Source organism: Leuresthes tenuis, unplaced genomic scaffold (assembly GCF_036924035.1).
Source record: "Leuresthes tenuis unplaced genomic scaffold, fLeuTen1.0.hap1 SCAF_23, whole genome shotgun sequence".
NCBI lineage: Eukaryota > Metazoa > Chordata > Actinopteri > Atheriniformes > Atherinopsidae > Leuresthes > Leuresthes tenuis.
In genome coordinates, this window is record NW_027325377.1 from 12,309,836 (window position 1) to 12,381,556 (window position 71,721).

Sequence of the window (71,721 nt, forward strand, 5' to 3'; positions counted from 1 at the left end):
AAGAGGGAGTGGAGGTTTTCGGCTACAAGAAGGTTTGAATGTCCGAGCATAGTTTGTAAAAAGCTGGTAAGAAAAGGTGCGAATGCCTGAACATACATCATCAAAAGCAGGACTGGATGTGTTCGGCTACAAGAAGGTTTGAATGTCCGACCATAGTTGGTAAAAAGTGGGTATGAAAAGGTTCGAATGCCCAACTTCGGCTGAAAAAAACTGTGTTCGGCTGCAAAAAGGTGTGAATGTTTGACTAAAGTTTGTAAGACAAGGTTCGAATGCCTGACAATGTATGATCAAAAGCGGGAGCGGAGGTGTTCAGCTGCAAGAAGGTCTAAATGTCCATCATTAATTGCTAGAAAACATGAAAGAAAATTTTCGAAAATCAATCTGCACATGATCATAAGTGGGAGAGGAGGTGTTCAGCTGCAAGAAGGTGTGAATGTCCTACCATAATTGCTGAAAAATGTGTTAGAAACGGTAAGAATGCCGGACCATACATCATCAAAAGAGGGAGCGGAGGTGTTCGGCTGCAAGGTCTGAATTTCCAACCATAATTTGTAAACACCGTTGAAGAAAAGCCTCGAAAGCCCGACTATACACCATCAAAAGCGGGAGCAGAGGTGTTCAGCTGCAAGAAGGTCTGAATGTCCACCAATAATTACTGAAAAATGGGTAAGAAGAGGTGTGAATGCCCAACTATACATCATCAAAAGCAGAAGTGGATGTGTTCGGCCACAAGAAGGTTTGAATGTCCGACCATAGTTTGTAAAAGGCGGGTAAGAAAAGGTTTGAATGCCCGAACATACACAATCAAAAGAGGGAGCGGAGGTGTTTCGCTGCAAGAAGGTGTGAATGTCCGAGCATAGTTTGTAAAAAAAGGGTAAGAAAAGGTTCGAATGCCCGAACATACACCATCAAAAGAGGGAGCGGAGGTGTTCCGCTGTAAGAAGGTGTGAATGTCCAACCATAGTTGGTAAAAAGCGGGTAAGAAAAGGTTAAAATACCCGAATCTACACAATCAATAGCGGGAGCGGAGTTGTTCGGCTAAAAGAAGGTGTGAAAGTCCGACCATGGTTTGTAAAAAGCGGGTAAGAAAAGGTTCGAATGCAAAAATATACACCATCAAAAGCGGAAGCCGAGGTGTTCGGCTGCAAGTAGGTCTGAATGTCCACCCATAATTAATGAAAAGCGGGCAACAAGTAGGTTCGAATGCCCAACCATACATCAACAAAAGCAGGAGTGGATGTGTTTGGCTACAAGAAGGTTTGAATGTCCGAGCATAGTTTGTAAAAAGCGGGTAAGAAAAGGTGCGAATGCCCGACAATGTATGATCAAAAGAGGGAGTGGAGGTTTTCGGCTACAAGAAGGTTTGAATGTCCAACCATAGTTTGTAAAAAGCAGGTAAGAAAAGGTGCGAATGCCCGAAAATACACCATCAAAAGAGGGAGCGGAGGTGTTCCGCTGTAAGATGGTGCGAATGTCCGACCATAGTTGGTAAAAAGCGGGTAAGAAAAGGTGCGAATGCCCGAATATATACCATCATAAGCGGAAGCGGAGGTGTTCGGCTGCAAGAAGGTGTGAACGTCCGACCAAAGTTTGTAAAAAGCAGTTAAGAAAAGGTTCGAATATCCAACCAAACATAATCAAAAGTGGGAGCAGAGCTGTTCGACTGCAAGTAGGTGTGAATTTCCACCCATAATTCCTGAAAAATGGGTAAGAAAAGGTGCGAATGCCCAACCATACATCATCAAAAGAAGAAGTGGATGTGTTCTGCTACAAGAAGGTTTGAATGTCCGACCATAGCTTGTAAAAAGTGGGTAAGAAAAAGTTCGAATGCTCGAACATACACCATCAAAATTGGGAGCGGAGGTGTTCCGCTGTAAGACGGTGTGAATGTCCGACCATAATTGGTAAAAAGCGGGTAAGAAAAGGTTAAAATACCCGACTGTACACAATCAATAGCGGGAGCGGAGTTGTTCGGCTACAAGAAGGTGTGAAAGTCCGACCATGGTTTGTAAAACGCGGGTAAGACAAGGTGCGAATGCCCGACAATGTATGATCAAAAGAGGGAGCGGAGGTGTTCGGCTGCAAGGTCTAAATTTCCAACCATAATTTGTAAACACCGTTGAAGAAAAGCCTCGAAAGCCCGACTATACACCATCAAAAGCGGGAGCAGAGGTGTTCAGCTGCAAGAAGGTCTGAATGTCCACCAATAATTACTGAGAAATGGGTAAGAAAAGGTGTGAATGCCCAACTATACATCATCACAAGCAGAAGTGGATGTGTTCGGCCACAAGAAGGTTTGAATGTCCGACCATAGTTTGTAAAAGGCGGGTAAGAAAAGGTGTGAATGCCCAACTATACATCATCAAAAGCAGAAGTGGATGTGTTCGGCCACAAGAAGGTTTGAATGTCCGACCATAGTTTGTAAAAGGCGGGTAAGAAAAGGTTTGAATGCCCGAACATACACAATCAAAAGAGGGAGCGGAGGTGTTTCGCTGCAAGAAGGTGTGAATGTCCGAGCATAGTTTGTAAAAAGCGGGTAAGAAAAGGTTCGAATGCCCGAACATACACCATCAAAAGAGGGAGCGGAGGTGTTCCGCTGTAAGAAGGTGTGAATGTCCAACCATAGTTGGTAAAAAGCGGGTAAGAAAAGGTTAAAATACCCGACTCTACACAATCAATAGCGGGAGCGGAGTTGTTCGGCTAAAAGAAGGTGTGAAAGTCCGACCATGGTTTGTAAAAAGCGGGTAAGAAAAGGTTCGAATGCAAAAATATACACCATCAAAAGCGGAAGCCGAGGTGTTCGGCTGCAAGTAGGTCTGAATGTCCACCCATAATTAATGAAAAGCGGGCAACAAGTAGGTTCGAATGCCCAACCATACATCAACAAAAGCAGGAGTGGATGTGTTTGGCTACAAGAAGGTTTGAATGTCCGAGCATAGTTTGTAAAAAGCGGGTAAGAAAAGGTGCGAATGCCCGACAAAGTATGATCAAAAGAGGGAGTGGAGGTTTTCGGCTACAAGAAGGTTTGAATGTCCGAGCATAGTTTGTAAAAAGCTGGTAAGAAAAGGTGCGAATGCCTGAACATACATCATCAAAAGCAGGACTGGATGTGTTCGGCTACAAGAAGGTTTGAATGTCCGACCATAGTTGGTAAAAAGTGGGTATGAAAAGGTTCGAATGCCCAACTTCGGCTGAAAAAAACTGTGTTCGGCTGCAAAAAGGTGTGAATGTTTGACTAAAGTTTGTAAGACAAGGTTCGAATGCCTGACAATGTATGATCAAAAGCGGGAGCGGAGGTGTTCAGCTGCAAGAAGGTCTAAATGTCCATCATTAATTGCTAGAAAACATGAAAGAAAATTTTCGAAAATCAATCTGCACATGATCATAAGTGGGAGAGGAGGTGTTCAGCTGCAAGAAGGTGTGAATGTCCTACCATAATTGCTGAAAAATGTGTTAGAAACGGTAAGAATGCCGGACCATACATCATCAAAAGCTAGAGAGGTGGTGTTCGGCTGCAAGTAGGTGTGAATGTCTGACTAAAGTTCAAATATATTAACAAAAGCGGGAGGAGAGGTCTTCGGATGAGTGGTTGAGAATTTCCAACCATAATCTATAAAATGCGGTGAAAAAAAAGGTGTGATAGAAACCTAAAAGGTGGAGCGGAAGTGTTCGGCTGCAAGAAGGTGTGAATGTCCGTCTATAGTTGGTGAAAAGCAGGAAAAGCAAGGTCTGAATGCCCAATCTTACATCATCAAAAGCGAGATCAGAGGTGTTTGGCTGCAAGAAAACGGGTAAGGTGTGAATGACCAACTAAATATCAACAAAAGTGGGGGCGGAGGTCTTCGGATGCAAGTGGGTGTGAATATCCCACCATACAAGTATGGTGGAGAGGAAGCTGTGAATGTCCGACCATGGTTTGTAAAACGCGGGTAAGACAAGGTGCGAATGTCCGACAATGTATGATCAAAAGAGGGAGCGGAGGTGTTCGGCTGCAAGGTCTGAATTTCCAACCATAATTTGTAAACACCGTTGAAGAAAAGCCTCGAAAGCCCGACTATACACCATCAAAAGCGGGAGCAGAGGTGTTCAGCTGCAAGAAGGTCTGAATGTCCACCAATAATTACTGAAAAATGGGTAAGAAGAGGTGTGAATGCCCAACTATACATCATCAAAAGCAGAAGTGGATGTGTTCGGCCACAAGAAGGTTTGAATGTCCGACCATAGTTTGTAAAAGGCGGGTAAGAAAAGGTTTGAATGCCCGAACATACACAATCAAAAGAGGGAGCGGAGGTGTTTCGCTGCAAGAAGGTGTGAATGTCCGAGCATAGTTTGTAAAAAAAGGGTAAGAAAAGGTTCGAATGCCCGAACATACACCATCAAAAGAGGGAGCGGAGGTGTTCCGCTGTAAGAAGGTGTGAATGTCCAACCATAGTTGGTAAAAAGCGGGTAAGAAAAGGTTAAAATACCCGAATCTACACAATCAATAGCGGGAGCGGAGTTGTTCGGCTAAAAGAAGGTGTGAAAGTCCGACCATGGTTTGTAAAAAGCGGGTAAGAAAAGGTTCGAATGCAAAAATATACACCATCAAAAGCGGAAGCCGAGGTGTTCGGCTGCAAGTAGGTCTGAATGTCCACCCATAATTAATGAAAAGCGGGCAACAAGTAGGTTCGAATGCCCAACCATACATCAACAAAAGCAGGAGTGGATGTGTTTGGCTACAAGAAGGTTTGAATGTCCGAGCATAGTTTGTAAAAAGCGGGTAAGAAAAGGTGCGAATGCCCGACAATGTATGATCAAAAGAGGGAGTGGAGGTTTTCGGCTACAAGAAGGTTTGAATGTCCAACCATAGTTTGTAAAAAGCAGGTAAGAAAAGGTGCGAATGCCCGAAAATACACCATCAAAAGAGGGAGCGGAGGTGTTCCGCTGTAAGATGGTGCGAATGTCCGACCATAGTTGGTAAAAAGCGGGTAAGAAAAGGTGCGAATGCCCGAATATATACCATCATAAGCGGAAGCGGAGGTGTTCGGCTGCAAGAAGGTGTGAACGTCCGACCAAAGTTTGTAAAAAGCAGTTAAGAAAAGGTTCGAATATCCAACCAAACATAATCAAAAGTGGGAGCAGAGCTGTTCGACTGCAAGTAGGTGTGAATTTCCACCCATAATTCCTGAAAAATGGGTAAGAAAAGGTGCGAATGCCCAACCATACATCATCAAAAGAAGAAGTGGATGTGTTCTGCTACAAGAAGGTTTGAATGTCCGACCATAGCTTGTAAAAAGTGGGTAAGAAAAAGTTCGAATGCTCGAACATACACCATCAAAATTGGGAGCGGAGGTGTTCCGCTGTAAGACGGTGTGAATGTCCGACCATAATTGGTAAAAAGCGGGTAAGAAAAGGTTAAAATACCCGACTGTACACAATCAATAGCGGGAGCGGAGTTGTTCGGCTACAAGAAGGTGTGAAAGTCCGACCATGGTTTGTAAAACGCGGGTAAGACAAGGTGCGAATGCCCGACAATGTATGATCAAAAGAGGGAGCGGAGGTGTTCGGCTGCAAGGTCTGAATTTCCAACCATAATTTGTAAACACCGTTGAAGAAAAGCCTCGAAAGCCCGACTATACACCATCAAAAGCGGGAGCAGAGGTGTTCAGCTGCAAGAAGGTCTGAATGTCCACCAATAATTACTGAGAAATGGGTAAGAAAAGGTGTGAATGCCCAACTATACATCATCACAAGCAGAAGTGGATGTGTTCGGCCACAAGAAGGTTTGAATGTCCGACCATAGTTTGTAAAAGGCGGGTAAGAAAAGGTGTGAATGCCCAACTATACATCATCAAAAGCAGAAGTGGATGTGTTCGGCCACAAGAAGGTTTGAATGTCCGACCATAGTTTGTAAAAGGCGGGTAAGAAAAGGTTTGAATGCCCGAACATACACAATCAAAAGAGGGAGCGGAGGTGTTTCGCTGCAAGAAGGTGTGAATGTCCGAGCATAGTTTGTAAAAAAAGGGTAAGAAAAGGTTCGAATGCCCGAACATACACCATCAAAAGAGGGAGCGGAGGTGTTCCGCTGTAAGAAGGTGTGAATGTCCAACCATAGTTGGTAAAAAGCGGGTAAGAAAAGGTTAAAATACCCGACTCTACACAATCAATAGCGGGAGCGGAGTTGTTCGGCTAAAAGAAGGTGTGAAAGTCCGACCATGGTTTGTAAAAAGCGGGTAAGAAAAGGTTCGAATGCAAAAATATACACCATCAAAAGCGGAAGCCGAGGTGTTCGGCTGCAAGTAGGTCTGAATGTCCACCCATAATTAATGAAAAGCGGGCAACAAGTAGGTTCGAATGCCCAACCATACATCAACAAAAGCAGGAGTGGATGTGTTTGGCTACAAGAAGGTTTGAATGTCCGAGCATAGTTTGTAAAAAGCGGGTAAGAAAAGGTGCGAATGCCCGACAATGTATGATCAAAAGAGGGAGTGGAGGTTTTCGGCTACAAGAAGGTTTGAATGTCCAACCATAGTTTGTAAAAAGCAGGTAAGAAAAGGTGCGAATGCCCGAAAATACACCATCAAAAGAGGGAGCGGAGGTGTTCCGCTGTAAGATGGTGCGAATGTCCGACCATAGTTGGTAAAAAGCGGGTAAGAAAAGGTTCGAATGCCCGAATATATACCATCATAAGCGGAAGCGGAGGTGTTCGGCTGCAAGAAGGTGTGAACGTCCGACCAAAGTTTGTAAAAAGCAGTTAAGAAAAGGTTCGAATATCCAACCAAACATAATCAAAAGTGGGAGCAGAGCTGTTCGACTGCAAGTAGGTGTGAATTTCCACCCATAATTCCTGAAAAATGGGTAAGAAAAGGTGCGAATGCCCAACCATACATCATCAAAAGAAGAAGTGGATGTGTTCTGCTACAAGAAGGTTTGAATGTCCGACCATAGCTTGTAAAAAGTGGGTAAGAAAAAGTTCGAATGCTCGAACATACACCATCAAAATTGGGAGCGGAGGAGTTCCGCTGTAAGACGGTGTGAATGTCCGACCATAATTGGTAAAAAGCGGGTAAGAAAAGGTTAAAATACCCGACTGTACACAATCAATAGCGGGAGCGTAGTTGTTCGGCTACAAGAAGGTGTGAAAGTCCGACCATGGTTTGTAAAACGCGGGTAAGACAAGGTGCGAATGCCCGACAATGTATGATCAAAAGAGGGAGCGGAGGTGTTCGGCTGCAAGGTCTGAATTTCCAACCATAATTTGTAAACACCGTTGAAGAAAAGCCTCGAAAGCCAGACTATACACCATCAAAAGCGGGAGCAGAGGTGTTCAGCTGCAAGAAGGTCTGAATGTCCACCAATAATTACTGAGAAATGGGTAAGAAAAGGTGTGAATGCCCAACTATACATCATCACAAGCAGAAGTGGATGTGTTCGGCCACAAGAAGGTTTGAATGTCCGACCATAGTTTGTAAAAGGCGGGTAAGAAAAGGTTTGAATGCCCGAACATACACAATCAAAAGAGGGAGCGGAGGTGTTTCGCTGCAAGAAGGTGTGAATGTCCGAGCATAGTTTGTAAAAAGTGGGTAAGAAAAGGTTCGAATGCCAGAACATACACCATCAAAAGAGGGAGCGGAGGTTTTCCGCTGTAAGAAGGTGTGAATGTCCGACCATAGTTGGTAAAAAGCGGGTAAGAAAAGGTTAAAATACCCGACTCTACACAATCAATAGCGGGAGCGGAGTTGTTCGGCTAAAAGAAGGTGTGAAAGTCCGACCATGGTTTGTAAAAAGCGGGTAAGAAAAGGTTCGAATGCAAAAATACACACCATCAAAAGCGGAAGCCGAGGTGTTCGGCTGCAAATAGGTGTGAATGTCCACCCATAATTAATGAAAAGCGGGCAACAAGTAGGTTCGAATGCCCAACCATACATCAACAAAAGCAGGAGTGGATGTGTTTGGCTACAAGAAGATTTGAATGTCCGAGCATAGTTTGTAAAAAGCGGGTAAGAAAAGGTGCGAATGCCCGACAATGTATGATCAAAAGAGGGAGCGGAGGTGTTCCGCTGTAAGATGGTGCGAATGTCCGACCATAGTTGGTAAAAAGCGGGTAAGAAAAGGTTCGAATGCCCGAATATATACCATCAAAAGCGGAAACGGAGGTGTTCGGCTGCAAGAAGGTGTGAACGTCCGACCAAAGTTTGTAAAAAGCAGTTAAGATAAGGTTCGAATATCCAACCAAACATAATCAAAAGTGGGAGCAGAGCTGTTCGACTGCAAGTAGGTGTGAATGTCCACCCATAATTCCTGAAAAATGGGTAAGAAAAGGTGCGAATGCCCAACCATACATCATCAAAAGAAGAAGTGGATGTGTTCTGCTACAAGAAGGTTTGAATGTCCGACCATAGTTTGTAAAAAGTGGGTAAGAAAAAGTTCGAATGCCCGAACATACACCATCAAAAGAGGGAGCGGAGGTGTTCCGCTGTAAGACGGTGTGAAAGTCCGACCATGGTTTGTAAAACGCGGGTAAGACAAGGTGCGAATGCCCGACAATGTATGATCAAAAGAGGGAGCGGAGGTGTTCGGCTGCAAGGTCTGAATTTCCAACCAATAATTACTGAAAAATGGGTAAGAAAAGGTGTGAATGCCCAACTATACATCATAAAAAGCAGAAGTGGATGTGTTCGGCCACAAGAAGGTTTGAATGTCCGACCATAGTTTGTAAAAAGCGGATAAGAAAAGGTTCGAATGCCCGAACATACACAATAAAAAGAGGGAACGGAGGGGTTTCGCTGCAAGAAGGTGTGAATGTCCGAGCATAGTTTGTAAAAAGTGGGTAAGAAAAGGTTCGAATGCCAAAATATACACCATCAAAAACGGAAGCCGAGGTGTTCGGCTGCAAGTAGGTGGGAATGTCAGATCATAATTTGCAAAAAGCTGATGAGAAAGGTGTGAATGACCGACAATAATTACTGAAAAATGTGTTAGAAAAGGTAAGAATGCCGGACTATTCATCATCAAAAGCAGAGAAGAGGTGTTCGGATGCAAGAAGCTGTGAATGTCCAGCCATAATTACTCAAAAACGGGTAAGAAAAGGTAGTATTGCCAGACCATAAATGATCAAAACAGGGAGCGGAGGTGTTCCGCTGTAAGACGGTGTGAATGTCCGACCATAATTGGTAAAAAGCGGGTAAGAAAAGGTTAAAATACCCGACTGTACACAATCAATAGCGGGAGCGGAGTTGTTTGGCTACTAAAAGGTGTGAAAGTCCGACCATACATCCTCAAAAGCAGAACTGGATGTGTTCGGCTACAAGAAGGTTTGAATGTCCGACCATAGTTTGTAAAAAGCGGGTAAGAAAAGGTTTGAATGCCCAAACATACACCATCAAAAGAGGGAGCGGAGGTGTTCCGCCATAAGAAGGTGTGAATGTCCGACCGTAGTTGCTAAAAAGTGGGTAAGAAAAGGTTAAAATACCCGACTGTACACAATCAATAGCGGGAGCGAATGTGTTCGGCTACAAGAAGGTGTGAAAGTCCAACCATGTTTTGTAAATAGCGGGTAAGAAAAGGTGCGAATGCCCGACAATGTATGATCAAAAGAGGGAGCGGAGGTTTTCGGCTAAAAGAAGGTCTGAATGTCCAACCATAATTTGTAAAAACCGGGGAAGAAAAGGCTCGAAAGCCCGACTATACACCATCAAAAGCGGGAGCAGAGGAGTTCAGCTGCAAGGTCTGAATGTCCATCAATAATTGCTAGAAAACATGAAAGAAAATTTTCGAATATCAAACCGCACATGATCATAAGTGGGAGCGGAGGTGTTTAGCTGCAAGAAGGTGTGAATGTCCACCCATAATTCCTCAAAAATGGGTAAAAAAAAAGGTGCGAATGCCCAACCATACATCATCAAAAGCAGAACTGGATGTGTTCGGCTACAAGGTTTGAATGTCCGAGCATAGTTTGTTAAAAGCGGGTAAGAAAAGGTTCGAATGCCCGAACATACACCATCAAAAGAGGGAGCGGAGGTGTTCGGCCATAAGAAGGTGTGAATGTCCGACCGTAGTTGGTAAAAAGCGGGTAAGAAAAGGTTAAAATGGCCGTCTGTACACAATCAATAGCGGGAAGGGATGTGTTCGGCTACAAGAAGGTGTGAAAGTCCGACCATGTTTTGTAAAAAGCGGTTAAGAAAAGGTGTGAATGCCCGACAATGTATGATCAAAGGAGGGAGCGGAGGTTTTCGGCTGCAAGAAGGTCTGAATGTCCAACCATAATTTGTAAAAACCGGGGAAGAAAAGGCTCGGAAGCCCGACTATACACCATCAAAAGCGGGAGCAGAGGTGTTCAGCTGCAAGAAGGTCTCAATGTCCATCAATAATTGCTAAAAAACATGAAAGAAAATTTTCGAATATCAAACCGCACATGATCATATGCGGGAGAAGAGGTGTTCAGCTGCAAGAAGGTGTGAATGTCCACCCATAATTCCTGAAAAATGGGTAAAAAAAGGTGCGAATGCCCAACCATACATCATCAAAAGCAGGTGTGAATATCAGATCATAATTTGCAAAAACCTGATGAGAAATGGTGAGAATGCCCTATACACCATCAAATGCGGGAGCGGAGGTGTTCGGCTGTGAGTAGGTGTGAATGTCCGACCATACTTGCTGAAAAATATGACAAAGCAGTTTTCACTTGGTTTGAGTGAAGGATTTCATTTTATATAGAAATCCGAAATTGTGTAGAACTCGTGGAAATAAGTTTATTCTCGGATTCCTAAAGGTTTAGTGTTGTTCTTTGGTATACTGCAAAGTAATACTTTTTATTTTGTTGAAACCGATTCAGACATGGATAAATATCAAGGAAAAAGCAGTTTTAACTTGGTTTGAGTGAAGGAATTCATTTTATATCAAAATCCGAAATTGTGTAGAACTCGTGGAAATAAGTTTATTCTCGGATTCCTAAAGGTTTAGTGTTGTTCTTTGGTATACTGCAAAGTAATACTTTCTATTTTGTTGAAACCGATTAAGTTAAAACTGCTTTGTCCTTCATATTTATCCATGTCATAATAGCTTTAAACAAAAAAGAACGTTGTACTTTGCAGGATAGGAAAGAACAACACTAAACCTTTAGGAATCCGAGAATAATCTTCTTTTCACGAGTTCTACACAATTTCGGATTTTGATATAAAATGAATGCCTTCACTCAAACCAAGTTAAAACTGCTTTGTCCTTCATATTTATTCATGTCTAAATAGCTTTAAACAAAAAAGAACGTTGTACTTTGCAGGATAGGAAAGAACAACTCTAAACCTTTTCAGGAATCCGAGAATAAGCGTCGATTGACGAGTTCTACACAATTTCAGATTTTGATATAAAATGAATTCGTTCACTCAAACCAAGTTAAAACTGCTTTTGTCCTTCATATTTATCCATGTCTGAATAGGTTTCAACAAAAAAGAAAGTATTACTTTGCAGTATACCAAAGAACAACACTAAACCTTTTCAGGAATCCGAAAATAAGCTTCTTATCACCAGTTCTACACAATTTCGGATTTTGATATAAAATGAATTCCTTCACTCAAACCAAGTTAAAACTGCTTTGTCCTTAATATTTATCCATGTCTGAATATGTTTCAACAAAAAAGAAAGTATTACTTTGCAGTATACCAAAGAACAACACTAAACCTTTAGGAATCCGAGAATAAGCTTCTTTTCACCAGTTCTACACAATTTTGGATTTTGATATAAAATGAATTCATTCACTCAAACCAAGTTAAAACTGCTTTGTCCTTCATATTTATCCATGTCTGAATGGGTTTCAACAAAATAGAAAGTATTACTTTGCAGTATACCAAAGAACAACACTAAACCTTTAGGAATCCGAGAATAAGCTTCTTTTCACCAGTTCTACACAATTTTGGATTTTGATATAAAATGAATTCCTTCACTCAAACCAAGTTAAAACTGCTTTGTCCTTCATATTTATCCATGTCTGAATCGGTTTCAACAAAATAGAAAGTATTACTTTGCAGTATACCAAAGAACAACACTAAACCTTTAGGAATCCGAGAATAAACTTATTTCCACGAGTTCTACACAATTTCGGATTTTGATATAAAATGAATTCCTTCACTCAAACCAAGTGAAAACTGCTTTGTCATATTTTTCAGCAAGTATGGTCGGACATTCACACCTACTCACAGCCGAACACCTCCGCTCCCGCATTTGATGGTGTATAGTCGGGCATTCTCACCATTTCTCATCAGGTTTTTGCAAATTATGATCTGACATTCACACCTGCTTTTGATGTTGTATGGTTGGGCATTCGCACCTTTTTTTACCCATTTTTCAGGAATTATGGGTGGACATTCACACCATCTTGCAGCTGAACACCTCCTCTCCCGCATATGATCATGTGCGGTTTGATATTCGAAAATTTTCTTTCATGTTTTCTAGCAATTATTGATGGACATTGAGACCTTCTTGCAGCCGAAAACCTCCGTTCCCTCTTTTGATCATACATTGTCCGGCATTCGCAACTTTTCTTACCCGCTTTTTACAAACCATGGTCGGACTTTCACACCTTTTAGTAGCCAAACAACTCCGCTCCCGCTATTGATTGTGTACAGTCGGGTATTTTAACCTTTTCTTACCCGCTTTTTACCAATTATGGTGGGACATTCACACCTTCTTACAGCGGAACACCTCCGCTCCCTGTTTTGATCATTTATGGTCTGGCAATACTACCTTTTCTTACCCGTTTTTGAGTAATTATGGCTGGACATTCACAGCTTCTTGCATCCGAACACCTCTTCTCTGCTTTTGATGATGAATAGTCCGGCATTCTTACCTTTTCTAACACATTTTTCAGTAATTATTGTCGGTCATTCACACCTTTCTCATCAGCTTTTTGCAAATTATGATCTGACATTCCCACCTACTTGCAGCCGAACACCTCGGCTTCCGTTTTTGATGGTGTATATTTTGGCATTCGAACCTTTTCTTACCCACTTTTTACAAACTATGCTCGGACATTCACACCTTCTTGCAGCGAAACCCCTCCGTTCCCTCTTTTGATTGTGTATGTTCGGGCATTCGAACCTTTTCTTATCAGCTTTTTACAAACTATGGTCGGACATTCAAACCTTCTTGTGGCCGAACACATCCACTTCTGCTTTTTATGATGTATAGTTGGGCATTCACACCTTTTCTTACCCATTTTTCAGTAATTATTGGTTGGAAATTCAGACCTTGCAGCCGAACACCTCCGCTCCCTCTTTTGATCATACATTGTCGGGCATTCGCACCTTGTCTTACCCGCGTTTTACAAACCATGGTCGGACTTTCACACCTTCTTGTAGCCGAACAACTCCGCTCCCGCTATTGATTGTGTACAGTCCGGTTTTTTAACCTTTTCTTACCCGCTTTTTACCAACTATGGTCGGACATTCGCAGCATCTTACAGCGGAACACCTCCGCTCCCTCTTTTGATGGTGTATGTTCGGCATTCGAACTTTTTCTTACCCGCTTTTTACAAACTATGGTCGGACATTCAAACCTTCTTGTAGCAGAACACATCCACTTCTTCTTTTGATGATGTATGGTTGGGCATTCGCACCTTTTCTTACCCATTTTTCAGGAATTATGGGTGGATATTCACACCTACTTGCAGTCGAAAAGCTCTGCTCCCACTTTTGATTATGTTTGGTTGGATATTCGAACCTTTTCTTAACTGCTTTTTACAAACTTTGGTCGGACGTTCACACCTTCTTGCAGCCGAACACCTCCGCTTCCGCTTTTGATGGTATATATTCGGGCATTCGAACCTTTTCTTACCCACTTTTTACCAACTATGGTCGGACATTCACACCGTCTTTCAAGTGTAACACCTCCGCTCCCTCTTTTGATGGTGTATGTTCGGGCATTCGCACCTTTTCTTACCCGCTTTTTACAAACTATGGTCGTACATTCAAACCTTGTAGCCGAAAACCTCCACTCCCTCTTTTGATCATACTTTGTCGGGCATTCGCACCTTTTCTTACCCGCTTTTTACAAACTATGCTCGGACATTCAAACCTTCTTGTAGCCAAACACATCCACTCCTGCTTTTGTTGATGTATGGTTGGGCATTCGAACCTACTTGTTGCCCGCTTTTCATTAATTATGGGTGGACATTCACACCTTGTCACAGCCAAACACCTCCGCTCCCTCTTTTGATCATGTATGGTTGGACATTCGCACCTTTTCTCACCCGCTTTTTGCAAACTATGGTCGGCCATTCACAGCTTCCTCTCCACCATACTTGTATGGTGGGATATTCACACCCACTTGCCTCCGAAGATCTCCGCCCCCACTTTTGTTGATATTTAGTCGGTCATTCACACCATACCCGTTTTCTTGCCGCCAAACACCTCTGATCTCGCTTTTGATGATGTAAGATTGGGCATTCAGACCTTGCTTTCCCTGCTTTTCACCAACTATAGATGGACATTCACACCTTCTTGCAGCCGAACACTTCCGCTCCACCTTTTAGGTTTCTATCACACCTTTTTTTTCACCGCATTTTATAGATTATGGTTGGAAATTCTCAACCACTCATCCGAAGACCTCTCCTCCCGCTTTTGTTAATATATTTGAACTTTAGTCAGACATTCACACCTACTTGTAGCCGAACACCACCTCTCTAGCTTTTGATGAGGTATGGTCCGGGATTCTTACCGTTTCTAACACATTTTTCAGCAATTATGGTAGGATATTCACACCTTCTTGCAGCTGAACACCTCCTCTCCCACTTATGATCATGTGCGGATTGATTTTCGAAAATTTTCTTTCATGTTTTCTAGCAATTAATTATGGACATTTAGACCTTCTTGCAGCTGAACACCTCCGCTCCCGCTTTTGATCATACATTGTCAGGCATTCGCACCTTGTCTTACCCGCTTTTTACAAACTTTAGTCGAACATTCACACCTTTTTGCAGCCGAACACAGTTTTTTGCAGCCGAATTTGGGCATTCGCACCTTTTCATACCCACTTTTTACCAACTATGGTCGGACATTCACACCGTCTTACAGCGGAACACCTCCGCTCCCTCTTTTGATGGTGTATGTTCGGGCATTCGAACCTTTTCTTACCCGCTTTTTACAAACTATGCTCGGACATTCAAACCTTCTTGTAGCCGAACACATCCACTCCTGCTTTTGATGATGTATGGTATGGCATTCGAACCTACTTGTTGCCCGCTTTTCATTAATTATGGGTGGACATTCACACCTTGTCGCAGCCAAACACCCTGTTTCGATCATGTATGGTTGGACATTCGCACCTTTTCTCACCCGCTTTTTGCAAACTATGGTCGGCCATTCACAGCTTCCTCTCCACCATACTTGTATGGTGGGATATTCACACCCACTTGCATCCGAAGACCTCCGCCCCCACTTTTGTTGATATTTAGTCGGTCATTCGCACCTTACCCGCTTTTGGCAAACTATGGCCTTCTTGCAGCCAAAAACCTCTGATCTCGCTTTTGATGATGTAAGGTTGGGCATTCAGACCTTGCTTCACCTGCTTTTCACCAAATATAGTCGGACATTCACACCTTCTTGCAGCCGAACACTTCCGCTCCACCTTTTAGTTTTCTATGGGGCATTCACACCTTTATTTTCACCGCATTTTATAAAAACACCACAGGAACACCGTATTGAGGCTTTGTTCTACACAATTTTGGATTTTGATATAAAATGAATTCATTCACTCAAACCAAGTTAAAACTGCTTTGTCCTTCATATTTATCCATGTCTGAATGGGTTTCAACAAAATAGAAAGTATTACTTTGCAGTATACCAAAGAACAACACTAAACCTTTAGGAATCCGAGAATAAGCTTCTTTTCACCAGTTCTACACAATTTTGGATTTTGATATAAAATGAATTCCTTCACTCAAACCAAGTTAAAACTGCTTTGTCCTTCATATTTATCCATGTCTGAATCGGTTTCAACAAAATAGAAAGTATTACTTTGCAGTATACCAAAGAACAACACTAAACCTTTAGGAATCCGAGAATAAACTTATTTCCACGAGTTCTACACAATTTCGGATTTTGATATAAAATGAATTCCTTCACTCAAACCAAGTGAAAACTGCTTTGTCATATTTTTCAGCAAGTATGGTCGGACATTCACACCTACTCACAGCCGAACACCTCCGCTCCCGCATTTGATGGTGTATAGTCGGGCATTCTCACCATTTCTCATCAGGTTTTTGCAAATTATGATCTGACATTCACACCTGCTTTTGATGTTGTATGGTTGGGCATTCGCACCTTTTTTTACCCATTTTTCAGGAATTATGGGTGGACATTCACACCATCTTGCAGCTGAACACCTCCTCTCCCGCATATGATCATGTGCGGTTTGATATTCGAAAATTTTCTTTCATGTTTTCTAGCAATTATTGATGGACATTGAGACCTTCTTGCAGCCGAAAACCTCCGTTCCCTCTTTTGATCATACATTGTCCGGCATTCGCAACTTTTCTTACCCGCTTTTTACAAACCATGGTCGGACTTTCACACCTTTTAGTAGCCAAACAACTCCGCTCCCGCTATTGATTGTGTACAGTCGGGTATTTTAACCTTTTCTTACCCGCTTTTTACCAATTATGGTGGGACATTCACACCTTCTTACAGCGGAACACCTCCGCTCCCTGTTTTGATCATTTATGGTCTGGCAATACTACCTTTTCTTACCCGTTTTTGAGTAATTATGGCTGGACATTCACAGCTTCTTGCATCCGAACACCTCTTCTCTGCTTTTGATGATGAATAGTCCGGCATTCTTACCTTTTCTAACACATTTTTCAGTAATTATTGTCGGTCATTCACACCTTTCTCATCAGCTTTTTGCAAATTATGATCTGACATTCCCACCTACTTGCAGCCGAACACCTCGGCTTCCGTTTTTGATGGTGTATATTTTGGCATTCGAACCTTTTCTTACCCACTTTTTACAAACTATGCTCGGACATTCACACCTTCTTGCAGCGAAACCCCTCCGTTCCCTCTTTTGATTGTGTATGTTCGGGCATTCGAACCTTTTCTTATCAGCTTTTTACAAACTATGGTCGGACATTCAAACCTTCTTGTGGCCGAACACATCCACTTCTGCTTTTTATGATGTATAGTTGGGCATTCACACCTTTTCTTACCCATTTTTCAGTAATTATTGGTTGGAAATTCAGACCTTGCAGCCGAACACCTCCGCTCCCTCTTTTGATCATACATTGTCGGGCATTCGCACCTTGTCTTACCCGCGTTTTACAAACCATGGTCGGACTTTCACACCTTCTTGTAGCCGAACAACTCCGCTCCCGCTATTGATTGTGTACAGTCCGGTTTTTTAACCTTTTCTTACCCGCTTTTTACCAACTATGGTCGGACATTCGCAGCATCTTACAGCGGAACACCTCCGCTCCCTCTTTTGATGGTGTATGTTCGGCATTCGAACTTTTTCTTACCCGCTTTTTACAAACTATGGTCGGACATTCAAACCTTCTTGTAGCAGAACACATCCACTTCTTCTTTTGATGATGTATGGTTGGGCATTCGCACCTTTTCTTACCCATTTTTCAGGAATTATGGGTGGATATTCACACCTACTTGCAGTCGAAAAGCTCTGCTCCCACTTTTGATTATGTTTGGTTGGATATTCGAACCTTTTCTTAACTGCTTTTTACAAACTTTGGTCGGACGTTCACACCTTCTTGCAGCCGAACACCTCCGCTTCCGCTTTTGATGGTATATATTCGGGCATTCGAACCTTTTCTTACCCACTTTTTACCAACTATGGTCGGACATTCACACCGTCTTTCAAGTGTAACACCTCCGCTCCCTCTTTTGATGGTGTATGTTCGGGCATTCGCACCTTTTCTTACCCGCTTTTTACAAACTATGGTCGTACATTCAAACCTTGTAGCCGAAAACCTCCACTCCCTCTTTTGATCATACTTTGTCGGGCATTCGCACCTTTTCTTACCCGCTTTTTACAAACTATGCTCGGACATTCAAACCTTCTTGTAGCCAAACACATCCACTCCTGCTTTTGTTGATGTATGGTTGGGCATTCGAACCTACTTGTTGCCCGCTTTTCATTAATTATGGGTGGACATTCACACCTTGTCACAGCCAAACACCTCCGCTCCCTCTTTTGATCATGTATGGTTGGACATTCGCACCTTTTCTCACCCGCTTTTTGCAAACTATGGTCGGCCATTCACAGCTTCCTCTCCACCATACTTGTATGGTGGGATATTCACACCCACTTGCCTCCGAAGATCTCCGCCCCCACTTTTGTTGATATTTAGTCGGTCATTCACACCATACCCGTTTTCTTGCCGCCAAACACCTCTGATCTCGCTTTTGATGATGTAAGATTGGGCATTCAGACCTTGCTTTTCCTGCTTTTCACCAACTATAGATGGACATTCACACCTTCTTGCAGCCGAACACTTCCGCTCCACCTTTTAGGTTTCTATCACACCTTTTTTTTCACCGCATTTTATAGATTATGGTTGGAAATTCTCAACCACTCATCCGAAGACCTCTCCTCCCGCTTTTGTTAATATATTTGAACTTTAGTCAGACATTCACACCTACTTGTAGCCGAACACCACCTCTCTAGCTTTTGATGAGGTATGGTCTGGGATTCTTACCGTTTCTAACACATTTTTCAGCAATTATGGTAGGATATTCACACCTTCTTGCAGCTGAACACCTCCTCTCCCACTTATGATCATGTGCGGATTGATTTTCGAAAATTTTCTTTCATGTTTTCTAGCAATTAATTATGGACATTTAGACCTTCTTGCAGCTGAACACCTCCGCTCCCGCTTTTGATCATACATTGTCAGGCATTCGCACCTTGTCTTACCCGCTTTTTACAAACTTTAGTCGAACATTCACACCTTTTTGCAGCCGAACACAGTTTTTTGCAGCCGAATTTGGGCATTCGCACCTTTTCATACCCACTTTTTACCAACTATGGTCGGACATTCACACCGTCTTACAGCGGAACACCTCCGCTCCCTCTTTTGATGGTGTATGTTCGGGCATTCGAACCTTTTCTTACCCGCTTTTTACAAACTATGCTCGGACATTCAAACCTTCTTGTAGCCGAACACATCCACTCCTGCTTTTGATGATGTATGGTATGGCATTCGAACCTACTTGTTGCCCGCTTTTCATTAATTATGGGTGGACATTCACACCTTGTCGCAGCCAAACACCCTGTTTCGATCATGCATGGTTGGACATTCGCACCTTTTCTCACCCGCTTTTTGCAAACTATGGTCGGCCATTCACAGCTTCCTCTCCACCATACTTGTATGGTGGGATATTCACACCCACTTGCATCCGAAGACCTCCGCCCCCACTTTTGTTGATATTTAGTCGGTCATTCGCACCTTACCCGCTTTTGGCAAACTATGGCCTTCTTGCAGCCAAAAACCTCTGATCTCGCTTTTGATGATGTAAGGTTGGGCATTCAGACCTTGCTTCACCTGCTTTTCACCAAATATAGTCGGACATTCACACCTTCTTGCAGCCGAACACTTCCGCTCCACCTTTTAGTTTTCTATGGGGCATTCACACCTTTATTTTCACCGCATTTTATAAAAACACCACAGGAACACCGTATTGAGGCTTTGTTCTGACCGCTCATTCGGTGTCGCGTTTCTTTCAAGCATTTCTCCTGGTTAGCCCGCACTCGGCTCGCTCCCAGAGCCGTGTTAAAGTCTACTTCGCATTCACTCTCTTTTCTCAGCAGACTAAAAGAAACTTCCATCCTGCACCGCTGTTAGCTTTTTCACAAGAGCAGAGGAGAGCGCACCGTTCCCAGCGGCACTGCAGTACCGGGTCGATGCTTGGAGTGAACGGAGCAAGCTCCTTTTTCAACTCCTATTGATAAAAATCCATTTAATATGTAGTCCTTGCATAGACATATCACATATTAAACTGATAAGTACAGATGGATTATGTGCAATTAGTAAAGAGAGTAGAGGACGATCTCTCTCGTTGGAAGTCCTTACCTATATCACTTATGGGGAGAGTTACAACCATTAAAATGATGATACTACCAAAAGTTAACTATTTGTTCTCAATGATCCCCATAAAACCATCTGCTACTTGGTTTAAGTCACTAGATTCATGCATCTCCAAATTTCTGTGGAAAAACAAACCACCACATATTAGTTTAAAAACCCTACAGAAGACCAAGGACAGTGGTGGATTAGATTTACCTCATTTTCAGCACTATTCCTTAGCCAATAGGTTACAATATATATCAAAATGGTTTAAACCTTGTTGTTGTCACAGTTCCCAGAGACGTTGTAATCGTTGAGGATTCTATATTCACCCCCTCATTAGAGGCACGTGTTGCAGATTGATGACACTGAATCTTCTTCTCTGTTCATTGCTGGCATCATTCCCAGCATCGTAAGTGTTCGTGGCATTGTTAGCCTCTTCTTCTGGATCTTGATATCGAGCATCCTTTTGTATTTCTGGTTTGTAAGTCCTCTCTCTTCGTTCACCGGAGTCTTCGTCTCTTTGTCCTTGAGTTTGGTGATTTTTTCTTCTTTTGATGCCTTGACACAGTGTGACAGGTGATACCACATGGGAGATCCTTTAACTTGGACTGCTGTCCCTGTGCTGCGAAATGGCTGTGCTGCTCAAATGGTCTCTCCTTCATCATATACACAGTTATTTATACATCACCTTCCACCATGAAGCGTTGTCCCTTTTTGTTTCTCTCTTTGTTCTTAAAATGCTGTTATAAATGTCTAAACCAATCCATTAAACTAGATCATTTTGGCAGTAAAGCGATCTACAATGTGCTTGGTCGCAAAGCTGCTCATCTGTGGTAAACAGCTCTTCAGAAAGGCATTCTTCAATTGATTTCACTCATTTTATGTAATAATTTTGTGATTTCCTACAAAACTACACTTCTTCTCCCATCTGTCTGAGTATTTAATATTGTCTGGGTCCCGTTAAAACATGTATTTTTCCCATCTAATTCCTTGTTTGCTTTAAAACAAGTATTCCCCATTTTCTATCCCTTCAGTAGCCAACCAGTTTGTATGGAGTACACTGGAGCAACTTGACTGATCAGTAAAACACTGCTTTTGTTGTCACCGCAAGGCTTCCCCCGTCGGTTGTTTCACTGAGACACTACTGAGTAACTACAACTCAACACAGTTTATACACATAACATTCATATACATACTAACAAACAAACAAACAATAATTTATCGCAATTTTCTCATCTCTGTTTGAACGTACACCCAGGTAAATATTCCTGTAGTCTTCTCATACCGACTATGGACCCATTCATTGTTTAACTTCACTGTTTTGCAAATCCTAATTGAATATTACACATTGACATTGAACTTTACTGGATAAGCAGGTCTTCATTGCATTCAGCAGCCTATATGTGAGCATTTATGTGTAAGCTGTTCTTCTTTGCATTTATCAGCAGCAAGCAATTCTTCACTGCACATGCATATGTAAATAGTAAAACAATTCCAATGTGTTAGCGAAACCTTCTATATCACAGTGGTTTCTAAGGTCTATTTTAAGTTCTTTGCCATCAGTGAGATGACATTGTTTACAAAGTGTGTCAAATTATCACTGAAGATCTTTTCAGGAATTTCAAATCTAGAAATGAGTTATTTTACGCGTGATTTTGCTACTGCTTGCTTGTGCACATGGAAATATTTCAGACCATTTGGTAAAAACCTCTGTTGTCACTGAGCAGAATCGTTTCCCTTAACATTAATTTAGTTCAATGAAATCTACAAAATAATGAAATAATGAAATCCAAACAAATATGTTGAAAAAGATACACTGGCTTAGGGAATTATCTTCGTTTTGGTCTTAGATTGCCCTGTGGAATGTATTTTGCACATATTTGACCTGCTAGACAAAACTTTATTCATTTATTTATTCTAAAAAAATGTTTTTAATAATTAGTAAAACCATATGCTGTAAAAACCTGGTTCATTATTGCTTCCATCCCTCCTGTTGAGACATGACATGGTCCGTGGCTCAATACTGCAGCATATTTAAACAAATTCTTTGGCAGTATGGTTTTCCTTCCGGTCATTCATACGAGTCTATTGTAGATGGCAATTGAATAACATCTAATAATGCTAAAATATTTGTAGTTTATACATTTAGCTGTGGATGTCAACATACCTGTTTTTCCAATGCTGTGTTAACACATGTACAGTTGAGAAGGCATACTGACTGTCAGTGTAAACGTTAACAACCTTTTTGTTATTTAATTTACAAGCTTCAGTTAAAGCTACCAATTCGACTGCTTGAACAGAGTAATTTTTTGGTAGTGGTTGTTTTAAGAAAACTTCAGTTTCTGTTACTACTGCAAATCCTGTAGCATTTGTGCCATCAGGGTTTTTTTCCTTGATCTGTTGAATAAATATAGTTATTTCTGCATTTTCATAACGTATATCAGTTAAGTCTGGCCTGGGTAAAACACTGATGGTTATTTCTGGCTTTCCATCTGTGGGGTAGGTAGCAGTGTGGATGGATTAAGTGTAGCACATCTCTCGTCAACAAGGTGTGGCTGTGAAAGAAGAACTGTTATGTAGGAGAGATGTCTGGTAAAGATATTTTGTTAAGTAACCATATCACAGCCACTGCATGAGGTACCTTAAGTGTTAATGGGTGAAATAACACCATTATTGTTGATGCCTGCACTGCCAATGGCTTCTGGCCATTGATTCAAAAGTACTATCTCGTCCCTTTTTCCCCCTTTCAGTGGACACTGGCCCCTAATTACCGCAATTCAGCAGGGGGTCTTTCATTAGGAGTACTGGACTCCCCCGTGCACGGTTTCAGCTCCGACCCTGGACAGCGGAAAAAACGTTGAGATCTGGTTTGAGGACCCAATTGTTGAGAAAAGTCTCTCAATGAGACTCAGAGTTGCTGGAGTCAGTTAATGCAAAGGTTTAATCTTGCAGCAAGTTCAAGAATGTGTGTGTGAATGGGTGTATGTGTGCGAACGTGTGTGAGTTTGTGTGTGTGAGAGTTTAAAGAACCTGTTATCCACAGGCAGGCCTTAACTAGTATGGCACAGGTCCAGCCTGTCTCATCTTTTTTGGAAGGTCCAGCGCTCGGCCGTAACCCTTCTGTCTGTTTGGACTCTCACATACATTCGGTTAATCATAGAAAAACGAGAACAAAACTTTTTAGCCCCTTAAATTCATAAAACAGACATGGTGCAGTTATTTCCATTCTAGAAAATAAGAGTAATCACCACCATTCCTATAAATTCTGGATATTCTAACAATCTGAATCTTTTTTAAATGTTCGATGAAGCCCTTTGCTGTTCTGTTTAGAGACTGAGCTGATCATAAACCAAGTTTTGCTCTTGAACCAAGCTTCTAAACTCTTCACCTTTATCATTTCTCAGTTAGTATTCACTTTAAAACTGATTAAAAGAAAAATTAAATGAATGCCTATCAACAAATGTGGGATCTAAACTCTAGTGCTTCCTCTAAAATAATTTCCTTTCTCAATTCAGAAATGTGTGTGTGTAAGTCACAACACCCGTGACACCAAAACGGCTTTCTTTTCTCTCTTTTCTCTACACTCTGCACTGTGAGCACACACAACAAATCAGAAAGGCTTTTTTCTCTCTTTTCTACATTATGGACTGTGGGGACACAAAACCGCTCTCTCTTTTTTTTTTTTTGATTGTGTGCCAGGGCGTTGTCTCACGTATTAGATTATGCTTAAGATACGAATGAGTTTATCAGTCACATCAGAATCCATACATACTGATCCTCCCGTAATAAAATGGTCGGATCTTATCAAACATACTTTGTTTCTTGTGACAAGTCAGCGAAACAGCGTATACACGTCAAGACACTGAATCAAGTTTGCCACAAGAACTCATAAGTTTGGCAGTATTGCTCTGCCGTCAGCAATCATACACCCATTTTATTTTCATGAGACATGTGCAGGCACCTGTTCATCTACTGTTCTATCACTATGAATTAGTTTATCTATTATCAATAAGGATACTTCTACAACTACTATCAAAGTATGTCCGGACTTCTTATGTTGTCAGTTGCTATATATGAATAAGTGGGTTGCTACTGAAAAGCATTAAGCATGTCACACAGCCCAAACATATAACATTTCAGGACACACCACACAGTTAACAACCACAGTGAAGCGTGTCAAAGCCCAAACATGTAACATTCAACAGGACACTTACACAACACATTCAAATCAAACAGTCAGACAACATACAAGAACCTATACCCCAGCCGGCATTGCTCCCTGCCTATTTTCCTACAACTCACTATGTGTGCGCACACCTTTATTCACAAACTCTTCAACTTATACTCTTTTACCGAAGCTGCTACAGCTCGATTGGCCAAATACCCTTAGATCCTATTTCGGTGAATTTGACATCTGCCTTGCATGTAACAGATTAGCGGTTTAGCAGTTTTAATTTAGTTTGAGTGAAGGAATTCATTTTATAGCAAAATCCGAAATCGTGAAGAACTCATGGAAGTAAGCTTATTCTCGGATTCCTGAATCTTTAGATTTGCTCTTTCTTTTACTGCAAAGTACAACGTTGAGCAGCACTAAAGAGTTGTTTCTATTTTTGGCAGGCTTTACCTTTGCGGATGAAGCCCTTTCTGTCTGTGCAAAAGAAATCTTGTTACTGTGCAGAGTGACTTCTCTGAGTAGAGTCGCCTTACTTGTTGCGACTGTGCCAATGTTCGAAGCTGGAGTGCAAAGTTGTTGCTTGAATGGTGCTCGCTGGAGCGTGCGGTAGTGTAAAGTTATACCATTTAAAAGGGCTGAAGAGTGCTCAGTGCAGCGGGTGGGCGGAGGTGCAAAGTGAAACTATGGCCATAAAAAGAACACCGCTACAAGTGCGCATTGTGCCAGGAAGGGCCCTCGGACGTGAACCAGTGGACGCTTCTCGGCCTTTTGGCTAAGATCAAGTGTAGTATCTGTTCTTATTAGTTTAATGTCTGATGTGTCCTCTATGCGAGGACTACATATTAAATGGATTTGTATCAATAGGAGTTGAAAAAGGAGCTTGCTCCGTTCACTCCAAGCATCGACCCGGTACTGTAGTGCCCCTGGGAACGGTGCGCTCTCCTCTGCTCTTGTGAAAAAGCAAACAGCGGTGCAGGATGGAAGTTTCAGGGAGCCCAAGATGAAACTTTCTTTTAGTCTGCTGAGGAAAGAGAGTGAATGCGAAGTAGACTTTAACACAGTTCTGGGAGCGAGCCGAGTGCGGGCTAACCAGGAGAATTGCTTGAAAGAAACGCGACACCGAATGAGCGGTCAGAACAAAGCCTCAATACGGTGTTCCTGTGGTGTTTTTATAAAATGCGGTGAAAAAAAAGGTGTGAATGCCCCATAGAAAACTAAAAGGTGGAGCGGAAGTGTTCGGCTGCAAGAAGGTGTGAATGTCCGACTATATTTGGTGAAAAGCAGGTGAAGCAAGGTATGAATGCCCAACCTTACATCATCAAAAGCGAGATCAGAGGTTTTTGGCTGCAAGAAGGCCATAGTTTGCCAAAAGTGGGTAAGGTGCGAATGACCGACTAAATATCAACAAAAGTGGGGGCGGAGGTCTTCGGATGCAAGTGGGTGTGAATATCCCACCATAGAAGTATGGTGGAGAGGAAGCTGTGAATGGCCGACCATAGTTTGCAAAAAGCGGGTGAGAAAAGGTGCGAATGTCCAACCATACATGATCAAAACAGGGAGCGGAGGTGTTTGGCTGCGACAAGGTGTGAATGTCCACCCATAATTAATGAAAAGCGGGCAACAAGTAGGTTCGAATGCCCAACCACACATCATCAAAAGCAGGAGTGGATGTGTTCGGCTACAAGAAGGTTTGAATGTCCGAGCATAGTTTGTAAAAAGCGGGTAAGAAAAGGTTCGAATGCCTGAACATACATCATCAAAAGCAGGACTGGATGTGTTCGGCTACAAGAAGGTTTGAATGTCCGACCATAGTTGGTAAAAAGTGGGTATGAAAAGGTTCGAATGCCCAAAATTGGCTGAAAAAAACTGTGTTCGGCTGCAAAAAGGTGTGAATGTTTGACTAAAGTTTGTAAGACAAGGTTCGAATGCCTGACAATGTATGATCAAAAGCGGGAGCGGAGGTGTTCAGCTGCAAGAAGGTCTAAATGTCCATCATTAATTGCTAGAAAACATGAAAGAAAATTTTCGAAAATCAATCTGCATATGATCATAAGTGGGAGAGGAGGTGTTCAGCTGCAAGAAGGTGTGAATGTCCTACCATAATTGCTGAAAAATGTGTTAGAAACGGTAGGAATGCCGGACCATACATCATCAAAAGCTAGAGAGGTGGTGTTCGGCTGCAAGTAGGTGTGAATGTCTGACTAAAGTTCAAATATATTAACAAAAGCGGGAGGAGAGGTCTTCGGATGAGTGGTTGAGAATTTCCAACCATAATCTATAAAATGCGGTGAAAAAAAAGGTGTGATAGAAACCTAAAAGGTGGAGCGGAAGTGTTCGGCTGCAAGAAGGTGTGAATGTCCGTCTATAGTTGGTGAAAAGCAGGAAAAGCAAGGTCTGAATGCCCAATCTTACATCATCAAAAGCGAGATCAGAGGTGTTTGGCTGCAAGAAAACGGGTAAGGTGTAAATGACCGACTAAATATCAACAAAAGTGGGGGCGGAGGTCTTCGGATGCAAGTGGGTGTGAATATCCCACCATACAAGTATGGTGGAGAGGAAGCTGTGAATGTCCGACCATGGTTTGTAAAACGCGGGTAAGACAAGGTGCGAATGTCCGACAATGTATGATCAAAAGAGGGAGCGGAGGTGTTCGGCTGCAAGGTCTGAATTTCCAACCATAATTTGTAAACACCGTTGAAAAAAAGCCTCGAAAGCCCGACTATACACCATCAAAAGCGGGAGCAGAGGTGTTCAGCTGCAAGAAGGTCTGAATGTCCACCAATAATTACTGAAAAATGGGTAAGAAAAGGTGTGAATGCCCAACTATACATCATCAAAAGCAGAAGTGGATGTGTTCGGCCACAAGAAGGTTTGAATGTCCGACCATAGTTTGTAAAAGGCGGGTAAGAAAAGGTTTGAATGCCCGAACATACACAATCAAAAGAGGGAGCGGAGGTGTTTCGCTGCAAGAAGGTGTGAATGTCCGAGCATAGTTTGTAAAAAGTGGGTAAGAAAAGGTTCGAATGCCCGAACATACACCATCACAAAAGCGGAAGCCGAGGTGTTCGGCTGCAAGTAGGTGTGAATGTCAGATCATAATTTGCAAAAAGCTGATGAGAAAGGTGTGAATGACCGACAATAATTGCTGAAAAATGTGTTAGAAAAGGTAAGAATGCCGGACCATTCATCATCAAAAGCGGGAGAAGAGGTGTTCGGCTGCAAGAAGCTGTGAATGTCCAGCCATAATTACTGAAAAACGGGTAAGAAAAGGTAGTATTGCCAGACCATAAATGATCAAAACAGGGAGCGGAGGTGTTCCGCTGTAAGAAGGTGTGAATGTCCGACCATAATTGGTAAAAAGCGGGTAAGAAAAGGTTAAAATACCCGACTGTACACAATCAATAGCGGTAGCGGAGTTGTTTGGCTACTAAAAGGTGTGAAAGTCCGACCATGGTTTGTAAAAAGCGGGTAAGAAAAGGTGTGAATGCCAGACAATGTATGATCAAAAGAGGAAACAGAGGTTTTCGGCTGCAAGAAGGTCTAAATGTCCAACCGTAATTTGTAAAAACCGGGGAAGAAAAGGCTCGGAAGCCCGACTATACACCATCAAAAGCGGGTGCAGAGGGGTTCAGCTGCAAGAAGGTCTGAATGTCCATCAATAATTGCTAGAAAACATGAAAAAAAATTTTCGAATATCCAACCGCACATGATCATAAGTGGGAGAGGAGGTGTTCAGCTGCAACAAGGTGTGAATGTCCACCCATAATTCCTCAAAAATGGGTAAAAAAAAAGGTGCGAATGCCCAACATACATCATCAAAAGCAGGAGTGGATGTGTTCGGCTACAAGAAGGTTTGAATGTCCGAGCATAGTTTGTAAAAAGCGGGTAAGAAAAGGTTCGAATGCCTGAACATACATCATCAAAAGCAGGACTGGATGTGTTCGGCTACAAGAAGGTTTGAATGTCCGAACATAGTTTGTAAAAAGCGGGTAAGAAAAGGTTCGAATGCCCGAACATACACCATCAAAAGAGGGAGCGGAGGTGTTCCGCCATAAGAAGGTGTGAATGTCCGACCATAGTTGGTAAAAAGCGGGTAAGAAAAGGTTAAAATACCCGACTGTACACAATCAATAGCGGGAGCGAATGTGTTCGGCTACAAGAAGGTGTGAAAGTCCGACCATGTTTTGTAAATAGCGGGTAAGAAAAGGTGCGAATGCCCGACAATGTATGATCAAAAGAGGGAGCGGAGGTTTTCGGCTAAAAGAAGGTCTGAATGTCCAACCATAATTTGTAAAAACCGGGGAAGAAAAGGCTCGAAAGCCCGACTATACACCATCAAAAGCGGGTGCAGAGGGGTTCAGCTGCAAGAAGGTCTGAATGTCCATCAATAATTGCTAGAAAACATGAAAGAAAATTTTCGAATATCAAACCGCACATGATCATAAGTGGGAGCGGAGGTGTTCAGCTGCAAGAAGGTGTGAATGTCCACCCATAATTCCTCAAAAATGGGTAAAAAAAATGGTGCGAATGCCCAACCATACATCATCAAAAGCAGGACTGGATGTGTTCGGCTACAAGAAGGTTTGAATGTCCGAGCATAGTTTGTAAAAAGCGGGTAAGAAAAGGTTCGAATGCCCGAACATACACCATCAAAAGAGGGAGCGGAGGTGTTCCGCCATAAGAAGGTGTGAATGTCCGACCGTAGTTGGTAAAAAGCGGGTAAGAAAAGGTTAAAATACCCGACTGTACACAATCAATAGCGGGAAGGGATGTGTTCGGCTACAAGAAGGTGTGAAAGTCCGACCATGGTTTGTAAAAAGCGTTTAAGAAAAGGTGCGAATGCCCGACAATGTATGATCAAAAGAGGGAGCGGAGGTTTTCGGCTGCAAGAAGGTCTGAATGTCCAACCATAATTTGTAAAAACCGGGGAAGAAAAGGCTCGAAAGCCCGACTATACACCATCAAAAGCGGGAGCAGAGGTGTTCAGCTGCAAGAAGGTCTCAATGTCCATCAATAATTGCTAAAAAACATGAAAGAAAATTTTCGAATATCAAACCGCACATGATCATATGCGAGAGAGGAGATGTTCAGCTGCAAGAAGGTGTGAATGTCAACCCATAATTCCTGAAAAATGGGTAAAAAAAGGTGCGAATGCCCAACCATACATCATCAAAAGCCGGTGTGAATGTCAGATCATAATTTGCAAAAACCTGATGAGAAATGGTGAGAATGCCTGACTATACACCATCAAATGCGGGAGCGGAGGTGTTCGGCTGTGAGTAGGTGTGAATGTCCGACCATACTTGCTGAAAAATATGACAAAGCAGTTTTCACTTGGTTCTAGTGAAGGAATTCATTTTATATCAAAATCCGAAATTGTGTAGAACTCGTGGAAATAAGTTTATTCTTTGATTCCTAAAGGTTTAATGTTGTTCTTTGGTATACTGCAAAGTAATACTTTCTATTTTGTTGAAACCGATTCAGACATAGATGAATATGAAGGACAAAGCAGTTTTAACTTGGTTTGAGTGAAGGAATTCATTTTATATCAAAATCCGAAATTGTGTAGAACTTGTCAATCGACGCTTATTCTCGGATTCCTGAAAAGGTTTAGAGTTGTTCTTTCCTATCCTGCAAAGTACAACGTTCTTTTTTTGTTTAAAGCTATTTAGACATGGATAAATATGAAGGACAAAGCAGTTCCTTCTGTGGGTACAGTAGCTCCCGGAATATGGTGACTGCAGGCCCTGAGCCTGGTGGACATAAGGCCCTCCTGCCCTGTGTTGGGTCCCAGGTTGCGGGGATGCCTATTGCAGCCAGTTTCTGGCTGCCCTCTCCGGGGTGGGAGGGACCAGGCGGATGAATTAATTATTCTGCTAGTTTATATATTTTAAACATAAACAATAAATATTTATAAAACTTCCCTTGGCAAGGCAAATCTGTTTGGCATAAAAGGTATGCAGACTACAATTCTGCTGCCATAATGCACAACTCTGGATTTTGATATAAAATGAATTCCTTCACTCAAACCAAGTTAAAACTGCTTTGTCCTTCATATTTATCCATGTCATAATAGCTTTAAAGAAAAAAAGAACGTTGTACTTTGCAGGATAGGAAATAACAACACTAAACCTTTAGGAATCCGAGAATAATCTTATTTTCACGAGTTCTACACAATTTCGGATTTTGATATAAAATGAATTCCTTCACTCAAACCAAGTTAAAACTGCTTTGTCCTTCATATTTATCCATGTCTAAATAGCTTTAAACAAAAAAAGAACGTTGTGCTTTGCAAGATAGGAAAGAACAACTCTAAACCTTTTCAGGAATCCGAGAATATGCGTCGATTGACGAGTTCTACACAATTTCGGATTTTGATATAAAATGAATTCCTTCACTCAAACCAAGTTAAAACTGCTTTGTCCTTCATATTTATCCATGTCTGAATAGGTTTCAACAAAAAAGAAAGTATTACTTTGCAGTATACCAAAGAACAACACTAAACCTTTAGGAATCCGAGAATAAGCTTCTTGTCACCAGTTCTACACAATTTCGGATTTTGATATAAAATGAATTCCTTCACTCAAACCAAGTTAAAACTGCTTTGTCCTTCATATTTACCCATGTCTAAATAGCTTTAAACAAAAAAGAACGTAGTACTTTGCAGGATAGGAAAGAACAACACTAATTTTTTTCATGAATCCGATAATAAGCTTCTTTTCACGAGTTCTACACAATTCCGGATTTTGATATTAAATGAATTCCTTCACTCAAACCAAGTTAAAACTGCTTTGTCCTTAATATTTATCCATGTCTGAATAGGTTTCAACAAAAAAGAAAGTATTACTTTGCAGTATACCAAAGAACAACACTAAACCTTTAGTAATCCGAGAATAAGCTTCTTTTCACCAGTTCTACACAATTTAGGATTTTGATATAAAATGAATTCCTTCACTCAAACCAAGTTAAAACTGCTTTGTCATATTTTTCAGCAAGTATGGTCGGACATTCACACCTACTCACAGCTGAACACCTCCGCTCCCGCATTTGATGGTGTATAGTCGGGCATTCTCACCATTTCTCATCAGGTTTTTAAATTATGATCTGACATTCACACCTGCTTTTGATGTTGTATGGTTGGGCATTCGCACCTTTTTTTATCCATTTTTCAGGAATTATGGGTGGACATTCACACCTTCTTGCAGCTGAACACCTCCTCTCCCGCATATGATTGTGTGCGGTTTGATATTCAAAAAATTTTCTTTCATGTTTTCTAGCAATTATTGATGGACATTGAGACCTTCTTGCAGCTAAACACCTCTGCTCCCGCTTTTGATGGTGTATAGTCGGGCTTTCGAGCCTTTTCTTCCCCGGTTTTTACAAATTATGGTTGGACATTTAGACCTTCTTGCAGCCGAAAACCTCCGTTCCCTCTTTTGATCATACATTGTCCGGCATTCGCACCTTTTCTTACCCGCTTTTTACAAACCATGGTCGGACTTTCACACCTTTTAGTAGCCAAACAACTCCGCTCCCGCTATTGATTGTGTACAGTCGGGTATTTTAACGTTTTCTTACCCGCTTTTTACCAATTATGGTCGGACATTCACACTTTCTTACAGCGGAACACCTCCGCTCCCTGTTTTGATCATTTATGGTCTGGCAATACTACCTTTTCTTACCCATTTTTGAGTAATTATGGCTGGACATTCACAGCTTCTTGCAGCCGAACACCTCTTCTCCTGCTTTTGATGATGAATGGTCCGGCATTCTTACCTTTTCAAACACATTTTTCAGCAATTATTGTCGGTCATTCACACCTTTCTCATCAGCTTTTTGCAAATTATGATCTGACATTCACACCTACTTGCAGCTGAACACCTCGGCTTCCGCTTTTGATGGTGTATATTTTGGCATTCGAACCTTTTCTTACCCGCTTTTTACAAACCATGGTCGGACTTTCACACCTTCTTTTAGCCGAACAACTCCGCTCCCGCTATTGATTGTGTAGAGTCGGGTATTTTAACCTTTTCTTACCCGCTTTTTACCAACTATGGTCGGACATTCACACCTTCTTGCAGCGAAACACCTCCGCTCCCTCTTTTGATTGTGTATGTTCGGTCATTCGAACCTTTTCTTACCCGCCTTTTACAAACTATGGTCGGACATTCAAACCTTCTTGTGGCCGAACACTTCCACTTCTGCTTTTGATGATGTATAGTTGGGCATTCACACCTTTTCTTACCCATTTTTCAGTAATTATTGGTGGACATTCAGACCTTCTTGCAGCTGAACACCTCCGCTCCCGCTTTTGATGGTGTATAGTCAGGCTTTCGAGGCTTTTCTTCAACGGTGTTTACAAATTATGGTTGGAAATTCAGACCTTGCAGCCGAACAACTCCGCTCCCTCTTTTGATCATACATTGTCGGGTATTCGCACCTTGTCTTACCCGCGTTTTACAAACCATGGTCGGACTTTCACACCTTCTTGTAGCCGAACAACTCCGCTCCCGCTATTGATTGTGTACAGTCGGGTTTTTTAACCTTTTCTTACCCGCTTTTTACCAACTATGGTCGGACATTCGCAGCATCTTACAGCGGAACACCTCCGCTCCCTCTTTTGATGGTGTATGTTCGGGCATTCGAAGTTTTTCTTACCCACTTTTTACAAACTATGGTCGGACATTCAAACCTTCTTGTAGCAGAACACATCCACTTCTTCTTTTGATGATGTATGGTTGGGCATTCGCACCTTTTGTTACCCATTTTTCAGGAATTATTGGTGGACATTCACACCTACTTGCAGTCGAACAGCTCTGCTCCCACTTTTGATTATGTTTGGTTGGATATTCGAACCTTTTCTTAACTGCTTTTTACAAACTTTGGTCGGATGTTCACACCTTCTTGCAGCCGAAAACCTCCACTCCCTCTTTTGATCATACTTTGTCGGGCATTCGCACCTTTTCTTACCCGCTTTTTACAAACTATGCTCGGACATTCAAACCTTCTTGTAGCCAAACACATCCACTCCTGCTTTTGTTGATGTATGGTTGGGCATTCGAACCTACTTGTTGCCCGCTTTTCATTAATTATGGGTGGACATTCACACCTTGTCGCAGCCAAACACCTCCGCTCCCTGTTTTGATCATGTATGGTTGGACATTCGCACCTTTTCTCACCCGCTTTTTGCAAACTATGGTCGGTCATTCACAGCTTCCTCTCCACCATACTTGTATGGTGGGATATTCACACCCACTTGCATCCGAAGATCTCCGCCCCCACTTTTGTTGATATTTAGTCGGTCATTCACACCTTACCCGTTTTCTTGCCGCCAAACACCTCTGATCTCACTTTTGATGATGTAAGATTGGGCATTCAGACCTTGCTTTTCCTGCTTTTCACCAACTATAGATGGACATTCACACCTTCTTGCAGCCGAACACTTCCGCTCCACCTTTTAGGTTTCCATCACACCTTTTTTTTCACCGCATTTTATAGATTATGGTCGGAAATTCTCAACCACTCATCCGAAGACCTCTCCTCCCGCTTTTGTTAATATATTTGAACTTTAGTCAGACATTCACACCTACTTGCCGCCGAACACCACCTCTCTAGCTTTTGATGATGTATGGTCCGGCATTCTTACCGTTTCTAACACATTTTTCAGCAATTATGGTAGGACATTCACACCTTCTTGCAGCTGAACACCTCCTCTCCCACTTATGATCATGTGCGGATTGATTTTCGAAAATTTTCTTTCATGTTTTCTAGCAATTAATGATGGACATTTAGACCTTCTTGCAGCTGAACACCTCCGCTCCCGCTTTTGATCATACATTGTCAGGCATTCGCACCTTGTCTTACCTGCTTTTTACAAACTTTAGTCAAACATTCACACCTTTTTGCAGCCGAACACAGTTTTTTGCAGCTGAATTTGGGCATTCGAACCTTTTCATACCCACTTTTTACCAAATATGGTCGGACATTCACACAGTCTTACAGCGGAACACCTCCGCTCCCTCTTTTGATGGTGTATGTTCGGGCATTCGAACCTTTTCTTACCCGCTTTTTACAAACTATGCTCAGACATACAAACCTTCTTGTAGCCGAACACATCCACTCCTGCTTTTGATGATGTATGGTTGGGCATTCGAACCTACTTGTTGCCCGCTTTTCATTAATTATGGGTGGACATTCACACCTTGTCGCAGCCAAACACCTCCGCTCCCTGTTTTGATCATGTATGGTTGGACATTCGCACCTTTTCTCACCCGCTTTTTGCAAACTATGGTCGGCCATTCACAGCTTCCTCTCCACCATACTTGTATGGTGGGATATTCACACCCACTTGCATCCGAAGACCTCCGCCCTCACTTTTGTTGATATTTAGTCGGTCATTCGCACCTTACCCGCTTTTGGCAAACTATCGCCTTCTTGCAGCCAAAAACCTCTGATCTCGCTTTTGATGATGTAAGGTTGGGCATTCAGACCTTGCTTCACCTGCTTTTCACCAAATATAGTCGGACATTCACACCTTCTTGCAGCCGAACACTTCCGCTCCACCTTTTAGTTTTCTCTGGGGCATTCACACCTTTTTTTTCAACGCATTTTATAAAAACACCACAGGAACACCGTATTGAGGCTTTGTTCTGACCGCTCATTCGGTTCGCGTTTCTTTCAAGCAATTCTCCTGGTTAGCCCGCACTCGGCTCGCTCCCAGAGCCGTGTTAAAGTCTACTTCGCATTCACTCTCTTTTCTCAGCAGACTAAAAGAAACTTCCATCCTGCACCGCTGTTTGCTTTTTCACAAGAGCAGAGGAGAGCGCACCGTTCCCAGCGGCACTGCAGTACCGGGTCGATGCTTGGAGTGAACGGAGCAAGCTCCTTTTTCAAATCCTATTGATAAAAATCCATTTAATATGTAGTCCTTGCATAGACATATCACATATTAAACTGATAAAAAACAGATACTACACTTGATCTTAGCCAAAAGGCCGAGAAGCAATATCTGTCCACTGGTTCACGTCCGAGGGCCCTTCCTGGCACAATGCGCACTTGTAGCGGTGTTCTTTTTATGGCCATAGTGTCACTTTGCACCTCCACCCACCCGCTGCACTGAGCACTCTTCAACCCTTTTAAATGGTATAACTTTACACTACCGCACGCTCCAGCGAGCACCATTCAAGCAACAACTCCAGCTTTGAACATCGGCACAGTCGCAACAAGTAAGGCGACTCTACTCAGAGAAGTCACTCTGCACAGTAACAAGATTTCTTTTGCACAGACAGAAAGGGCTTCACCCGCAAAGGTAAAGCCTGCCAAAAATAGAAACAATTCATTAGTGCTGCTCTCCACGGAAGTCTTTAGTAAAAGGCGAAAGACGTACATTATGAAGAGAAACCAGAGTACGATTATCCATCACTGCGGGAGCAGGGCATCAGGCTAGTTGGCATAGCCACCTTCCCCATGGTGAGCTTTGCTTGGTTGAGACGCTTGCCCCCCCCCCTTGCTCCTCGGCTGACCAAGTAGGAACAATCGGGCCCTATTCGATGGCTGCCTTGTCTTTTACTCTGTGCAAAAGACAAGGCAGCCACAAACAACATGGGAACACCGTATTGAGGCTTTGTTCTGACCGCTCATTCGGTGTCGCGTTTCTTTCAAGCAATTCTCCCGGTTAGCCCGCACTCGGCTCGCTCCCAGAGCCGTGTTAAAGTCTGCTTCGCATTCACTCTCTTTTCTCAGCAGATTAAAAGAAAGTTTCATCTTGGGCTCCCTGAAACTTCCATCCTGCACCACTGTTTGCTTTTACACAAGAGCAGAGGAGAGCGCACCGTTCCCAGCGGTACTGGAGTACCGGGTCGATGCTTGGAGTGAACGGAGCAAGCTCCTTTTTCAACTCCTATTGATAAAAATCCATTTAATATGTAGTCCTCGCATAGAGGACATATCAGACATTAAACTGATAAGAACAGATACTACACTTGATCTTAGCCAAAAGGCCGAGAAGCGATAACTGTCCACTGGTTCACGTCCGAGGGCCCTTCCTGGCACAATGGGCACTTGTAGCAGTGTTCTTTTTATGGCCATAGTGTCACTTTGCACCTCCGCCCACCCGCTGCACTGAGCTCTCTTCAGCCCTTTTAAATGGTATAACTTTACACTACCGCATGCTCCAGCGAGCACCATTCAAGCAACAACTTTGCACTCCAGCTTCGAACATCGGCACAGTCGCAACAAGTAAGGCGACTCTACTCAGAGAAGTCACTCTGCACAGTAACAAGATTTCTTTTGCACAGACAGAAAGGGCTTCATCCACAAAGGTAAAGCCTGCCAAAAATAGAAACAACTCATTAGTGCTGCTCAACGTTGTACTTTGCAGTAAAAGAAAGAGCAAATCTAAAGTTTCAGGAATCCGAGAATAAGCTTACTTTCTTCTTTCTTCTTCACGATTTAGGATTTTTCTATAAAATGAATTCCTTCACTCAAACTAAATTAAAACTGCTAAACCGCTAATCTGTTAAATGCAAGGCAGATGTCAAATTCACCGAAATAGGATCTAAGGGTATTTGGCCAATCGAGCTGTAGCAGCTTCGGTAAAAGAGTATAAGTTGAAGAGTTTGTGAATAAAGGTGTGCGCACACATAGTGAGTTGTAGGAAAATAGGCAGGGAGCAATGCCGGCTGGGGTATATGTTCTTGTATGTTGTCTGACTGTTTGATTTGAATATGTTGTGTAAGTGTCCTGTTGAATGTTACATGTTTGGGCTTTGACACGCTTCACTGTGGTTGTTAACTGTGTGGTGTGTCCTGAAATGTTATATGTTTGGGCTGTGTGACATGCTTAATGCTTTTCAGTAGCAACCCACTTATTCATATATAGCAACTGACAACATAAGAAGTCCGGACATCTTTGATAGTAGTTGTAGAAGTATCCTTATTGATAATAGATAAACTAATTCATAGTGATAGAACAGTAGATGAACAGGTGCCTGCACATGTCTCATGAAAATAAAATGGGTGTATGATTGCTGACGGCAGAGCAATACTGCCAAACTTATGAGTTCTTGTGGCAAACTTGATTCAGTGTCTTGACGTGTATACGCTGTTTCGCTGACTTGTCACAAGAAACAAAGTGTGTTTGATAAGATCCGACCATTTTATTACGGGAGGATCAGTATGTATGGATTCTGATGTGACTGATAAACCCATTCGTATCTTAAGCATAATCTAATACGTGAGACAACGCCCTGGCACACAATCAAAAAAAAAAAAAGAGAGAGCGGTTTTGTGTCCCCACAGTCCATAATGTAGAAAAGAGAGAAAAAAGCCTTTCTGATTTGGTGTGTGTGCTCACAGTGCAGAGTGTAGAGAAAAGAGAGAAAAGAAAGCCGTTTTGGTGTCACGGGAGTTGTGACTTAAACACACACATTTCTGAATTGAGAAAGGAAATTATTTTAGAGGAAGCACTAGAGTTTAGATCCCACATTTGTTGATAGGCACTCATTTAATTTTTCTTTTAAACAGTTTTAAAGTGAATACTAACTGAGAAATGAAAAAGGTGAAGAGTTTAGAAGCTTGGTTCAAGAGCAAAACTTGGTTTATGATCAGCTGAGTCTCTAAACAGAACAGCAAAGGGCTTCATCGAACATTTAAAAAAGATTCAGATTGTTAGAATATCCAGAATTTATAGAAATGGTGGTGATTACTCTTATTTTCTAGAATGGAAATAACTGCACCATGTCTGTTTTATGAATTTAAGGGGCTAAAAAGTTTTGTTCTCGTTTTTCTATGATTAACCGAATGTATGTGAGAGTCCAAACAGACAGAAGGGTTACGGCCGAGCGCTGGACCTTCCAAAAAAGATGAGACAGGCTGGACCCGTGCCATACTAGTTAAGACCTGCCTGTGGATAACAGGTTCTTTAAACTCTCACAAACTCACACACGTTCGCACACATACACCCATACACACACACATTCTTGAACTTGCTGCAAGATTAAACCTTTGCATTAACTGACTCCAGCAACTCTGAGTCTCATTGAGAGACTTTTCTCAACAATTGGGTCCTCAAACCAGATCTCAACGTTTTTTCCGCTGTCCAGGGTCGGAGCTGAAACCGTGCACGGGGGAGTCCAGTACTCCTAATGAAAGACCCCCTGCTGAATTGCGGTAATTAGGGGCCAGTGTCCACTGAAAGGGGGAAAAAGGGACGAGATCGTACTTTTGAATCAATGGCCAGAAGCCATTGGCAGTGCAGGCATCAACAATAATGGTGTTATTTCACCCATTAACACTTAAGGTACCTCATGCAGTGGCTGTGATATGGTTACTTAACAAAATATCTTTACCAGACATCTCTCCTACATAACAGTTCTTCTTTCACAGCCACACCTTGTTGTCGAGAGATGTGCTACACTTAATCCATCCACACTGCTACCTACCCCACAGATGGAAAGCCTCATGATTGCATGTCAGAAATAACCATCAGTGTTTTACCCAGGCCAGACTTAACTGATATACGTTATGAAAATGCAGAAATAACTATATTTATTCAACAGGTCAAGCAAAAAACCCTGATGGCACAAATGCTACAGGATTTACAGTAGTAACAAAAACTGAAGTTTTCTTAAAACAACCACTACCAAAAAATTACTCTGTTCAAGCGGTCGAATTGGTAGCTTTAACTGAAGCTTGTAAATTAAATAACAAAAAGGTTGTTAACGTTTACACTGACAGTCAGTATGCTAAGTGTGACCAAATTTCATCTGCAGAGGCAAAAGTTTGCAAAGCATGGAGATCTGTGAGGGAGTCTTCTGCCTGCAAAGAGAGGGAAGCGAAAACAGGAAAAGATTTAGCTGCTTGCTTAGCTGCAGCATCAGCTCTGGCATTGCCACAAGCAACAGGATCGTCTGAGTTAGTGTGAGCCGCACACTTACAGACCGAGATTGCTGTAGGCAAAAGGATCGCATCAAGAAGATCAGAAACCTGCTTGGAGTTCAGAATAGTTTTACCATCTGATTTAAGGAAATGCCTGTGTTTCCACAGCGCACCAAAGTCATGAACAACACCAAAAGCATATCTGGAATCTGTGTAAATAGTGACTTACCAGCTGCCAACTTACAAGCTTCAGTAAGTGCAATAAGCTCAGTAGTTTGAGCAGAGAAATGTTTAGGAAGAGAACCAGACAACAAAGTGTCATGTGAAGAACATACTGCAAACCAAACACAGTTAGTACCTGTGGCTGGATCACGCAAAGCTGATCCATCTACAAAAAGAATCATGTCAGAGTTTGGAAGAGGAGTCTCTAAAAGATCAGGTCGGGGTGTACAAACTTGTTCCAAAACAGCTTCACAGTCATGAGGCTCCCCATCCTCAGGAGTTGGAAGCAAAGTAGCAGGATTCAGAACAGTACAACGTTTAACAGTGACATTTGGCATATCACAGAGGTGTATCTGAGCCAACGAGCAGTTGAAAGATGTGAAGTTTTCTGCTCGAGAAGAATAAAGGCAACAGCATGAGGAACCAAAACAGTCAAATTAGCGTAGCCCACAATATCTTGGGAGGCCAGGACAGCTTTCTCTGCAGCTGCAACAGCACGAAGACAACCAGGCAGGCCTGCAGCCACAGAGTCCAGTTTTGCTGAGAAATGAGCCACTGGCCTTTGCCTGCCCCATGTTCCTGCATAAGAACAGATGTCATACAACCATGCTTCTCATCAACTGCCTGTATGAAAGGTTTATGAGGATCTGGAATGCCAAGTGTTGGTGCTGTTTGAAGAGCCAGCTTAAGCTGACTAAAGGCTGATTCAGCCTCAGGAGTCCATGGAACACGATCAGCTGACTGGAGGCCTTTACCATGGATAAGAGCACCTAAGAGAGCTTCGAGAAAAGAGTAGTTAGGAATAAAGTTCCTGCAGTAAGATGTTATACCTAAGAATGACATAAGCTGTTTTTTAGTAACCGGTTTAGGAATGATCTGAACTGCAGCAACACGTTTAGGAGAAAGTGAGCGCCCATCCTTAGAAATCACATGACCCAAAAAGGTGACTTCGTCCTGTACAAACTGTAAATTAGAAACGCTGGCTTTATGGCCATAAGAAGGAAGATGTTTCAACAGATTCACTGTCTTTTTCACACTGTTGTTTAGATGGACTACATAAAAGGATGTCATCCACATACTGCAAAAGAGCAGAGCCTGTGGTTGATTGAAGTTAATCCAGACTAGCTTTGAGGGCAGCATTGTAAATAGTGGGACTTTCACAGTACCCCTGGCATAACCGGGTAAAAGTCCAAGATCTCCCTTCAAACTAAAAAGCAAACCAAAATGGGCTATCAGGGTGCACTGGCGACAAGTCAACCACTGAGAAAAACTGTGCATCTGATGTAATTTGAGACAAAATAGTGTGTGGGTTGGGCACAGTAGGAGCATGTGGCTGAACTGCAGCATTCACCGCTTGGAGGTCCTGTACAAAACGCCATTCATCTGGCTGGCCAGCATCTTTAATCTTTTTAACAGGAAACAATGGAGTAAGCACAGGTGAATTTTCAAAAGGAACAATAACGCCTGTTTTCTGAAAAGATTGAAAAACAAGTTTAATCCCTTTAATTGCTTCAGGCTTAAAAGGGTATTGTTTTTTACATGGACAAAAGTCTGATTTAGGGGTGACAATTACTGGTTCACAGCCTTTTATCAACCCCACATCATATTTGCTCTTAGCCCAAAGATCATTGGGCACTTCAGCCAACATGGGTATCGAAGACAAATCTGTTTCAGATAAAAAACATGCTTCAAAATGTGATTCTGTGGTAGGAATTAAGTCCACAGTTCTTTGACAATGCATTGTTCTCAAAAATGTTTTTTTGTACGCTGACAATCGTTCAGAAAACATCAAATTTGGATCAGCAGGTGAAACGGTCCACTCCATTTCTCTCTGACATGTAGCAACAAACTCTCCCACACCTTGTCACTGCCAGTGTGTACGTTTGGCCAAGGAAATGTGAGGGCGAGTACCACAAACATTAAAAAAATCGAATTGCTCTGGAGTGAGCGACACAGCCAATAAAGTAGGCGCACATATTTTTTCACTTCTTCTCATAGTCATTGTCAGGCCCCAAAGAAATGTGTGATCTTCAGTGCAAATCAGCAGGTTGCATGAAATCAGAAAGGGGTGAAACTAACGCTTTTGCTTCTTCCACTAGTTGTTGTGAAAAAGGAGAGCTGGGAAGTTTCCACTCATAAGCATATGTAAGTGCAGATGAATCAAACTGCACTGCTGTGAAAACTTTGTCAGACTGTAACATAACGTTAATACCCTCTGGTGTAGAAGTTAAAATAATGCCTAATTTACACATGAGATCACAGCCCATTAGGTTAATGGAACACAACTCTGATAACAAAAATGAGTGTTTGAAGGAGAGCCCATCGGGAGTGACACACGCAATGGGCGATATCATTTTCTCCTTCACAACCTGGCCTGATGCAGACATAGAGTAAACGTGGTTTCCACTTAACTTTGGAGGACAATCAAACTCCCCTGACATCACTACTGATGAACATGTTCCTATATTCTGAGAGAAATATCTTTGCTCTAGGACGGAACTAGCATGCAAAACTTTACTACGTGAATCACAGTCGGCAAGCGTTTCTTCACTACACAGAGCAGGAAAAATGTGTGAGTGTGTTTGTGCTATCACCCATTAGTGGAGGCTCCGCTGCCGCGTGACGTCCAGAACCTGCCTCCCACCCTCAGTCAGCCTTTGGCCAAATTTCATCACTTTTCAGCTGTGGACAGTCCTTCTTCCAGTGTCCAGTCTGGCCACAGTAAAAACAAATATTCGGATCATAGCTCTGGCGTGGCCCATTTCGACCTCCTCTCTCACACGTCCACGTCTTCGACTTCGGCCTCGTGCTCTGTTTACACCAACTGCGTAATACATGGTCATGGCTGCCAAATGCAGCTCCTTTTCACACTTGTCCCTTTTGGTTGTCTTACGTGTCTCAACTTGGTTCTGAGCATGGCGAGCATATCGGCGAACGTCAGCCAAACGAGGACCCTCATACCATCCCACGTAAATGTTCTTTACTTCAGTGGCGACATCTGGCATGAGGCCTTTAATTATTGCATCGCAAACTGTGGCCTTCTCTCAGCCAAACACCTCTGATCTCGCTTTTCATGATGTAAGGTTGGGCATGCAGACCTTGCTTCACCTGCTTTTCACTAAATATAGTCGGACATTCACACCTTCTTGCAGCCGAACACTTCCGCTCCACCTTTTAGTGTTCTATCACACCTTTTTTTTCACCGCATTTTATAGATTATGGTTGGAAATTCTAAACCACTCTCATCCGAAGACCTCTCCTCCCGCTTTTGATCATAGATTGTCAGGCATTCGCACCTTGTCTTACCCGCTTTTTACAAAATTTAGTCGAACATTCACACCTTTTTGCAGCCGAACACAGTTTTTTGCAGCCGAATTTGGGCATTCGAACCTTTTCATACCCACTTTTTACCAACTATGGTCGGACATTCACACCGTCTTACAGCGGAACACCTCCGCTCCCTCTTTTGATGGTGTATGTTCGGGCATTCGAACCTTTTCTTACCCGCTTTTGACAAACTATGCTTGGACATTCAAACCTTCTTGTAGCTGAACACATCCACTCCTGCTTTTGATGATGTATGGTTGGGCATTCGAACCTACTTGTTGCCCGCTTTTCATTAATTATGGGTGGACATTCACACCTTGTCGCAGCCAAACACCTCCGCTCCCTGTTTTGATCATGTATGGTTGGACATTCGCACCTTTTCTCACCCGCTTTTTGCAAACTATGGTCGGCCATTCACAGCTTCCTCTCCACCATACTTGTATGGTGGGATATTCACACCCACTTGCATCCGAAGACCTCTGCCCCCACTTTTGTTGATATTTAGCCGATCATTCGCACCTTACCCGCTTTTGGCAAACTATGGCCTTCTTGCAGCCAAAAACCTCTGATCTCGCTTTTGATGATGTAAGGTTGGGCATTCAGACCTTGCTTCACCTGCTTTTCACCAAATATAGTCGGACATTCACACCTTCTTGCAGCCGAACACTTCCGCTCCACCTTTTAGTTTTCTATGGGGCATTCACACCTTTTTTTACACCGCATTTTATAAAAACACCACAGGAACACCGTATTGAGGCTTTGTTCTGACCGCTCATTCGGTGTCGCGTTTCTTTCAAGCAATTCTCCTGGTTAGCCCGCACTCGGCTCGCTCCCAGAGCCGTGTTAAAGTCTGCTTCGCATTCACTCTCTTTTCTCAGCAGATTAAAGAAACTTCCATCCTGCACCGCTGTTTGCTTTTTCACAAGAGCAGAGGAGAGCGCACCGTTCCCAGCGGCACTGCAGTACCGGGTCGATGCTTGGAGTGAACGGAGCAAGCTCCTTTTTCAACTCCTATTGATAAAAATCCATTTAATATGTAGTCCTTGCATAGACATATCACATATTAAACTGATAAGTACAGATACTACACTTGATCTTAGCCAAAAGGCCGAGAAGCGATAACTGTCCACTGGTTCACGTCCGAGGGCCCTTCCTGGCACAATGCGCACTTGTAGCGGTGTTCGTTTTATGGCCATAGTGTCACTTTGCACCTCCGCCCACCCGCTGCACTGAGCACTCTTCAACCCTTTTAAATGGTATAACTTTACACTACCGCACGCTCCAGCGAGCACCATTCAAGCAACATCGGCACAGTCGCAACAAGTAAGGCGACTCTACTCAGAGAAGTCACTCTGCACAGTAACAAGATTTCTTTTGCACAGACAGAAAGGGCTTCACCCGCAAAGGTAAAGCCTGCCAAAAATAGAAACAATTCATTAGTGCTGCTCTCCACGGAAGTCTTTAGTAAAAGGCGAAAGACTTGTACATTATGAAGAGAAACCAGTGTATGATTATCCATCACTGCGGGAGCAGGGCATCATGCTAGTTGGCATAGCCACCTTCCCCATGGTGAGCTTTGCTTGGTTGAGACGCTTGCTCCCCCCCCTTGCTCCTCGGCTGACCAAGTAGGAACAATCGGGCCCTATTCGATGGCTGCCTTGTCTTTTACTCTGTGCAAAAGACAAGGCAGCCACAAACAACACGGGAACACCGTATTGAGGCTTTGATCTGACTGCTCATTCGGTGTCGCGTTTCTTTCAAGCAATTCTCCCGGTTAGCCCGCACTCGGCTCGCTCCCAGAGCCGTGTTAAAGTCTGCTTCGCATTCACTCTCTTTTATCAGCAGATTAAAAGAAAGTTTCATCTTAGGCTCCCTGAAACTTCCATCCTGCACCGCTGTTTGCTTTTTCACAAGAGCAGAGGAGAGCGCACCGTTCCCAGCGGCACTGCAGTACCGGGTCGATGCTTGGAGTGAACGGAGCAAGCTCCTTTTTCAACTCCTATTGATAAAAATCCATTTAATATGTAGTCTCGCATAGAGGACATATCAGACATTAAACTGATAAGAACAGATACTACACTTGATCTTAGCCAAAAGGCCGAGAAGCGATAACTGTCCACTGGTTCACGTCCGAGGGCCCTTCCTGGCACAATGCGCACTTGTAGCGGTGTTCTTTTTATGGCCATAGTGTCACTTTGCACCTCCGCCCACCCGCTGCACTGAGCACTCTTCAGCCCTTTTAAATGGTATAACTTTACACTACCACACGCTCCAGCGAGCACCATTCAAGCAACAACTTTGCACTCCAGCTTCGAACATCGGCACAGTCGCAACAAGTAAGGCGACTCTACTCAGAGAAGTCACTCTGCACAGTAACAAGATTTCTTTTGCACAGACAGAAAGGGCTTCATCCGCAAAGGTAAAGCCTGCCAAAAATAGAAACAACTCATTAGTGCTGCTCAACGTTGTACTTTGCAGTAAAAGAAAGAGCAAATCTAAAGTTTCAGGAATCCGAGAATAAGCTTACTTTCATGAGTTCTTCACGATTTCGGATTTTGCTATAAAATGAATTCCTTCACTCAAACTAAATTAAAACTGCTAAACCGCTAATCTGTTACATACAAGGCAGATGTCAAATTCACCGAAATAGGATCTAAGGGTATTTGGCCAATCGAGCTGTAGCAGCTTCGGTAAAAGAGTATAAGTTGAAGAGTTTGTGAATAAAGGTGTGCGCACACATAGTTAGTTGTAGGAAAATAGGCAGGGAGCAATGCCGGCTGGGGTATATGTTCTTGTATGTTGTCTGACTGTTTGATTTGAATGTGTTGTGTAAGTGTCCTGAAATGTTATATGTTTGGGCTGTGTGACATGCTTAATGCTTTTCAGTAGCAACCCACTTATTCATATATAGCAACTGACAACATAAGAAGTCCGGACATACTTTGATAGTAGTTGTAGAAGTATCCTTATTGATAATAGATAAACTAATTCATAGTGATAGAACAGTAGATGAACAGGTGCCTGCACATGTCTCATGAAAATAAAATGGGTGTATGATTGCTGACGGCAGAGCAATACTGCCAAACTTATGAGTTCTTTTGGCAAACTTGATTCAGTGTCTTGACGTGTATACGCTGTTTCGCTGACTTGTCACAAGAAACAAAGTGTGTTTGATAAGATCCGACCATTTTATTACGGGAGGATCAGTATGTATGGATTCTGATGTGACTGATAAACCCATTCGTATCTTAAGCATAATCTAATACGTGAGACAACGCCCTGGCACACAATCAAAAAAAAAAAGAGAGAGAGCGGTTTTGTGTCCCCACAGTCCATAATGTAGAAAAGAGAGAAAAAAGCCTTTCTGATTTGGTGTGTGTGCTCACAGTGCAGAGTGTAGAGAAAAGAGAGAAAAGAAAGCCGTTTTGGTGTCACGGGTGTTGTGACTTACACACACACATTTCTGAATTGAGAAAGGAAATTATTTTAGAGGAAGCACTAGAGTTTAGATCCCACATTTGTTGATAGGCATTCATTTAATTTTTCTTTTAATCAGTTTTAAAGTGAATACTAACTGAGAAATGAAAAAGGTGAAGAGTTTAGAAGCTTGGTTCAAGAGCAAAACTTGGTTTATGATCAGCTGAGTCTCTAAACAGAACAGCAAAGGGCTTCATCGAACATTTAAAAAAGATTCAGATTGTTAGAATATCCAGAATTTATAGGAATGGTGGTGATTACTCTTATTTTCTAGAATGGAAATAACTGCACCATGTCTGTTTTATGAATTTAAGGGGCTAAAAAGTTTTGTTCTCGTTTTTCTATGATTAACCGAATGTATGTGAGAGTCCAAACAGACAGAAGGGTTACGGCCGAGCGCTGGACCTTCCAAAAAAGATGAGACAGGCTGGACCTGTGCCATACTAGTTAAGACCTGCCTGTGGATAACAGGTTCATTAAACTCTCACATACACAAACTCACACACGTTCGCACACATACACCCATTCACACACACATTCTTGAACTTGCTGCAAGATTAAACATTTGCATTAACTGACTCCAGCAACTCTGAGTCTCATTGAGAGACTTTTCTCAACAATTGGGTCCTCAAACCAGATCTCAACGTTTTTTCCGCTTTCCAGGGTCGGAGCTGAAACCGTGCACGGGGGAGTCCAGTACTCCTAATGAAAGACCCCCTGCTGAATTGCGGTAATTAGGGGCAAGTGTCCACTGAAAGGGGGAAACAGGGACGAGATCGTACTTTTGAATCAATGGCCAGAAGCCATTGGCAGTGCAGGCATCAACAATAATGGTGTTATTTCACCCATTAACACTTAAGGTACCTCATGCAGTGGCTGTGATATGGTTACTTAACAAAATATCTTTACCAGACATCTCTCCTACATAACAGTTCTTCTTTCACAGCCACACCTTGTTGTCGAGAGATGTGCTACACTTAATCCATCCACACTGCTACCTACCCCACAGATGGAAAGCCTCATGATTGCATGTCAGAAATAACCATCAGTGTTTTACCCAGGCCAGACTTAACTGATATACGTTATGAAAATGCAGAAATAACTATATTTATTCAACAGGTCAAGCAAAAAACCCTGATGGCACAAATGCTACAGGATTTGCAGTAGTAACAGAAACTGAAGTTTTCTTAAAACACCAACTACCAAAAAATTACTCTGTTCAAGCAGTCGAATTGGTAGCTTTAACTGAAGCTTGTAAATTAAATAACAAAAAGGTTGTTAACGTTTACACTGACAGTCAGTATGCCTTCTCAACTGTACATGTGTTAACACAGCATTGGAAAAACAGGTATGTTGACATCCACAGCTAAATGTATAAACTACAAATATTTTAGCATTATTAGATGTTATTCAATTGCCATCTACAATAGACTCGTATGAATGACCGGAAGGAAAACCATACTGCCAAAGAATTTGTTTGAATATGCTGCAGTATTGAGCCACGGACCATGTCATGTCTCAACAGGAGGGATGGAAGCAATAATGAACAAGGTTTTTACAGCATAATATAATTATTGAATTTTTTTTTTTAGAATAAATAAATGAATAAAGTTTTGTCTAGCAGGTCAAATATGTGCAAAATACATTCCACAGGGCAATCTAAGACCAAAACGAAGATAATTCCCTAAGCCAGTGTATCTTTTTCAACATATTTGTTTGTATTTCATTATTTCATTATTGTGTAGATTTCATTGAACTAAATTAATGTTAAGGGAAACGATTCTGCTCAGTGACAACAGAGGTTTTTACCAAATGGTCTGAAATATTTCCATGTGCACAAGCAGATGCACTCTCAGTAGCAAAATCACGCGTAAAATAACTCATTTCTAGATTTGAAATTCCTGAAAAGATCTTCAGTGATAATTTGACACACTTTGTAAACTATGTCATCTCACTGATGGCAAAGAACTTAAAATAGATCTTAGAAACCACTGTGATATAGAAGGTTTCGCTAACACATTGGAATTGTTTTACTATTTACATATGCATGTGCAGTGAAGAATTGCTTGCTGCTGATAAATGCAAAGAAGAACAGCTTACACATAGATGCTCACATATAGGCTGCTGAATGCAATGAAGACCTGCTTATCCAGTAAAGTTCAATGTCAATGTGTAATATTCAATTAGGATTTGCAAAACAGTGAAGTTAAACAATGAATGGGTCCATAGTCGGTATGAGAAGACTACAGGAATATTTACCTGGGTGTACGTTCAAACAGAGATGAGAAAATTGCGATAAATTATTGTTTGTTTGTTTGTTAGTATGTATATGAATGTTATGTGTATAAACTGTGTTGAGTTGTAGTTACTCAGTAGTGTCTCAGTGAAACAACCGACGGGGGAAACCTTGCGGTGACAACAAAAGCAGTGTTTTACTGATCAGTCAAGTTGCTCCAGTGTACTCCATACAAACTGGTTGGCTACTGAAGGGATAGAAAATGGGGAATACTTGTTTTAAAGCAAACAAGGAATTAGATGGGAAAAATACATGTTTTAACGGGACCCAGACAATATTATATAGATGTCGCCACTGAAGTAAAGAACATTTACGTGGGATGGTGTGAGGGTCCTCGTTTGGCTGACGTTCGCCGATATGCTCGCCATGCTCAGAACCAAGTTGAGACGCGTAAGACAACCAAAAGGGACAAGTGTGAAAAGGAGCTGCATGTGGCAACCATGACCATGTATTACGCAGTTGGTGTAAACAGAGGACGAGGCCGAAGTCGAAGACGTGGACGTGTGGGAGAGGAGCCACGCCAGAGCTATGATCCGAATATTTGTTTTTACTGTGGCCAGACTGGACACTGGAAGAAGGACTGTCCACAGCTAAAAAGTGATGAAATTGGGCAAAAGGCTGACTGAGGGTGGGAGGCAGGTTCTGGACGTCACGCGGCAGCGGAGCCTCCACTAATGGGTGATAGCACAAACACACTCACACATTTTTCCTGCTCTGTGTAGTGAAGAAACGCTTGCCGACTGTGATTCACGTAGTAAAGTTTTGCATGCTAGTTCCGTCCTAGAGCAAAGATATTTCTCTCAGAATATAGGAACATGTTCATCAGTAGTGATGTCAGGGGAGTTTGATTGTCCTCCAAAGTTAAGTGGAAACCACGTTTACTGTATGTCTGCATCAGGCCAGGTTGTGAAGGAGAAAATGACAATGCCCATTGCGTGTTTTCACTCCCGATGAGCTCTCCTTCAAACACTCATTTTTGTTATCAGAGTTGTGTCCCATTAACCTGATGGGCTGTGATCTCATGTGTAAATTAGGCATTATTTTAACTTCTACACCAGAGGGTGTTAAGGTTATGTTACAGCCTGACAAAGTTTTCACAGCAGTGCAGTTTGATTCATCGGCACTTACATATGCTTATGAGTGGAAACTTCCCAGCTCTCCTTTTTCACAACAACTAGTGGAAGAAGCAAAAGCGTTAGTTTCACCCCTTTCTGATTTCATGCAACCTACTGATTTGCACTGCACATCACACATTTCTTTGGGGCCTGACAATGACTATGAGAAGAAGTGAAAAAATATGTGCGCCTACTTTATTGGCTGTGTCGCTCACTCCAGAGCATTTCGATTTTTTTAATGTTTGTGGTACTCGCCCTCACATTTCCTTGGCCAAACGTACACACTGGCAGTGACAAGGTGTGGGAGAGTTTGTTGCTACATGTCAGAAAGAAATGGAGTGGACTGTTTCACCTGCTGATCCAAATTTGATGTTTTCTGAACGATTGTCAGCATACAAAAAAACATTTTTGAGTACAATGCATTGTCAAAGAACTGTGGACTTAATTCCTACCACAGAATCACATTTCGAAGCATGTTTTTTATCTGAAACAGATTTGTCTTCGATACCCATGTTGGCTGAAGTGCCCAATGATCTTTGGGCTAAGAGCAAATATGATGTGGGGTTGATAAAAGGCTGTGAACCAGTAATTGTCACCCCTAAATCAGACTTTTGTCCATGTAAAAAACAATACCCTTTTAAGCCTGAAGCAATTAAAGGGATTAAACCTGTTTTTCAATCTTTTCAGAAAACAGGCGTTATTGTTCCTTTTGAAAATTCACCTGTGCTTACTCCATTGTTTCCTGTTAAAAAGATTAAAGATGCTGGCCAGCCAGATGAATGGCGTTTTGTACAGGACCTCCAAGCGGTGAATGCTGCAGTTCAGCCACATGCTCCTACTGTGCCCAACCCACACACTATTTTGTCTCAAATTACATCAGATGCACAGTTTTTCTCAGTGGTTGACTTGTCGCCAGTGCACCCTGATAGCCCATTTTGGTTTGCTTTTTAGTTTGAAGGGAGATCTTGGACTTTTACCCGGTTATGCCAGGGGTACTGTGAAAGTCCCACTATTTACAATGCTGCCCTCAAAGCTAGTCTGGATTAACTTCAATCAACCACAGGCTCTGCTCTTTTGCAGTATGTGGATGACATCATTTTATGTAGTCCATCTAAACAACAGTGTGAAAAAGACCAAATGACTCAAATAACTTTCTTGCTTTCAAAATTTTTCCTCTAGTGACGCTGACTTAGAGAGGGATGAAGATAATCATGTTTAATTGTTCATGTTTTGATTGTTTATCATTGGACCCTTTATTACTATGATGCCTGCATTTTAAACTCACGTTGTGTGCAAATGCAGGCTGATGTTTTACAGATAAAGTTATTATTTTCCTTGTTTCTTTTGGGTTGATTAATATAATGGTATTATTATAATCAAAAGGGAGGAATGTAATGGAAAATAATTCTTATATGCATTGTATTGAGTGTTACTGTGTATAACCTGCAAATGACCGAGCTGCAAGGTACCACCCTGCCCTGTTTTCTTAAATTCCTCTTTACAATGGTGGGCTTGTTATAATGAGATAGCTGCACTTTAGGGGGGACAGGGTTAGGCTGGTATTTACGAGTGTGTCTGGGTAACCTCAACTGATGGTTGGGGAGGAAAGTTAGAAGAACAATCAATTATACCCAAAAACAAATGACGTGATGAGCGGGCAATATAACTGTGTGTTTTTGCTTCAGTGGTCAGAGCAACTCTGTATTCTGTACTGTGTTGTTCTCTCTTGCAAGATATTATTATTAAAGTCTCTTATCTCCTCACAAGAAAATAACTGACTCCCCAAATGCAAGTGTCAGGACAAATGATCAAACTTCTCCAAGCTTCAGTCTGCAGAGAAGTACAAGACAGGGTTGCTCACTTTCTCCCTCACTTTTTGCTATTTTCATCAAACCTTTAGCAGCTGCTATCAGACAAGATAGAAATATTAAAGACATCCAACCCCAAAATATTGAGCATAAAATAAGTCTTTATGCTGATGATGTATTACTTTTCCTTCAGAACTCACAGACGTCTCTCACTCACGATCACACTCATAAATAAATTCTCAGCACTTTCTGACTACTCTATCAATTGGTCTAAGACCACAGTTCTGCCCATTAACTGTAGGGTCCAGAATATACCTGCGATCACTTTACAGTCAGGAAAGATTAGATATTTAGGCATAAACATTTCCTCCAGGCTCTCAGAGCTAACAAAGCTAATTTATGTGCAATTATTAAAGACAGTAGAGGACAATCTCTCTCGTTGGAAGTCCTTACCTATATCACTTATGGGGAGAGTTACAACCATTAAAATGATGATACTACCAAAAGTTAACTATTTGTTCTCAATGATCCCCATAAAACCAACCTGCTACTTGGTTTAAGTCACTAGATTCATGCATCTCCAAATTTCCGTGGAAAAACAAACCACCACGTATTAGTTTAAAAACCCTACAGAAGACCAAGGACAGTGGTGGATTAGATTTACCTAATTTTCAGCACTATTCCTTAGCCAATAGGTTACGGTATATATCAAAATGGTTTAAACCTAGCCCAATAGATGAACATGGATAAATATAGAACAAGCATTGTGTGATAATCTGGAAATCTCTGACCTGCCACTTATTAGTCAAAACGTAAAAAATCACAAATGTTTCAAAAGCATTAACATCAGCACCTCTCTGACAGCCTGGTGGGAATTTCTTAAAATAACAAAGTCTTCACTTGTCCCGTGTAAGCTTACACCCATCTGGAACAATCCTGACATCCTGCAAAACAAAAAAATGCTAAACTTTACTCTGTGGAAGATCAAAGGAATCAAACATCTGGAACATATAATCCAAAATGGACATTTTATTTCATTTGATGAGCTCATATCACAACATGAGATAGGCAGCAATAAATTCCTAGAATATCAACAACTTAAGTCTATAATAACAAAGAAATATATCCTCCACCAACCAGACTTACAACTCCCGATTAGGGTAGCAGAATTTCTAAGCATCTGCACCCCAAAACTACTATCAAAAATATATAAATTATTGTCTAAGATAGATGACACAATGTCTCTACCGTCCTCAAAATGGGAGGCAGATTTATCCATCAGTTCTAGTCATAGCTTCTGGCCACAAATATGTTTGAACACCTTCAGAATGACTCAAAATCCTAATTTACAGCTCATACAATACAAAATTCTTCATAGAACACACTATACAGGACAAAGGATGTTCAGGATGGGTCTAACACACTCAAACATCTGCTCACATTGCACAGATAACACACCTGATGATTATGCACACGCTTTGTGGTTTTGTGCGCCTGTCCAGAAGTTCTGGCTTGAAGTCTGTGCGGACCTATCAACATGGCTAAAGTGTAGCATTCCTGCATGCCCCACACTGTGCATACTGGGTGACTTAGACAACATCAACGTGGAATTTAGCTTAGCACACATGATCCTCACAGTGTTATGTATAGCAAAGAAAACTATTCTCATGAACTGGAAAGCGAAGAACAATCTGTGTATTAACCAGTTTAGAAATTTTCTTTTAGATTATATTAGCATGGAAACAATGTCTGCCTCCTCAAAACATCAATTGGCTGAATTTAATTCTCTCTGGTCCCCTCTGATTAGCTTGATCACATAGTGTTGGTGGTGGGTTGCTGTCCCGTCGCTCTGGGCGGTTGGGTGTGTGCTGGGGGGGGCTGTGTGGCTTCGGGCGTCTGGTGGTCTCTCGGGTCGTGGGGACCGGGTTGGTCATTGCTGGGGGGGACTGTGTGTCGGGCTTGGAGGGCAGTTTTGGGGGCTTGCGGGTGGGGCTGTCTTGCGGTGTGGGGCGGGGTCCCTTAGGGGCCTTGGGGTGGTGGCTGCTGGCTCTGTACCGGGTGACCGGGCCGCTCTGGCGTGGGTGGTGGAGCTGGGCCTGGACCTGGTGGCTTGCCGCTGCCTTGCGCCCGGGGCGGGGCCCTGCCTGTGCCTGGGGGGTCTGGGTTGCCCTGGACATGCCACAATATGCGTGGGTTGGTGCAGATCCTGGTGCCGGCCTTGTTGCTCTGGGAACTCCAAGGTGTCCGCAGGTGGTTATTTTTTTTAGGGTGTTGGGGCGTGCGGTGAGGGGGAGGGGGTCTGTGTGGGGGTGTGCTTTTCCCCTGTTGGGGGGGGCCTGGGTGATGGTGGGTCTCGCTGCTGCGACTGGTGTGACCGGGTGATTTGTTTGTTTGTTTGTTTGATTTTTGTTGTTGTTTGTTTGTTTTTGTAGAGGTCCTCCGGGGTGGGGTTGGGTTGAGTGGGGTGGGGCGGGATGGGTTCCTTCTGGGGGTACAGTAGCTATGGGTGGACATTCACACCTTCTTGCAGCTGAACACCTCCTCTCCCGCATATGATTGTGTGCGGTTTGATATTCAAAAAATTTTCTTTCATGTTTTCTAGCAATTATTGATGGACATTGAGACCTTCTTGCAGCTAAACACCTCTGCTCCCGCTTTTGATGGTGTATAGTCGGGCTTTCGAGCCTTTTCTTCCCCGGTTTTTACAAATTATGGTTGGACATTTAGACCTTCTTGCAGCCGAAAACCTCCGTTCCCTCTTTTGATCATACATTGTCCGGCATTCGCACCTTTTCTTACCCGCTTTTTACAAACCATGGTCGGACTTTCACACCTTTTAGTAGCCAAACAACTCCGCTCCCGCTATTGATTGTGTACAGTCGGGTATTTTAACGTTTTCTTACCCGCTTTTTACCAATTATGGTCGGACATTCACACTTTCTTACAGCGGAACACCTCCGCTCCCTGTTTTGATCATTTATGGTCTGGCAATACTACCTTTTCTTACCCATTTTTGAGTAATTATGGCTGGACATTCACAGCTTCTTGCAGCCGAACACCTCTTCTCCTGCTTTTGATGATGAATGGTCCGGCATTCTTACCTTTTCAAACACATTTTTCAGCAATTATTGTCGGTCATTCACACCTTTCTCATCAGCTTTTTGCAAATTATGATCTGACATTCACACCTACTTGCAGCTGAACACCTCGGCTTCCGCTTTTGATGGTGTATATTTTGGCATTCGAACCTTTTCTTACCCGCTTTTTACAAACCATGGTCGGACTTTCACACCTTCTTTTAGCCGAACAACTCCGCTCCCGCTATTGATTGTGTAGAGTCGGGTATTTTAACCTTTTCTTACCCGCTTTTTACCAACTATGGTCGGACATTCACACCTTCTTGCAGCGAAACACCTCCGCTCCCTCTTTTGATTGTGTATGTTCGGTCATTCGAACCTTTTCTTACCCGCCTTTTACAAACTATGGTCGGACATTCAAACCTTCTTGTGGCCGAACACTTCCACTTCTGCTTTTGATGATGTATAGTTGGGCATTCACACCTTTTCTTACCCATTTTTCAGTAATTATTGGTGGACATTCAGACCTTCTTGCAGCTGAACACCTCCGCTCCCGCTTTTGATGGTGTATAGTCAGGCTTTCGAGGCTTTTCTTCAACGGTGTTTACAAATTATGGTTGGAAATTCAGACCTTGCAGCCGAACAACTCCGCTCCCTCTTTTGATCATACATTGTCGGGTATTCGCACCTTGTCTTACCCGCGTTTTACAAACCATGGTCGGACTTTCACACCTTCTTGTAGCCGAACAACTCCGCTCCCGCTATTGATTGTGTACAGTCGGGTTTTTTAACCTTTTCTTACCCGCTTTTTACCAACTATGGTCGGACATTCGCAGCATCTTACAGCGGAACACCTCCGCTCCCTCTTTTGATGGTGTATGTTCGGGCATTCGAAGTTTTTCTTACCCACTTTTTACAAACTATGGTCGGACATTCAAACCTTCTTGTAGCAGAACACATCCACTTCTTCTTTTGATGATGTATGGTTGGGCATTCGCACCTTTTGTTACCCATTTTTCAGGAATTATTGGTGGACATTCACACCTACTTGCAGTCGAACAGCTCTGCTCCCACTTTTGATTATGTTTGGTTGGATATTCGAACCTTTTCTTAACTGCTTTTTACAAACTTTGGTCGGATGTTCACACCTTCTTGCAGCCGAAAACCTCCACTCCCTCTTTTGATCATACTTTGTCGGGCATTCGCACCTTTTCTTACCCGCTTTTTACAAACTATGCTCGGACATTCAAACCTTCTTGTAGCCAAACACATCCACTCCTGCTTTTGTTGATGTATGGTTGGGCATTCGAACCTACTTGTTGCCCGCTTTTCATTAATTATGGGTGGACATTCACACCTTGTCGCAGCCAAACACCTCCGCTCCCTGTTTTGATCATGTATGGTTGGACATTCGCACCTTTTCTCACCCGCTTTTTGCAAACTATGGTCGGTCATTCACAGCTTCCTCTCCACCATACTTGTATGGTGGGATATTCACACCCACTTGCATCCGAAGATCTCCGCCCCCACTTTTGTTGATATTTAGTCGGTCATTCACACCTTACCCGTTTTCTTGCCGCCAAACACCTCTGATCTCACTTTTGATGATGTAAGATTGGGCATTCAGACCTTGCTTTTCCTGCTTTTCACCAACTATAGATGGACATTCACACCTTCTTGCAGCCGAACACTTCCGCTCCACCTTTTAGGTTTCCATCACACCTTTTTTTTCACCGCATTTTATAGATTATGGTCGGAAATTCTCAACCACTCATCCGAAGACCTCTCCTCCCGCTTTTGTTAATATATTTGAACTTTAGTCAGACATTCACACCTACTTGCCGCCGAACACCACCTCTCTAGCTTTTGATGATGTATGGTCCGGCATTCTTACCGTTTCTAACACATTTTTCAGCAATTATGGTAGGACATTCACACCTTCTTGCAGCTGAACACCTCCTCTCCCACTTATGATCATGTGCGGATTGATTTTCGAAAATTTTCTTTCATGTTTTCTAGCAATTAATGATGGACATTTAGACCTTCTTGCAGCTGAACACCTCCGCTCCCGCTTTTGATCATACATTGTCAGGCATTCGCACCTTGTCTTACCCGCTTTTTACAAACTTTAGTCAAACATTCACACCTTTTTGCAGCCGAACACAGTTTTTTGCAGCTGAATTTGGGCATTCGAACCTTTTCATACCCACTTTTTACCAAATATGGTCGGACATTCACACAGTCTTACAGCGGAACACCTCCGCTCCCTCTTTTGATGGTGTATGTTCGGGCATTCGAACCTTTTCTTACCCGCTTTTTACAAACTATGCTCAGACATACAAACCTTCTTGTAGCCGAACACATCCACTCCTGCTTTTGATGATGTATGGTTGGGCATTCGAACCTACTTGTTGCCCGCTTTTCATTAATTATGGGTGGACATTCACACCTTGTCGCAGCCAAACACCTCCGCTCCCTGTTTTGATCATGTATGGTTGGACATTCGCACCTTTTCTCACCCGCTTTTTGCAAACTATGGTCGGCCATTCACAGCTTCCTCTCCACCATACTTGTATGGTGGGATATTCACACCCACTTGCATCCGAAGACCTCCGCCCTCACTTTTGTTGATATTTAGTCGGTCATTCGCACCTTACCCGCTTTTGGCAAACTATCGCCTTCTTGCAGCCAAAAACCTCTGATCTCGCTTTTGATGATGTAAGGTTGGGCATTCAGACCTTGCTTCACCTGCTTTTCACCAAATATAGTCGGACATTCACACCTTCTTGCAGCCGAACACTTCCGCTCCACCTTTTAGTTTTCTCTGGGGCATTCACACCTTTTTTTTCAACGCATTTTATAAAAACACCACAGGAACACCGTATTGAGGCTTTGTTCTGACCGCTCATTCGGTTCGCGTTTCTTTCAAGCAATTCTCCTGGTTAGCCCGCACTCGGCTCGCTCCCAGAGCCGTGTTAAAGTCTACTTCGCATTCACTCTCTTTTCTCAGCAGACTAAAAGAAACTTCCATCCTGCACCGCTGTTTGCTTTTTCACAAGAGCAGAGGAGAGCGCACCGTTCCCAGCGGCACTGCAGTACCGGGTCGATGCTTGGAGTGAACGGAGCAAGCTCCTTTTTCAAATCCTATTGATAAAAATCCATTTAATATGTAGTCCTTGCATAGACATATCACATATTAAACTGATAAAAACAGATACTACACTTGATCTTAGCCAAAAGGCCGAGAAGCAATATCTGTCCACTGGTTCACGTCCGAGGGCCCTTCCTGGCACAATGCGCACTTGTAGCGGTGTTCTTTTTATGGCCATAGTGTCACTTTGCACCTCCACCCACCCGCTGCACTGAGCACTCTTCAACCCTTTTAAATGGTATAACTTTACACTACCGCACGCTCCAGCGAGCACCATTCAAGCAACAACTTTGCACTCCAGCTTTGAACATCGGCACAGTCGCAACAAGTAAGGCGACTCTACTCAGAGAAGTCACTCTGCACAGTAACAAGATTTCTTTTGCACAGACAGAAAGGGCTTCACCCGCAAAGGTAAAGCCTGCCAAAAATAGAAACAATTCATTAGTGCTGCTCTCCACGGAAGTCTTTAGTAAAAGGCGAAAGACGTACATTATGAAGAGAAACCAGAGTACGATTATCCATCACTGCGGGAGCAGGGCATCAGGCTAGTTGGCATAGCCACCTTCCCCATGGTGAGCTTTGCTTGGTTGAGACGCTTGCCCCCCCCCCTTGCTCCTCGGCTGACCAAGTAGGAACAATCGGGCCCTATTCGATGGCTGCCTTGTCTTTTACTCTGTGCAAAAGACAAGGCAGCCACAAACAACATGGGAACACCGTATTGAGGCTTTGTTCTGACCGCTCATTCGGTGTCGCGTTTCTTTCAAGCAATTCTCCCGGTTAGCCCGCACTCGGCTCGCTCCCAGAGCCGTGTTAAAGTCTGCTTCGCATTCACTCTCTTTTCTCAGCAGATTAAAAGAAAGTTTCATCTTGGGCTCCCTGAAACTTCCATCCTGCACCACTGTTTGCTTTTACACAAGAGCAGAGGAGAGCGCACCGTTCCCAGCGGTACTGGAGTACCGGGTCGATGCTTGGAGTGAACGGAGCAAGCTCCTTTTTCAACTCCTATTGATAAAAATCCATTTAATATGTAGTCCTCGCATAGAGGACATATCAGACATTAAACTGATAAGAACAGATACTACACTTGATCTTAGCCAAAAGGCCGAGAAGCGATAACTGTCCACTGGTTCACGTCCGAGGGCCCTTCCTGGCACAATGGGCACTTGTAGCAGTGTTCTTTTTATGGCCATAGTGTCACTTTGCACCTCCGCCCACCCGCTGCACTGAGCTCTCTTCAGCCCTTTTAAATGGTATAACTTTACACTACCGCATGCTCCAGCGAGCACCATTCAAGCAACAACTTTGCACTCCAGCTTCGAACATCGGCACAGTCGCAACAAGTAAGGCGACTCTACTCAGAGAAGTCACTCTGCACAGTAACAAGATTTCTTTTGCACAGACAGAAAGGGCTTCATCCACAAAGGTAAAGCCTGCCAAAAATAGAAACAACTCATTAGTGCTGCTCAACGTTGTACTTTGCAGTAAAAGAAAGAGCAAATCTAAAGTTTCAGGAATCCGAGAATAAGCTTACTTTCTTCTTTCTTCTTCACGATTTAGGATTTTTCTATAAAATGAATTCCTTCACTCAAACTAAATTAAAACTGCTAAACCGCTAATCTGTTAAATGCAAGGCAGATGTCAAATTCACCGAAATAGGATCTAAGGGTATTTGGCCAATCGAGCTGTAGCAGCTTCGGTAAAAGAGTATAAGTTGAAGAGTTTGTGAATAAAGGTGTGCGCACACATAGTGAGTTGTAGGAAAATAGGCAGGGAGCAATGCCGGCTGGGGTATATGTTCTTGTATGTTGTCTGACTGTTTGATTTGAATATGTTGTGTAAGTGTCCTGTTGAATGTTACATGTTTGGGCTTTGACACGCTTCACTGTGGTTGTTAACTGTGTGGTGTGTCCTGAAATGTTATATGTTTGGGCTGTGTGACATGCTTAATGCTTTTCAGTAGCAACCCACTTATTCATATATAGCAACTGACAACATAAGAAGTCCGGACATCTTTGATAGTAGTTGTAGAAGTATCCTTATTGATAATAGATAAACTAATTCATAGTGATAGAACAGTAGATGAACAGGTGCCTGCACATGTCTCATGAAAATAAAATGGGTGTATGATTGCTGACGGCAGAGCAATACTGCCAAACTTATGAGTTCTTGTGGCAAACTTGATTCAGTGTCTTGACGTGTATACGCTGTTTCGCTGACTTGTCACAAGAAACAAAGTGTGTTTGATAAGATCCGACCATTTTATTACGGGAGGATCAGTATGTATGGATTCTGATGTGACTGATAAACCCATTCGTATCTTAAGCATAATCTAATACGTGAGACAACGCCCTGGCACACAATCAAAAAAAAAAAAAGAGAGAGCGGTTTTGTGTCCCCACAGTCCATAATGTAGAAAAGAGAGAAAAAAGCCTTTCTGATTTGGTGTGTGTGCTCACAGTGCAGAGTGTAGAGAAAAGAGAGAAAAGAAAGCCGTTTTGGTGTCACGGGAGTTGTGACTTAAACACACACATTTCTGAATTGAGAAAGGAAATTATTTTAGAGGAAGCACTAGAGTTTAGATCCCACATTTGTTGATAGGCACTCATTTAATTTTTCTTTTAAACAGTTTTAAAGTGAATACTAACTGAGAAATGAAAAAGGTGAAGAGTTTAGAAGCTTGGTTCAAGAGCAAAACTTGGTTTATGATCAGCTGAGTCTCTAAACAGAACAGCAAAGGGCTTCATCGAACATTTAAAAAAGATTCAGATTGTTAGAATATCCAGAATTTATAGAAATGGTGGTGATTACTCTTATTTTCTAGAATGGAAATAACTGCACCATGTCTGTTTTATGAATTTAAGGGGCTAAAAAGTTTTGTTCTCGTTTTTCTATGATTAACCGAATGTATGTGAGAGTCCAAACAGACAGAAGGGTTACGGCCGAGCGCTGGACCTTCCAAAAAAGATGAGACAGGCTGGACCCGTGCCATACTAGTTAAGACCTGCCTGTGGATAACAGGTTCTTTAAACTCTCACAAACTCACACACGTTCGCACACATACACCCATACACACACACATTCTTGAACTTGCTGCAAGATTAAACCTTTGCATTAACTGACTCCAGCAACTCTGAGTCTCATTGAGAGACTTTTCTCAACAATTGGGTCCTCAAACCAGATCTCAACGTTTTTTCCGCTGTCCAGGGTCGGAGCTGAAACCGTGCACGGGGGAGTCCAGTACTCCTAATGAAAGACCCCCTGCTGAATTGCGGTAATTAGGGGCCAGTGTCCACTGAAAGGGGGAAAAAGGGACGAGATCGTACTTTTGAATCAATGGCCAGAAGCCATTGGCAGTGCAGGCATCAACAATAATGGTGTTATTTCACCCATTAACACTTAAGGTACCTCATGCAGTGGCTGTGATATGGTTACTTAACAAAATATCTTTACCAGACATCTCTCCTACATAACAGTTCTTCTTTCACAGCCACACCTTGTTGTCGAGAGATGTGCTACACTTAATCCATCCACACTGCTACCTACCCCACAGATGGAAAGCCTCATGATTGCATGTCAGAAATAACCATCAGTGTTTTACCCAGGCCAGACTTAACTGATATACGTTATGAAAATGCAGAAATAACTATATTTATTCAACAGGTCAAGCAAAAAACCCTGATGGCACAAATGCTACAGGATTTACAGTAGTAACAAAAACTGAAGTTTTCTTAAAACAACCACTACCAAAAAATTACTCTGTTCAAGCGGTCGAATTGGTAGCTTTAACTGAAGCTTGTAAATTAAATAACAAAAAGGTTGTTAACGTTTACACTGACAGTCAGTATGCTAAGTGTGACCAAATTTCATCTGCAGAGGCAAAAGTTTGCAAAGCATGGAGATCTGTGAGGGAGTCTTCTGCCTGCAAAGAGAGGGAAGCGAAAACAGGAAAAGATTTAGCTGCTTGCTTAGCTGCAGCATCAGCTCTGGCATTGCCACAAGCAACAGGATCGTCTGAGTTAGTGTGAGCCGCACACTTACAGACCGAGATTGCTGTAGGCAAAAGGATCGCATCAAGAAGATCAGAAACCTGCTTGGAGTTCAGAATAGTTTTACCATCTGATTTAAGGAAATGCCTGTGTTTCCACAGCGCACCAAAGTCATGAACAACACCAAAAGCATATCTGGAATCTGTGTAAATAGTGACTTACCAGCTGCCAACTTACAAGCTTCAGTAAGTGCAATAAGCTCAGTAGTTTGAGCAGAGAAATGTTTAGGAAGAGAACCAGACAACAAAGTGTCATGTGAAGAACATACTGCAAACCAAACACAGTTAGTACCTGTGGCTGGATCACGCAAAGCTGATCCATCTACAAAAAGAATCATGTCAGAGTTTGGAAGAGGAGTCTCTAAAAGATCAGGTCGGGGTGTACAAACTTGTTCCAAAACAGCTTCACAGTCATGAGGCTCCCCATCCTCAGGAGTTGGAAGCAAAGTAGCAGGATTCAGAACAGTACAACGTTTAACAGTGACATTTGGCATATCACAGAGGTGTATCTGAGCCAACGAGCAGTTGAAAGATGTGAAGTTTTCTGCTCGAGAAGAATAAAGGCAACAGCATGAGGAACCAAAACAGTCAAATTAGCGTAGCCCACAATATCTTGGGAGGCCAGGACAGCTTTCTCTGCAGCTGCAACAGCACGAAGACAACCAGGCAGGCCTGCAGCCACAGAGTCCAGTTTTGCTGAGAAATGAGCCACTGGCCTTTGCCTGCCCCATGTTCCTGCATAAGAACAGATGTCATACAACCATGCTTCTCATCAACTGCCTGTATGAAAGGTTTATGAGGATCTGGAATGCCAAGTGTTGGTGCTGTTTGAAGAGCCAGCTTAAGCTGACTAAAGGCTGATTCAGCCTCAGGAGTCCATGGAACACGATCAGCTGACTGGAGGCCTTTACCATGGATAAGAGCACCTAAGAGAGCTTCGAGAAAAGAGTAGTTAGGAATAAAGTTCCTGCAGTAAGATGTTATACCTAAGAATGACATAAGCTGTTTTTTAGTAACCGGTTTAGGAATGATCTGAACTGCAGCAACACGTTTAGGAGAAAGTGAGCGCCCATCCTTAGAAATCACATGACCCAAAAAGGTGACTTCGTCCTGTACAAACTGTAAATTAGAAACGCTGGCTTTATGGCCATAAGAAGGAAGATGTTTCAACAGATTCACTGTCTTTTTCACACTGTTGTTTAGATGGACTACATAAAAGGATGTCATCCACATACTGCAAAAGAGCAGAGCCTGTGGTTGATTGAAGTTAATCCAGACTAGCTTTGAGGGCAGCATTGTAAATAGTGGGACTTTCACAGTACCCCTGGCATAACCGGGTAAAAGTCCAAGATCTCCCTTCAAACTAAAAAGCAAACCAAAATGGGCTATCAGGGTGCACTGGCGACAAGTCAACCACTGAGAAAAACTGTGCATCTGATGTAATTTGAGACAAAATAGTGTGTGGGTTGGGCACAGTAGGAGCATGTGGCTGAACTGCAGCATTCACCGCTTGGAGGTCCTGTACAAAACGCCATTCATCTGGCTGGCCAGCATCTTTAATCTTTTTAACAGGAAACAATGGAGTAAGCACAGGTGAATTTTCAAAAGGAACAATAACGCCTGTTTTCTGAAAAGATTGAAAAACAAGTTTAATCCCTTTAATTGCTTCAGGCTTAAAAGGGTATTGTTTTTTACATGGACAAAAGTCTGATTTAGGGGTGACAATTACTGGTTCACAGCCTTTTATCAACCCCACATCATATTTGCTCTTAGCCCAAAGATCATTGGGCACTTCAGCCAACATGGGTATCGAAGACAAATCTGTTTCAGATAAAAAACATGCTTCAAAATGTGATTCTGTGGTAGGAATTAAGTCCACAGTTCTTTGACAATGCATTGTTCTCAAAAATGTTTTTTTGTACGCTGACAATCGTTCAGAAAACATCAAATTTGGATCAGCAGGTGAAACGGTCCACTCCATTTCTCTCTGACATGTAGCAACAAACTCTCCCACACCTTGTCACTGCCAGTGTGTACGTTTGGCCAAGGAAATGTGAGGGCGAGTACCACAAACATTAAAAAAATCGAAGTGCTCTGGAGTGAGCGACACAGCCAATAAAGTAGGCGCACATATTTTTTCACTTCTTCTCATAGTCATTGTCAGGCCCCAAAGAAATGTGTGATGTGCAGTGCAAATCAGTAGGTTGCATGAAATCAGAAAGGGGTGAAACTAACGCTTTTGCTTCTTCCACTAGTTGTTGTGAAAAAGGAGAGCTGGGAAGTTTCCACTCATAAGCATATGTAAGTGCCGATGAATCAAACTGCACTGCTGTGAAAACTTTGTCAGACTGTAACATAACCTTAACACCCTCTGGTGTAGAAGTTAAAATAATGCCTAATTTACACATGAGATCACAGCCCATCAGGTTAATGGGACACAACTCTGATAACAAAAATGAGTGTTTGAAGGAGAGCTCATCGGGAGTGACAACACGCAATGGGCATTGTCATTTTCTCCTTCACAACCTGGCCTGATGCAGACATAGAGTAAACGTGGTTTCCACTTAACTTTGGAGGACAATCAAACTCCCCTGACGTCACTACTGATGAACATAATTTCCTATATTCTGAGAGAAATATCTTTGCTCTAGGACGGAAATAGCATGCAAAACTTTACTACGTGAATCACAGTCGGCAAGCGTTTCTTCACTACACAGAGCAGGAAAAATGTGTGAGTGTGTTTATGCTATCACCCATTAGTGGAGGCTCCGCTGCCGCGTGACGTCCAGAACCTGCCTCCCACCCTCAGTCAGCCTTTGGCCAAATTTCATCACTTTTCAGCTGTGGACAGTCCTTCTTCCAGTGTCCAGTCTGGCCACAGTAAAAACAAATATTCGGATCATAGCTCTGGCGTGGCCCATTTCGACCTCCTCTCCCACACGTCCACGTCTTCGACTTCGGCCTCGTCCTCTGTTTACACACACTGCGTAATACATGGTCATGGCTGCCAAATGCAGCTCCTTTTCACACTTGTCCCTTTTGGTTGTCTTACGTGTCTCAACTTGGTTCTGAGCATGGCGAGCATATCGGCGAACGTCAGCCAAACGAGGACCCTCATACCATCCCACGTAAATGTTCTTTACTTCAGTGGCGACATCTGGCATGAGGCCTTTAATTATTGCATCGCAAACTGTGGCCTTCTCTCAGCCAAACACCTCTGATCTCGCTTTTCATGATGTAAGGTTGGGCATGCAGACCTTGCTTCACCTGCTTTTCACTAAATATAGTCGGACATTCACACCTTCTTGCAGCCGAACACTTCCGCTCCACCTTTTAGTGTTCTATCACACCTTTTTTTTCACCGCATTTTATAGATTATGGTTGGAAATTCTAAACCACTCTCATCCGAAGACCTCTCCTCCCGCTTTTGATCATAGATTGTCAGGCATTCGCACCTTGTCTTACCCGCTTTTTACAAAATTTAGTCGAACATTCACACCTTTTTGCAGCCGAACACAGTTTTTTGCAGCCGAATTTGGGCATTCGAACCTTTTCATACCCACTTTTTACCAACTATGGTCGGACATTCACACCGTCTTACAGCGGAACACCTCCGCTCCCTCTTTTGATGGTGTATGTTCGGGCATTCGAACCTTTTCTTACCCGCTTTTGACAAACTATGCTTGGACATTCAAACCTTCTTGTAGCCGAACACATCCACTCCTGCTTTTGATGATGTATGGTTGGGCATTCGAACCTACTTGTTGCCCGCTTTTCATTAATTATGGGTGGACATTCACACCTTGTCGCAGCCAAACACCTCCGCTCCCTGTTTTGATCATGTATGGTTGGACATTCGCACCTTTTCTCACCCGCTTTTTGCAAACTATGGTCGGCCATTCACAGCTTCCTCTCCACCATACTTGTATGGTGGGATATTCACACCCACTTGCATCCGAAGACCTCTGCCCCCACTTTTGTTGATATTTAGCCGATCATTCGCACCTTACCCGCTTTTGGCAAACTATGGCCTTCTTGCAGCCAAAAACCTCTGATCTCGCTTTTGATGATGTAAGGTTGGGCATTCAGACCTTGCTTCACCTGCTTTTCACCAAATATAGTCGGACATTCACACCTTCTTGCAGCCGAACACTTCCGCTCCACCTTTTAGTTTTCTATGGGGCATTCACACCTTTTTTTACACCGCATTTTATAAAAACACCACAGGAACACCGTATTGAGGCTTTGTTCTGACCGCTCATTCGGTGTCGCGTTTCTTTCAAGCAATTCTCCTGGTTAGCCCGCACTCGGCTCGCTCCCAGAGCCGTGTTAAAGTCTGCTTCGCATTCACTCTCTTTTCTCAGCAGATTAAAGAAACTTCCATCCTGCACCGCTGTTTGCTTTTTCACAAGAGCAGAGGAGAGCGCACCGTTCCCAGCGGCACTGCAGTACCGGGTCGATGCTTGGAGTGAACGGAGCAAGCTCCTTTTTCAACTCCTATTGATAAAAATCCATTTAATATGTAGTCCTTGCATAGACATATCACATATTAAACTGATAAGTACAGATACTACACTTGATCTTAGCCAAAAGGCCGAGAAGCGATAACTGTCCACTGGTTCACGTCCGAGGGCCCTTCCTGGCACAATGCGCACTTGTAGCGGTGTTCGTTTTATGGCCATAGTGTCACTTTGCACCTCCGCCCACCCGCTGCACTGAGCACTCTTCAACCCTTTTAAATGGTATAACTTTACACTACCGCACGCTCCAGCGAGCACCATTCAAGCAACATCGGCACAGTCGCAACAAGTAAGGCGACTCTACTCAGAGAAGTCACTCTGCACAGTAACAAGATTTCTTTTGCACAGACAGAAAGGGCTTCACCCGCAAAGGTAAAGCCTGCCAAAAATAGAAACAATTCATTAGTGCTGCTCTCCACGGAAGTCTTTAGTAAAAGGCGAAAGACTTGTACATTATGAAGAGAAACCAGTGTATGATTATCCATCACTGCGGGAGCAGGGCATCAGGCTAGTTGGCATAGCCACCTTCCCCATGGTGAGCTTTGCTTGGTTGAGACGCTTGCTCCCCCCCCTTGCTCCTCGGCTGACCAAGTAGGAACAATCGGGCCCTATTCGATGGCTGCCTTGTCTTTTACTCTGTGCAAAAGACAAGGCAGCCACAAACAACACGGGAACACCGTATTGAGGCTTTGATCTGACTGCTCATTCGGTGTCGCGTTTCTTTCAAGCAATTCTCCCGGTTAGCCCGCACTCGGCTCGCTCCCAGAGCCGTGTTAAAGTCTGCTTCGCATTCACTCTCTTTTATCAGCAGATTAAAAGAAAGTTTCATCTTAGGCTCCCTGAAACTTCCATCCTGCACCGCTGTTTGCTTTTTCACAAGAGCAGAGGAGAGCGCACCGTTCCCAGCGGCACTGCAGTACCGGGTCGATGCTTGGAGTGAACGGAGCAAGCTCCTTTTTCAACTCCTATTGATAAAAATCCATTTAATATGTAGTCTCGCATAGAGGACATATCAGACATTAAACTGATAAGAACAGATACTACACTTGATCTTAGCCAAAAGGCCGAGAAGCGATAACTGTCCACTGGTTCACGTCCGAGGGCCCTTCCTGGCACAATGCGCACTTGTAGCGGTGTTCTTTTTATGGCCATAGTGTCACTTTGCACCTCCGCCCACCCGCTGCACTGAGCACTCTTCAGCCCTTTTAAATGGTATAACTTTACACTACCACACGCTCCAGCGAGCACCATTCAAGCAACAACTTTGCACTCCAGCTTCGAACATCGGCACAGTCGCAACAAGTAAGGCGACTCTACTCAGAGAAGTCACTCTGCACAGTAACAAGATTTCTTTTGCACAGACAGAAAGGGCTTCATCCGCAAAGGTAAAGCCTGCCAAAAATAGAAACAACTCATTAGTGCTGCTCAACGTTGTACTTTGCAGTAAAAGAAAGAGCAAATCTAAAGTTTCAGGAATCCGAGAATAAGCTTACTTTCATGAGTTCTTCACGATTTCGGATTTTGCTATAAAATGAATTCCTTCACTCAAACTAAATTAAAACTGCTAAACCGCTAATCTGTTACATACAAGGCAGATGTCAAATTCACCGAAATAGGATCTAAGGGTATTTGGCCAATCGAGCTGTAGCAGCTTCGGTAAAAGAGTATAAGTTGAAGAGTTTGTGAATAAAGGTGTGCGCATACATAGTTAGTTGTAGGAAAATAGGCAGGGAGCAATGCCGGCTGGGGTATATGTTCTTGTATGTTGTCTGACTGTTTGATTTGAATGTGTTGTGTAAGTGTCCTGAAATGTTATATGTTTGGGCTGTGTGACATGCTTAATGCTTTTCAGTAGCAACCCACTTATTCATATATAGCAACTGACAACATAAGAAGTCCGGACATACTTTGATAGTAGTTGTAGAAGTATCCTTATTGATAATAGATAAACTAATTCATAGTGATAGAACAGTAGATGAACAGGTGCCTGCACATGTCTCATGAAAATAAAATGGGTGTATGATTGCTGACGGCAGAGCAATACTGCCAAACTTATGAGTTCTTTTGGCAAACTTGATTCAGTGTCTTGACGTGTATACGCTGTTTCGCTGACTTGTCACAAGAAACAAAGTGTGTTTGATAAGATCCGACCATTTTATTACGGGAGGATCAGTATGTATGGATTCTGATGTGACTGATAAACCCATTCGTATCTTAAGCATAATCTAATACGTGAGACAACGCCCTGGCACACAATCAAAAAAAAAAAGAGAGAGAGCGGTTTTGTGTCCCCACAGTCCATAATGTAGAAAAGAGAGAAAAAAGCCTTTCTGATTTGGTGTGTGTGCTCACAGTGCAGAGTGTAGAGAAAAGAGAGAAAAGAAAGCCGTTTTGGTGTCACGGGTGTTGTGACTTACACACACACATTTCTGAATTGAGAAAGGAAATTATTTTAGAGGAAGCACTAGAGTTTAGATCCCACATTTGTTGATAGGCATTCATTTAATTTTTCTTTTAATCAGTTTTAAAGTGAATACTAACTGAGAAATGAAAAAGGTGAAGAGTTTAGAAGCTTGGTTCAAGAGCAAAACTTGGTTTATGATCAGCTGAGTCTCTAAACAGAACAGCAAAGGGCTTCATCGAACATTTAAAAAAGATTCAGATTGTTAGAATATCCAGAATTTATAGGAATGGTGGTGATTACTCTTATTTTCTAGAATGGAAATAACTGCACCATGTCTGTTTTATGAATTTAAGGGGCTAAAAAGTTTTGTTCTCGTTTTTCTATGATTAACCGAATGTATGTGAGAGTCCAAACAGACAGAAGGGTTACGGCCGAGCGCTGGACCTTCCAAAAAAGATGAGACAGGCTGGACCTGTGCCATACTAGTTAAGACCTGCCTGTGGATAACAGGTTCATTAAACTCTCACATACACAAACTCACACACGTTCGCACACATACACCCATTCACACACACATTCTTGAACTTGCTGCAAGATTAAACATTTGCATTAACTGACTCCAGCAACTCTGAGTCTCATTGAGAGACTTTTCTCAACAATTGGGTCCTCAAACCAGATCTCAACGTTTTTTCCGCTTTCCAGGGTCGGAGCTGAAACCATGCACGGGGGAGTCCAGTACTCCTAATGAAAGACCCCCTGCTGAATTGCGGTAATTAGGGGCAAGTGTCCACTGAAAGGGGGAAACAGGGACGAGATCGTACTTTTGAATCAATGGCCAGAAGCCATTGGCAGTGCAGGCATCAACAATAATGGTGTTATTTCACCCATTAACACTTAAGGTACCTCATGCAGTGGCTGTGATATGGTTACTTAACAAAATATCTTTACCAGACATCTCTCCTACATAACAGTTCTTCTTTCACAGCCACACCTTGTTGTCGAGAGATGTGCTACACTTAATCCATCCACACTGCTACCTACCCCACAGATGGAAAGCCTCATGATTGCATGTCAGAAATAACCATCAGTGTTTTACCCAGGCCAGACTTAACTGATATACGTTATGAAAATGCAGAAATAACTATATTTATTCAACAGGTCAAGCAAAAAACCCTGATGGCACAAATGCTACAGGATTTGCAGTAGTAACAGAAACTGAAGTTTTCTTAAAACACCAACTACCAAAAAATTACTCTGTTCAAGCAGTCGAATTGGTAGCTTTAACTGAAGCTTGTAAATTAAATAACAAAAAGGTTGTTAACGTTTACACTGACAGTCAGTATGCCTTCTCAACTGTACATGTGTTAACACAGCATTGGAAAAACAGGTATGTTGACATCCACAGCTAAATGTATAAACTACAAATATTTTAGCATTATTAGATGTTATTCAATTGCCATCTACAATAGACTCGTATGAATGACCGGAAGGAAAACCATACTGCCAAAGAATTTGTTTGAATATGCTGCAGTATTGAGCCACGGACCATGTCATGTCTCAACAGGAGGGATGGAAGCAATAATGAACAAGGTTTTTACAGCATAATATAATTATTGAATTTTTTTTTTTAGAATAAATAAATGAATAAAGTTTTGTCTAGCAGGTCAAATATGTGCAAAATACATTCCACAGGGCAATCTAAGACCAAAACGAAGATAATTCCCTAAGCCAGTGTATCTTTTTCAACATATTTGTTTGTATTTCATTATTTCATTATTGTGTAGATTTCATTGAACTAAATTAATGTTAAGGGAAACGATTCTGCTCAGTGACAACAGAGGTTTTTACCAAATGGTCTGAAATATTTCCATGTGCACAAGCAGATGCACTCTCAGTAGCAAAATCACGCGTAAAATAACTCATTTCTAGATTTGAAATTCCTGAAAAGATCTTCAGTGATAATTTGACACACTTTGTAAACTATGTCATCTCACTGATGGCAAAGAACTTAAAATAGATCTTAGAAACCACTGTGATATAGAAGGTTTCGCTAACACATTGGAATTGTTTTACTATTTACATATGCATGTGCAGTGAAGAATTGCTTGCTGCTGATAAATGCAAAGAAGAACAGCTTACACATAGATGCTCACATATAGGCTGCTGAATGCAATGAAGACCTGCTTATCCAGTAAAGTTCAATGTCAATGTGTAATATTCAATTAGGATTTGCAAAACAGTGAAGTTAAACAATGAATGGGTCCATAGTCGGTATGAGAAGACTACAGGAATATTTACCTGGGTGTACGTTCAAACAGAGATGAGAAAATTGCGATAAATTATTGTTTGTTTGTTTGTTAGTATGTATATGAATGTTATGTGTATAAACTGTGTTGAGTTGTAGTTACTCAGTAGTGTCTCAGTGAAACAACCGACGGGGGAAACCTTGCGGTGACAACAAAAGCAGTGTTTTACTGATCAGTCAAGTTGCTCCAGTGTACTCCATACAAACTGGTTGGCTACTGAAGGGATAGAAAATGGGGAATACTTGTTTTAAAGCAAACAAGGAATTAGATGGGAAAAATACATGTTTTAACGGGACCCAGACAATATTATATAGATGTCGCCACTGAAGTAAAGAACATTTACGTGGGATGGTGTGAGGGTCCTCGTTTGGCTGACGTTCGCCGATATGCTCGCCATGCTCAGAACCAAGTTGAGACGCGTAAGACAACCAAAAGGGACAAGTGTGAAAAGGAGCTGCATGTGGCAACCATGACCATGTATTACGCAGTTGGTGTAAACAGAGGACGAGGCCGAAGTCGAAGACGTGGACGTGTGGGAGAGGAGCCACGCCAGAGCTATGATCCGAATATTTGTTTTTACTGTGGCCAGACTGGACACTGGAAGAAGGACTGTCCACAGCTAAAAAGTGATGAAATTGGGCAAAAGGCTGACTGAGGGTGGGAGGCAGGTTCTGGACGTCACGCGGCAGCGGAGCCTCCACTAATGGGTGATAGCACAAACACACTCACACATTTTTCCTGCTCTGTGTAGTGAAGAAACGCTTGCCGACTGTGATTCACGTAGTAAAGTTTTGCATGCTAGTTCCGTCCTAGAGCAAAGATATTTCTCTCAGAATATAGGAACATGTTCATCAGTAGTGATGTCAGGGGAGT

At 42.5% G+C, this 71,721-nt stretch overlaps 13 non-coding genes and 1 pseudogene across 13 annotated transcripts; 1 reads left to right on the forward strand and 13 right to left on the reverse strand.

Annotated features, from left to right (window-relative positions):
• Positions 1-19,843: 19,843 nt before the first annotated feature.
• Positions 19,844-20,020, reverse strand: LOC140283411 (U2 spliceosomal RNA; annotated as a pseudogene).
• A 4,956-nt stretch (positions 20,021-24,976) lies between these two features.
• Positions 24,977-25,167, forward strand: LOC140283326 (U2 spliceosomal RNA). Its single transcript, XR_011910032.1, has one exon. It is a non-coding gene; the product is annotated as a U2 spliceosomal RNA (small nuclear RNA).
• A 9,874-nt stretch (positions 25,168-35,041) lies between these two features.
• LOC140283362 (U2 spliceosomal RNA) lies at positions 35,042-35,230 on the reverse strand. The gene has a single exon (XR_011910065.1). It is a non-coding gene; the product is annotated as a U2 spliceosomal RNA (small nuclear RNA).
• A 291-nt stretch (positions 35,231-35,521) lies between these two features.
• On the reverse strand, positions 35,522-35,633 carry LOC140283550 (U5 spliceosomal RNA). Its single transcript, XR_011910146.1, has one exon. It is a non-coding gene; the product is annotated as a U5 spliceosomal RNA (small nuclear RNA).
• A 411-nt stretch (positions 35,634-36,044) lies between these two features.
• On the reverse strand, positions 36,045-36,235 carry LOC140283279 (U2 spliceosomal RNA). Its single transcript, XR_011909989.1, has one exon. It is a non-coding gene; the product is annotated as a U2 spliceosomal RNA (small nuclear RNA).
• Positions 36,236-43,581: 7,346 nt separating this feature from the next.
• On the reverse strand, positions 43,582-43,769 carry LOC140283338 (U2 spliceosomal RNA). The gene has a single exon (XR_011910043.1). It is a non-coding gene; the product is annotated as a U2 spliceosomal RNA (small nuclear RNA).
• A 275-nt stretch (positions 43,770-44,044) lies between these two features.
• LOC140283520 (U5 spliceosomal RNA) lies at positions 44,045-44,158 on the reverse strand. The gene has a single exon (XR_011910118.1). It is a non-coding gene; the product is annotated as a U5 spliceosomal RNA (small nuclear RNA).
• A 411-nt stretch (positions 44,159-44,569) lies between these two features.
• LOC140283450 (U2 spliceosomal RNA) lies at positions 44,570-44,759 on the reverse strand. Its single transcript, XR_011910086.1, has one exon. It is a non-coding gene; the product is annotated as a U2 spliceosomal RNA (small nuclear RNA).
• A 12,728-nt stretch (positions 44,760-57,487) lies between these two features.
• On the reverse strand, positions 57,488-57,675 carry LOC140283354 (U2 spliceosomal RNA). The gene has a single exon (XR_011910057.1). It is a non-coding gene; the product is annotated as a U2 spliceosomal RNA (small nuclear RNA).
• A 298-nt stretch (positions 57,676-57,973) lies between these two features.
• Positions 57,974-58,085, reverse strand: LOC140283552 (U5 spliceosomal RNA). The gene has a single exon (XR_011910147.1). It is a non-coding gene; the product is annotated as a U5 spliceosomal RNA (small nuclear RNA).
• Positions 58,086-58,496: 411 nt separating this feature from the next.
• Positions 58,497-58,687, reverse strand: LOC140283291 (U2 spliceosomal RNA). Its single transcript, XR_011910000.1, has one exon. It is a non-coding gene; the product is annotated as a U2 spliceosomal RNA (small nuclear RNA).
• Positions 58,688-66,036: 7,349 nt separating this feature from the next.
• LOC140283340 (U2 spliceosomal RNA) lies at positions 66,037-66,224 on the reverse strand. The gene has a single exon (XR_011910045.1). It is a non-coding gene; the product is annotated as a U2 spliceosomal RNA (small nuclear RNA).
• Positions 66,225-66,499: 275 nt separating this feature from the next.
• LOC140283521 (U5 spliceosomal RNA) lies at positions 66,500-66,613 on the reverse strand. The gene has a single exon (XR_011910119.1). It is a non-coding gene; the product is annotated as a U5 spliceosomal RNA (small nuclear RNA).
• Positions 66,614-67,024: 411 nt separating this feature from the next.
• LOC140283462 (U2 spliceosomal RNA) lies at positions 67,025-67,214 on the reverse strand. The gene has a single exon (XR_011910087.1). It is a non-coding gene; the product is annotated as a U2 spliceosomal RNA (small nuclear RNA).
• Positions 67,215-71,721: the final 4,507 nt, after the last annotated feature.